The sequence below is a fragment of the Petromyzon marinus genome, chromosome 51 (genome assembly GCF_048934315.1).
Source record: "Petromyzon marinus isolate PM22_M1 ecotype Great Lakes invasive population chromosome 51, UKy_Petmar_22M1.pri1.0, whole genome shotgun sequence".
NCBI classification, from domain to species: domain Eukaryota; kingdom Metazoa; phylum Chordata; class Hyperoartia; order Petromyzontiformes; family Petromyzontidae; genus Petromyzon; species Petromyzon marinus.
This window is the reverse complement of record NC_133717.1, coordinates 7259127-7320074: the sequence shown is the minus strand read 5'-3', so window position 1 is coordinate 7320074 and position 60948 is coordinate 7259127. Positions and strand designations below refer to the sequence as shown.

Here is a 60948-nt window from a genome sequence, read left to right as displayed (position 1 = left end):
TATCGTCACGTGGGCATCTAAAGCAGTGACGTTGATTTTAAATGCGGAGGGAAAAACCCGGAGGACCGGGAGGAAAAATCCACGCGACCACGGGGAGAGAGAGAGACACCGCAAACTCCAAATATACAGCAGCAGGCGTCAGGGTCGGGATCGAACCTACGACCTCCTGCATACCAGGCGAGGTAGTTAACATCTCATAGCCACCGTGATGATGATGAGAGAGAGACACGCAAACTCGAAATATACAGCAGCAGGCGTCAGGGTCGGGATCGAACCTACAATCTCCTGTAGACCAGGCGAGGTTGTTAACATCTCCTAGTCATCGTGTGATGATGATGATGATGAGAGAGAAACACCGCTAACTCTAAATATACAGCAGCAGCAGGCGTCAGGGTCGGGATCGAACCTACGGCCTCCTGTAGACCAGGCGAGCTTGTTAACATCTCCTAGTCATCGTGTGATGATGATGAGAGAGAGAGACACAGCTAACTCCAAATATACAGCAGCAGCTGGCGTCAGGGTCGGGATCGAACCTACGACCTCCTGCATACCAGGCGAGGTTGTTAACATCTCCTAGTCATCGTGTGATGATGAGAGAGAGACACCGCAAACTCCAAATATACAGCAGCTGGCGTCAGGGTCGGGATCGAACCTACGACCTCCTGCATACCAGGCGAGGTTGTTAACATCTCCTAGTCATCGTGTGATGATGATGAGAGAGAGACAGGCGTCAGGGTCGGGATCGAACCCACAACCTCCTGTAGACCAGGCGAGACCAGGCGAGGTTGTTAACATCTCCTAGTCATCGTGTGATGATGATGAGAGAGAGACACCACAAACTCCATATACAGCAGCTGGCGTCAGGGTCGGGATCGAACCTACGACCTCCTGCATACCAGGCGAGGTAGTTAACATCTCGCCACTGTGGTGCCCGACCTATCCGCCAGACCCGCGACAATGTAAAAGGTCAAGGCGCAGCCCTGCAATTGCTTGCGCACGGCACCGCTACAAGAAGGGTCTCCGTCAGGGGGCTATGTGGCCTACTCTTGCACGCAATTGAGAGAGAGAGAGAGAGAAATCCGTAGCGTGTTGGCGTTGCATTGGTCTGTTGTTTTGAATGCACACATCCACTTTTGTCAATCCACTGATGGCTACGGGCGATGTTTGTTTGACCATACTTCACCACGCTGGTCAAATGCCGGTTGACATCCAGGACTAGTTCAGGTATTGCTCGCCACTGATGTTAACCGCGGCAGGCAATCGAACTCAGACCTTAAGGTTAATAGTACAGGGTGCTTCAAAAACATGTAAACGCTTACATGGGACTATGTTATTGGAAAAGAACGGATACTACACTGTAACATGATAACAAATGTAATGTTCATAGCTTCAAAAAGCCAAAGAGTCTCCACGTGTTCGCCATCGTTGTCAACGCGTGCCTGGAATCTTCTCCAGGTTATCTCCAGTGCCCGGAGGCAACAGCACATTTATTGTGGTATTTTAGCAAATTCTCAGAAATGTTAACATTTGTTTTTGAAGCACCCTGTACAGTTCGCTAACCATTGCGCCACCACTCTCCCTCCCCCAATGTGAATTACAAGACTAACATGAGAAACACTTTGTAAAAAAAAAAAACAACAGCCACTTCGCTGGGCGATCATTTGCGATGGCCAGGCCGCTTCTGAAAGATAATAAAATACCCCCCCCCCCCCAAAAAAAAAACGCAACGTAGCTCAAGTGTGGCCTTAACCTAGATCATACCGTTTCAGTTTAAGTCAACTGTGACCCCTTGACCTTGAGACAAGCATTACGAGGTCTCGGTGGTGGCCGGTTCGCGCTGTGGTCTCTCCCCACGTGGTCACGCAAAAAAAAAGTGTTTCAGTGTCTCCGCGAGTGTTCCTGTTACATTTTAATTGCTCGCGTGGTCCCCATTAACACCCAACACCGCGTGGCAATACCAGGTGTTATAGGCTGCCGAGGGGGGAGGAGGAGGGGGGGGCGGCTAAGTTCTGTGTAAGCAGCGGAGAGCAGTACTTGCGGCCGAATGCCACGGTTGTTGTACTGCACTTCTATGCTCTGCACGTCGTATGTGCTCCACCTCGGCATGCATCTACCCCCACTAATCAGCAGCGTGGTGAAGTATGGTCAACCCCGGCCCCCCCTCCACTCCTAGGGGAGGGGTTAGGAGTGGGGTGGCCACACACCAGTCACGTGATTTACAGGAGGCTCGAGATGATTTAAATAAAAAATAAATTTTATCTGCACTGACTCCGCGCGATGTATGGAAAACCCGCCTCGCACCCAGCACCGTTCATCGCCCAGAAAAATAAAAAATATATTAGTCCGGACTTGTTTTGTCCGGTACTAGTTTCCCCCCCCTCCCCCGCCACGATCCACAACTTCACAGATACAGGCTGCAGTATCACAATCATGCCCTGCTTTTTTTGTTTGTTTGCTAACAACACCACCACAACAACAACAACAAACATGCGAATTCGTGTCTGCGGATTTTCACTCGAGACGCGGGACTGAGAGAGACAGCAGCGACCACTCAACACCAAAGCCACGCCCTTCCCCCACCCATCCAGCGCACATGGAGCGCACGGACCACGTGGAGCACGTGGTGCACGTGGGACGCACGGAGCACGTGGTAGTACGTGGAGCACGTGGAGCGCGCGGTGCACGTGGTAGTACGTGGAGCACGTGGAGCGCGCGGTGCACGTGGTAGTACGTGGAGCACGTGGTGCACGTGGTGCACGTGGAGCACGTGGTGCACGTGGAGCGCACGGAGCACGTGGAGTGCACGGAACACGTGGAGCACGTGGTGCACGTGGAGCACGTGGTGCACGTGGAGCACGTGGTGCACGTGGAGCGCACACAACACGTGGAGCGCACGGAGCACGTGGAGCACGTGGTGCACGTGGAGCACGTGGTGCACGTGGAGCGCACGCAACACGTGGAGCGCACGGAGCACGTGGAGCACGTGGTGCACGTGGTGCACATGGGACGCACAGAGCACGTGGTAGTACGTGGAGCACGTGGAGCACGTGGAGCACGTGGTGCACGTGGAGCGCACGCAACACGTGGAGCGCACGGAACACGTGGAGCACGTGGTGCACGTGGGACGCACGGAGCACGTGGTAGTACGTGGAGCACGTGGAGCGCACAGAGCACGTGGGTGAATCCGCGTGTTCACCGCCACCTCAAGAGAGTGAGTCCGCGCTCTACCCAATTGGCTAAGCAAATAAATATATAAATAAATATACAATGACATCATTTAAATAATCCACGTCGAGAGGTGGGCGCAGCTGCACTCTGAGATTGTTTCGCTCGCACTGCTCTTGAAATCCGCTCGTACGTTTTGTCTTATTTCTTAACATGTTTGTGTCCATCCGATGGTCGCGCTCGTTTTATGTTTTTTTTTTTTGGAGCGGGACGACTCTTTAAAAAACAAAAACATCGATGACGATGACGACGCCACGGTCAAGGTTGCACCTCCGAGGCCCCCCCCCCACCTCCACCGCCCCCCTTAGCGTCGTGAAGGACCAGCCTGGGTATCTGTTGCGCCATCATCCGCTGGGTGAGTCATTGGCGGCGTGACGCCACCGATGAGTTTGAGAGAGTGACCGAGGCGTCGTGTGTGTGTGTGTGCGCGCGCGTCTCCCTCTCGCTCCGCCCATCACTCCACCTCTCCCGTGTGTTCTTCCGTCCATCCGTGGGGCACACGTGTCACACAGCGCTCCCGTGGGGGGGGAGAAGACTTGACTGACCAGCTTGCAGCTCTCACGCTGAGAATGTGAGTCACCAGCAGCAGTACCAGCAGTGCCACCACCACCACCACGGGTCCTCACGTTGACAGCCACGCAGTCGCTCTCACGTTGAGAAAGAAACCGCCCACCACCCACAACTACACCACCACCACCAGTAGTAGCAGCAGCAGCAGCCATCTCACGTTGAGAGGCAGACAGACTGACAACCACTACTACCTCCAGCACTCCTCACTTTGACAACCAAAGTGGCCACCACCACTACTACACAACGCAACCACCACCTCCTCACAACGGGGCGAGTGGTGGGGCGCGCGGGGTCAGGGCAGGGCAGGGCAGCGGTCAAACGTCGCTTGGTGTCCGCGCGCGGAAAGGCACGTTGGTGGAGAGGCATCCACAGCACAGGATCCACAGCGCCTTCTGGATGTCCTGGTTGCGGAACGCGTAGATGATGGGGTTGATGACCGAGTTGTAGGTGGCGGGCAGCAGCGTGGCGTACGTGTAGACGCTGGGGAAGCTGAGGTCGCCGATGAGGCTGTAGATGGAGAATGGCATCCAGCACGCGGCGAAGGTGCCCAGGATGATGGCAAGCGTCGAGACGCCCTTCTTGGTGGTCACGTAGTGCGACGTGGCGAGGAAGTGGTGCTGCACGGCGATCTGCTGCGCGTGCCTGCACACGATCTTGCAGATCTGCGCGTACAGCTGCAGCATGATGGCGAACACGAAGAGGAAGGTGACGGAGAGGAAGACCACGTGGTTCTTGGTGAGCGGTCGGATGATGCTGCACGAGGCGAAGTCGCGCAGGCAGTTCCAGCCGAGCGAGGGCAGCGCGCCGAGTACGAGCGACGCGCCCCACGTGGTGGCGAGCATGATGTAGGTGCACGACATTGTCCTCTCCGAGTGGTAGGTGAGCGCGTAGTAGAGCGACAGGTACCTGTCGATGGTGATGGACAGCAGGCTGGACACGGACGCGGAGAAGGAGGCGACCAGGAGGCCGACGCTCACCAGGCTCGACGCGTCCGACTGGTACACGTACTGGAACACGAAGTAGAAGATGAGGCCCAGGCCCGCGAGGAGATCGGCCGTGGCGAGGCTGCCGATGAGCAGGAACATCGGCTCGCGCAGCGCGGGCGAGTGGACGATCACGGCGACAACCACGGCGTTCTCGCACGCGATGAGCGAGCCCGTGACGCACAGCGCCACGTCCCAGGGGTTCACCGAGGAGAAGCTGGGCACCACGGAGGCGGCGGCCAGGGACGAGGAGGAGTTGCTTCCGTCGACGGAGCCCTCCATGATCATCGCGGCCGAGGGGGTGAGGCGCGCCGATAAGTTGGAGACGTCCTCGTTCATGCTCCGAGAGGTGCCTAGACTCGATCCGGCGGCGGCATCGGCTCGTCCTTCGCTCTTCCTCGTCGTCGTCGTCGTCGACTCTGCCAACACCACCAACACCACGACCACCACCACCACCACCCTTGTCGGTCCGGCCGTCCCCGGTCACAGCAGCGAGGAGATTGGAAGCGACCTGCAGCAGCGTGCGGACGCGTCAAAGGTTAGCGAGCCGCCGATAAAGCACGGTCGGCTACGTACGGTGCGAAAGAAGTTCGACAAACATGCGTACAAAGGCGGAGTAGTGAGTGTGCACGCTCACGATGTTCGTCGAATATTTTTTTTTATGATTTACAAACGTTAAAATTACAACATCAGCAGCATCGTGAGAGATGGCGATATCGTCTTGTGTAAGTCCTTCATCCAGCAGTGGATTGATCGTGGCTGCTGCTGGTGATGAGTTTTTGTCAAGCTCTTCTATTAAGGGGGTCGCTCATTTTTCTCTGCTGCCCCCACAGTCTGGAAAACCCCGTCCCCCAATTCAAATCCAGGCTCCAGACGTTTCTCATATCCTTTGCCTATGACTGGACCCATGGACTCACACAGAGACCCATAGACTGACATACACACCCATAGATTTGACACGGAGACCCATGGACTCACACAGAGACCCATAGGCTGACATAGACACCCATAGATTTCACACGGAGACCCATGGACTCACATAGAGACCCATAGACTGACATAAACACCCATAGATTTCACACGGAGACCCATGGACTCACACAGAGACCCATAGACTGACATACACACCCATATATTTCACACGGAGACCTATGGACTCACACAGAGACCCATAGACTGACACAGACACCCATAGATTTTACACGGAGACCCATAGACTCACACAGAGACCCATAGACTGACATAGACACCCATAGATTTCACACGGAGACCCATGGACTCACACAGAGACCCATAGACTGACATAGACACCCATAGATTTCACACGGAGACCCATGGACTCACACAGAGACCCATAGACTGACATAGACACCGATAGATTTCACACGGAAACCCATGGACTCACACAGAGACCCATAGACTGACATAGACACCGATAGATTTCACACGGAAACCCATGGACTCACACAGAGACCCATAGACTGACATAGACACCGATATATTTCACACAGAGACCCATGAACTCACACAGAGACCCATAGACTTACATAAACACCCATAGATTTCACACGGAGACCCATGGACTCACACAGAGACCCATAGACTGACATAGACACCCATAGATTTCACACGGTGACCCATGGACTCACACAGAGACCCATAAACTGACATAGGCACCCATAGATTTCACACGGAGACCCATGGACTCACACAGAGACCCATAGACTGACATAGACACCCATATATTTTACACGGAGATCCATGGACTCATACAGAGACCCATAGACTGACATAGACGCCCATAGATTTTACACGGAGACCCATGGACTCACACAGAGACCCATAGACTGACATAGACGCCCATAGATTTTACACGGAGACCCATGGACTCACACAGAGACCCATAGACTGACATAGACACCCATAGATGTCACACGGAGACCCATGGACTCACATAGAGACCCATAGATTGACACAGACACCCATAGATTTTACACGGTGACCCATGGACTCACACAGAGACCCATAGACTGACATAGACGCCCATAGATTTTACACGGTGACCCATGGACTCACACAGAGACCCATAGACTGACATAGACACCCATAGATGTCACACGGCGACCCATTGACTCACATAGATACCCATAGACTTGCATAGATAACCCACAGTCTTACATCGGGACCCATATGCTCACACAGGGACCTATAGACTTGCATAGAGACCCATAGACTTACATAGAAAACCACAGACGACAATGTTCTGATCTTTGAGCCTACCCCCCGCTCTTGGTTTTATTGAATGATATATTGATCGTAAACAATGATGATAATGACGACGACGACGATGATGACTTTCTTCCGTTCGACTGAACTGAATTCACTTCCTCGTAAGGAACGTGGCTGCATCATTCCTCTGTGATCTTCTCTTACTCTGGCACCGGATGCTGAGGCAGCAGCGTGCTCGGAACACGAACCCAGACGCCACAAAGACAAAGATCCCCCGTATAGCCTTAACAAGCTGTCGGGGCAAGTGCTGCTAGCGAGTAGCACACCTAATGAAGGCCGGCACGGCACACGATGGGGTGGGTGGCCAGCACTACGCCCGACCGCCTTTGTCTCCCCAGTGGCGATGTTTTCACACCGCATCAGGTACTCATTTGAGGCTCAGTTAACCTAGCGGAAGCCGAGGACCGATTCAGATAATCGCCACTGGTGTTGGCCCCGAGCGGGAATGGAACCCGGGTCGCCAGGTTCGTAACGCAGCGCGCTAACCGCTGCGCCACCGCTCCCACGCACACACACACTTACACACACACTCGCACACACACAGCCACCTACACACTCGCACACACACACACACTCGCACACACACACGTACACACACACTCGCACACACACACACCCGCACACACACACGTACACACACACGCTCGCAACACACACACACACACTCGCACACCCGCACACACACACGTACACACACACGCTCGCAACACACACACACACGGAAGCACACACACACTCGCACACACACGCGCGCGTTCAGCGATATTCGAGTGATCTCTGGGTGGGAACGCCCGTTCCCTCTTCTCGGGTATCCGGCAGCGTGAGTCACTTGCCCGTGCCGGACAGAACAACAGAAACCAGGGAGAAGAATAATTGGTATTATTGTGGTCGTAGTATTGTTATTGATGACAGCACTGTTGCTCAGGAGCTCGATGCCAATGTCGAGGTCCTGCTGCTACTGCTGCTGACCAGCATGAGACAGCTTTAGCAGGGACAGAGAGTTCGTGTCGTGTCGCTGTTCCTCCTTCGTTGAAGAGGCCCAGATCACAGTGGGCTCACCGTGCGGTCCGTAGTCCGTATCTCTATGGGTCTCTATGCATCTCTATGTGTCTCTGTGTGTATCTATGTATCTCTGTGTCTCTATGTGTCTCTATGCGTCTCTATGGGTCTCTATGTGTCTCTATGCATCTCTGTATCTCTGTTTATCTCTATGTGTCTCTATGTGTCTTTATGTATCTCTGTGTGTCTCTATGTATCTCTATGTGTCTCTGTATCTCTGTGTGTCTCTATGTCTCTCTGTATCTCTGTGTGTCTCTATGTGTCTCTATGCATATCTGTATCTCTGTGTATCTCTATGTGTCTCTATGTGTCTCTGTATCTCTGTGTGTCTCTATGTATCTCGATGGGTCTCGATGTATCTCTGTGTGTCTCTGTGTGTCTCTATGTGTCTCTATGGGTCTCTATGCATCTCTGTATCTCTGTGTGTCTCTATGTATCTCTGTGTCTCTATGTATCTCTATGTATCGCTATGTGTCTCTGTATCTCTGTGTGTCTCTATGTATCTCTATGGGTCTCTATGTATCTCTGTGTGTCTCTGTGTGTCTCTGTGTCTCTATGGGTCTCTATGCATCTCTGTATCTCTGTGTGTCTCTATGTATCTCTATGTGTCTCTATGTATCTCTGTGTGTCTCTATGTGTCTCTATGCATCTCTATGTATCTCTGTGTGTCTCTATGTGTGTCTATGTATCTCTGTGTGTCTCTATGTATCTCTGTGTATCTCTATGTGTCTCTATGAGTCTCTATGTATATCTATGTATATCTATGTGTCCCTATGTGTCTCTGTGTGTATCTATGTATGTATAAATGTGCCTCAATGAGTCTCTATGTGTCTCTATGAGACTCCATGGGTTTACTTTATGGTCCACCCTCTGGGTTGCATGGCCTCAATTAGCACGACTGATGCTTGTCCTTAATGGACATCTATGTATCTCTATGGGTGTGTGTGCATCTCTATGGCTCTCTGTGCGCCTCTGTTTCTCTCTGTATGCCTACGTGTCCCTATGGGTTGAATATATGGCCCGTTGTGTTGATTAGATGGCCATAGTCGCACGGTTGGCCTGCGTACGGTGCGAAGGAACGCCCAGCATGCACGGCTGTCTGTGTGTGTGTGTGCGATATACCGAACTGCATTTTTATTTTCCACAATTTAACCACGATTCTGCTGTCGTAGTCACGCAACGCGACGAGGAATCCATTCGGGAATCTCGCGAAGTACGTAGAGCGTCAAGAGAACGGCCCGCAGAAGTGGGTATCACAGAGCTGCCGCTGAGATCCCTGCTTCAAGTAACGTCTGGTGCGTATAGTGGTGGGGGGGGGAGGGGGAAACAAAGGTGGCCGGGCATGGTGCTGGCCAAACCACCCCCTCGTGTGAGTACCCGCTGCAGCGAGTAAACATCCGGACTGGGAAGACAAAGGCGGCCGGGTGTAGTTGCTGGCCACCAACCCCCTCCGTGTGTGCCGTGCCGGCCTTCAATGGTGCTCGCTAACTGCACTTGCCCCAACAATCTGTTAAAGGCTACACAAGGAGGGGGATCTTTGTCTTTGTGTGTGCGCGTTCCTCTCAGGACAGGGTAAGGATGGGGGGGGGGGAGCAGTGGGCGCTGGAGGAGGGCCGCGTGCTCGGTAGCAGATGACGGTAGAGAGCTCTGTGCGTGCAGATTGTGAGCTACCCGTGGGAGGCCGTGGGACTGCGAGAAGGGCTGAGTGCAGATGCAGCACTTGTCGTAGTTTAATAAAAATCAAAATATTACATAGAAAACAGGGGAAACATAGACATAGAGTAGGGAGAGAGGGGGTACAGAGAGAGGGGGGGGCAGAGAGAGGGGGTAGAGAGAGAGAGGGAGGGAAGGGGTATAAGAAGGATGAGAGCAGAGCGTGAAATCTTTTGTGAAATCTTTCATTTAAAAAGGGGGGTGGGGGCACAAAAAGCAAAGCGTTGAAAAAAAACCGAAATGATGAGCGAAGCAAAGTGCCGACTACACCGAGCATCTTCCTGTTTCCTCTGATCGTAAAAGAAGAGGGAGGAGAGAAAGCGACGGGGGAGCGAGCAATTAAGGGGAGAGGGGGTCAATGAGGAGTGCATCAAGCGAGAGAGACATCGGAGAGGGTCGGGAGAGAGATGGGAGACGAATCGCAGAGGCAGAGAGAAAATGGGAATAGAAGAGATAGGGCTCAGAGGAATAGGAGGGAGAGTGAGCTGTAAGGGAGATGACCAGGAGGGAGATTGTGGAGATGACAGAGAGATGACCAGGAGGGAGATTGTGGAGATGTCATAGAGATGACCAGGAGGGAGATGGGGAGATGTCATAGAGATGACCAGGAGGGAGATTGGGGAGATGTCAGAGAGATGACCAGGAGGGAGATTGTGGAGATGTCAGAGAGATGACCAGGAGGGAGATGGGAAGATGTCAGAGAAATGATCAGGAGGGAGATTGTGGAGATGTCAGAGAGATGACCAGGAGGGAGATTGTGGAGATGTCAGAGAGATGACCAGGAGGGAGATGGGAAGATGTCAGAGAGATGACCAGGAGGGAGATGGGGAAGATGTCAGAGAGATGATCAGGAGGGAGATGGGGAGATGTCAGAGAGATGATCAGGAGGGAGATTGTGGAGATGACAGAGAGATGACCAGGAGGGAGATTGTGGAGATGACAGAGAGATGATCAGGAGGGAGATGGGGAGATGTCGGAGAGATGACCAGGAGGGAGATTGTGGAGATGTCAGAGAGATGACCAGGAGGGAGATGGGGAAGATGTCAGAGAGATGATCAGGAGGGAGATTGTGGAGATGTTGGTTGGGGGGGGGGAAACGACATTCATAATCAAAAATCGCCACAGCCCATTCGAACATCGACCTCGAATCGATTCAGCACAAAGCGGAGCGATCGATAACGATGTATCTAAAAATATCCCCGCCGGTCAAGAGAGGCAAAGGTCCGAGGCAGGCCGAGTCTCAACCCACGCGTGGATGAGTTCACCTCAAATTCACCCCCTTGCTCGCCTCTCCCCCAGCACCGTCTCCGCGGGCGATTCCGCTCGTGATTCTCTGCTCGCGATTCCCTGTTCGCGATTCCGCTTGCGATCGAGATCGACACGCGACACTTTCCGTGTCAATAACGCGGTGGCCTTGAAAGGGTACGGTGGCATATATGATAGGCAACGTTTCGGGAAATGGCCCTTCTTCATGACACATAAATGCCACGTGCGATGATACACAGTGCATATATAAACAATGCAGCCTCTGATATTGACAGATCCGACTGCGTCAAAACTGGCGTGGTTTTAATGTGTTTCATTTTGAACTTCTTTTGCACCGTACGTAGCCAGCCGGCAAGGGGACGTGTCACTATCTCGCCACTGTGACGATGACAACGCCGACGATGAGGTCATCGTCATCAACACGAGCTGTGTTCAATCCACTGCTGGATGATGTGGCCAACCGTTGCTAATCGCACCTCCGATGGGCACGGTTGGCTAAGGTACGGTGCGAAAAAAAATTCGCGTCCATGATGTACCTACAACGACTTTGCAGGCCCGAGTAGCTCTACCGGATAGGGGCCAACCTCCTACCGATCCGCACTGACCAGAGTGGTGAAGTATGGTCAAGCAACACCCCCCACCGAGGGCTCAACTAACTTCGAATAATAAAGGCGCAGCCCTGAAAGTTATTTCTTACGCCACTGCCGTGCCAGAGAAGTCTATTCAAGAGAGGGTATCTTGACCCTCTCGCTCTCTGTCTCTCTATTCCATTGAAGCCAGAATTATTGTAAGAGGTGGGAGACACCCACACTTTACCCCACGGCACCCGGCCTGTCACGTGATAGAGGGTCATGGGTCACGTGATAGAGGGTTATGGGTCAGGTGATAGAGGGTTAAGGGTCAGGTGATAGAGGGTTAAGGGTCACGTGATAGAGGGTTAAGGGTCACGTGATAGAGGGTTATGGGTCAGGTGATAGAGGGTTATGGGTCACGTGATAGAGGGTTATGGGTCAGGTGATAGAGGGTTAAGGGTCAGGTGATAGAGGGTTAAGGGTCAGGTGATAGAGGGTTAAGGGTCAGGTGATAGAGCGTTCGGGTTCCTAAACGAGCGGCTGCTGAAACATTAATGACTGGCGGCAACGAGTCGACTACTAACCCCGTGCCCCTTATTGGACATCCGTGATACGAGAGCTTCACAGCTCATCGGGTCCCTCGAGAATAAATACATATTAAAACGATTCTGATTTAAGAACAAAAATGTGCCCTACGATTTCACCTGCCGCCCCGGGTCATCGACTCGAACCTCTGACCCCTGGACTGCAAGCCCCGAGTGTTTTCTGACCGTTACACCGCTTTGCGGCAACCCTGAATAATTCATTATACCATACCATCGCGAATAATATTACAACTCATGAAAATCCTGGAATAATGAAGTGAGTAGTGGAATGGCAGCGACAGGAAATGCGAGAGAGACACGGCACTTGAATTAACCGCGCCTGAGGCTGGGGTCATATCGGGCGAGGGAGACATCACGTGGGAGACATCGCATGCCATGCAGCTAAGCTAAAAAAAAACCTCGTCGCTACGGGGATTAATATATGCGTGTACACCGTTTTATATATATATTCACGCAAAGACAAAGATCCCCCGTATAGCCTTAACATGCTGTTGGGGCAAGTGATGTCAGCGAGTAGCACCTATGAAGGCCGACACTACGCCCGGATCGCCTTTCTCTCCCCAGGTGGCGATGTTGTAAACACAGCACCAGGCACTCATTTGAGGCTGAGTCAACCTAGAGGAGGAGGCCCAGGACCGGTTCAGATAATCATCACTGGTATTGGAATCGCTAACCGCTACACTACCGCTCCCCACACATTTAATTTACACGCATACATATATATCCACGTGTACAGAGTGATGGCTTTGCACGTGGTTGCCTCTGATCCACCACTGTGTGTGGATGCAGCTGCGAGGGTTGGTGGATCACCGCGCAGATGGGTTGTGAGAGGAGGAGCCGTACCTCTCTCGCACGCCGGGTCCAAGGTGGAACAGCAAAGTGCGGATTAATCTCCATCTGTTCCACTGACGTGACGTGGCAAAACGCCTCCTCGCACGTGTGAGTGCTGTCAGGGTACCCCGGTTTCTTCCCGCGCGTAGATAAACGCTCAACATTCATTGGCCGATAACACCTTCATATGCAGAGGGACGCAGAGCGTGGGCAATTGTTGAGAACACTCCTCAACGCCGCCTGGCTGCTACTGCTGCTGCCTTCTCGCTCGTCCGTGGTTCCTCCTCCTCGCGCCTCTGAGTCGTCCCCTCCTCTCTGTCTCTTTGAGTCGTCCTCTCTTCCTCTCTCTCTGAATCATCCCATCTTCCTCTCTCTCTCTGAATCATCCCATCTCCCTCTCTCTCTCTGAATCATCCCATCTTCTTCTCTCCCCCTCTTTCTCTCTAAACCATCCCATCTTCCTCTCTCTCTCTGAAGCATCCCATCTTCTTCTCTCTCCTTCTTTCTCTCTAAACCATCCCATCTTCCTCTCTCTCTGAATCATCCCATCTCCCTCTCTCTCTCTGAATCATCCCATCTCTCTCTCTCTGAATAATCCCATCTCCCTCTCTCTCTCTCTCTGAATCATCCCATCTTCCTCTCTCTCTGAATCATCCCATCTTCCACTCTCTCTCTCTGAATCATCCCATCTCCCTCTCTGAATCATCCCATCTTCCTCTCTCTCTGAATCATCCCATCTTCCTCTCTCTCTCTCTCTGAATCATCCCATCTTCCTCTCTCTCTCTGAATCATCCCATCTCTCTCTCTCTGAATCATCCCATCTTCCTCTCTCTCTGAATCATCCCATCTTCCTCTCTCTCTCTCTGAATCATCCCATCTTCCTCTCTCTCTGAATCATCCCATCTTCCTCTCTCTCTCTGAATCATCCCATCTTCCTCTCTCTCTCTGAATCATCCCATCTTCCTCTCTCTCTCTCTGAATCATCCCATCTCTCTCTCTCTCTGAATCATCCCATCTTCCTCTCTCTCTCTCTCTGAAACATCCCATCTCCCTCTCTCTCTCTGAATAATCCCATCTCCCTCTCTCTCTCTCTCTGAATCATCCCATCTTCCTCTCTCTCTGAATCATCCCATCTTCCACTCTCTCTCTCTGAATCATCCCATCTCCCTCTCTGAATCATCCCATCTTCCTCTCTCTCTGAATCATCCCATCTTCCTCTCTCTCTCTGAATCATCCCATCTTCCTCTCTCTCTCTGAATCATCCCATCTTCCTCTCTCTCTCTCTGAATCATCCCATCTCTCTCTCTCTCTCTGAATCATCCCATCTTCCTCTCTCTCTCTCTCTGAATCATCCCATCTCCCTCTCTCTCTCTGAATAATCCCATCTCCCTCTCTCTCTCTCTCTCTGAATCATCCCATCTTCCTCTCTCTCTGAATCATTCCATCTTCCACTCTCTCTCTCTGAATCATCCCATCTCCCTCTCTGAATCATCCCATCTTCCTCTCTCTCTGAATCATCCCATCTTCCTCTCTCTCTCTCTCTGAATCATCCCATCTTCCTCTCTCTCTGAATCATCCCATCTCTCTCTCTCTGAATCATCCCATCTTCCTCTCTCTCTGAATCATCCCATCTTCCTCTCTCTCTCTGAATCATCCCATCTTCCTCTCTCTCTGAATCATCCCATCTTCCTCTCTCTCTCTCTCTGAATCATCCCATCTTCCTCTCTCTCTCTGAATCATCCCATCTTCCTCTCTCTCTCTCTGAATCATCCCATCTCTCTCTCTGAATCATCCCATCTTCCTCTCTCTCTCTCTCTGAATCATCCCATCTTCCCCTCTCTCTCCGAGTCGTCCCATCTCCCTCTCTCTCTCTCCCCACGAGTGCCAGCGAACGCCGTGCGCGTCACGAGCCGACGTCACGACCTCATCGGCCACGATCTATCCACCGCTGGACGAGGGACACACTCCGGGGGTCTCCGAGCCGAGCTGATGGCTGGGCCGCTCCGTTTCCTCGGGTGACCCGCGCCTGCCTCTCCTGCGAGTTGATTCCCTCCGTTGCCCGCCGCTCCGTCCCTTAGACTCGACCACCGCTGGTGGACATCGTCCCCTCGACGCGCCCTCCCCCAGCCCTCCGATGTGCTTCTTGACGTTCAAATATACAATTCTTCATCGAGAAAGTTCCCCGCCGCTCGCGCGTAATCTCTGCGACCACCGTTGGCTGCCGCCAATGAAAATTCGAATCGTGCAAGGCGCAATTGGCGGTGGAATTGTATCAGCATTGGACGTCAGAATGGTCGATGCCAGTTACATTGTGTGGAGGGGGCTGTGGGAATGTTAGGGAGGTTGGGGGGGGGGCTATGGAATGAAATCGGAGGACCCTAAGGAAACCCGTGCAGAACTGGAGGAGAACATACGGTCTCCACAGAGAGTGTGCCCGTGGCGGGTATCACGATCAGGCACGTGTTGCTTGGATGTGGCTCGTCTCACCGCACCACTGGGGCTTGCATTGCCTCGTCTATTTAATTATTTGTATTTTCCTGCAGCCACCAATACGCACACTGCCGTTGGACGGATCTCCGAAGCAGCGCAAGGGGGCGATGAGCCTGGTTCATTCCTCGGGCGGGGGGGGGGGAGACGACGCATCGGGATCTTCAAAAGCATCGGCGCGGCCGGGCGAGGAGACGCGTTCAAGAATGATAAATAATATTTTTTTTAATAATAATAACGGAAGGGGACAATCGTACGCGTGCTTCGTCTACTGCCCCAACCGCTGTTCCACTCATCCATCATTAATCGCGGCCGCATTCAATATTCATCGCGAGAATTCGACACTCGGGCCCAGGGCTCACTCTCCGTCTCACGGCGCCGTGGGCGGTGTCGCGCAAACAGGATCCCCGCACGTCGTTTCGGCAGAGGAAGAAGAAGAAGAAGACAAAGAAGAAGAAGAGGAAGAAGAAGACGAAGAAGACGAAGAAGAAGAAGGGACCGTCGCCCGAAACGTCGCCTGGGTGGTAGTGCTGGGGGTTGTGGCGGCCCCCTGTGATTGCGTCACGGTGGAGGCAGGGTTGGTGGATCACAACCGCACCAACGGCAAAAATAAAAAGGTTGCGGGGCTCCCTTCTTCCACCCGTGGGCTGTACCCCCCTCGGCTCGCCGGCAGAATGCAGTGCAGCAGCGAGGCGTGGGATAGAGCGTTGCCCCCCCCCCCCTCGCACGCGCAGGTTTGCTGCGGGTGTTCCTCCGGGTTCCTCCCGCAGGCATTCACCCACTCATTGGCTGAAAACATCTCGATGGATATAGGATTGCAGAACAGCTGTTCGCCGCACCAGCTCACTGGCTGGCAGCCTTCCAGCTCGGTATGCGGGGTTCCCACTCAGGAAATCGGAGATGCAATTTGCGTAATAGTTAGATTTTTTTTAGTTTAGCTTCTGACCCACGTTAATCTTGAGTTCTCATAAACCAAAATAAATATGGGTCTCTAGGTGAGTCTCTATGGATCTCTATGTGAGTCTCTATGGATCTCTATGTAAGTCTCTATGGATCTCTATGTGAGTCTCTATGGATCTCTATGTGAGTCTCTATGGATCTCTATGTGAGTCTCTATGAATTTCTATGTGAGTCTCTATGGATCTCTATGTGAGTCTCTATGGATCTCTATGTAAGTCTCTATGTATCTCTATGTGAGTCTCTATGGATCTCTATGTGAGTCTCTATGGATCTCTATGTGAGTCTCTATGTATCTCTATGTAAGTCTCTATGGATCTCTATGTGAGTCTCTATGGATCTCTATATGAGTCTCTATGGACCTCTATGTGAGTCTCTATGTATCTCTATGTAAATCTCTATGGATCTCTATGTGAGACTCTATGAATCTCTATGTGAGTCTCTATGAATCTCTATGTGAGTCTCTATGGATCTCTATGTGAGTCTCTATGGATCTCTATGTAAGTCTCTATGGATCTCTATGTGAGTCTCTATGGATCTCTATATGAGTCTCTATGGATCTTTATGCTAGTCTCTATGTATCTCTATGTAAGTCTCTATGGATCTCTATATAAGTCTCTATGTATCTCTATGTAAGTCTCTATGGATCTCTGTGTAACTATATGGGTCTCTATGTGAGTCTCTATGTGAGTCTCTATGTAAATCTCTATGGATCTCTATGTAAGTCTCTATGGATCTCTATGTAAGTCTTTATGGATCTCTGTGTAACTATATGGGTCTCAACCTTCACCAACCCGAACTTGACCAGAATGGCCAACACCCCTTTATCGGTCAACGTTGCGAGGGGACCTTCATCCAGCAGTGGATTGAACGTTACAATCATCACTCCCACCCACCCCGAACGCACCCGATCTGGGAAGCTAAGCAGGTTAGTGCTTGGATGGGCATCCCACGTGACGTCGTGGGATGTGCCGCTCCTATTGCGGTCACCGGTGTGGCATCAGCATGAATTGTTGTACTGTACTATGCTCCTACATCTATGCTCCCGCACTGACCGCCAGCGATTGCGAAGTATGGTTTAAACACCCCTCCCCCCCCTCCCGTCTCCCCCATCCAGCAGTAGAGAAATGGAACGGATTTTGTTGCTGGTGGCTCTCAGCACTGATCGAGCGAGAACACTGATCCCGTGGGCGTGGGGGGCGGGGAGATGGCGAGGGTGCGGTGGGCACGTATCCATCCAGCAGTGGATAAACCGTGGCTGCCAATGATGACGATGATGACAATGGTGATGTCCGACTATCGACCTGGGTATCTTTGAGAGGCGATGGGAATGGCGAGAGAGAGAGAGGCGAGGGGGAGAGGGCGGTGGTGGTCGTGGTGGTGGTGGTCAACTCGCATTTTCGCAGTGCGCATTCGCGCGTGGGTGTTTGGTGAAAGCGAGGACGGTGATGCTGACGTCACTACAGCTAGGCTTGAGGCCCTCATTTACCCCCCCACCCCTCCTCCCACCCCCACCCCCCACCATCCCCCTCCCCCCACCATCCCCCTCCCCCCACCATCCCACTCCAAACCCCGCCCCCTCGCTCCCATCGAGTATTTTTAAACACATTATTATTAGCCGGCGCGCGTGCAATTTTAATTCAATTACGTGACTGCGGATATTGTGTGTGTGTGTATATATGCATATTAATAATGAATTATAATAAATAACATTTCCGTTGTGATTCACGCAACAGTGGATTGAATCCGGTTCATCATACTCGCTATGAATCACCATGGTTACCATCATCATCCTTATCATCACCATCAATCATTTTCAGAAGTTGCAATCGGAGTCGTTATCATCACACTCATTAGTTACCATCACCATCGCTATCACCATCATCAATTACCATCAGTTACCATCACCGTGATCATCATCCTCACCAGTCACCATCATCATCGGATCATACCACACAATCCTGCCGTCATTATTAGTATGCCAATCATCGCCAGCATCAATGTACCGGTAATAATGTACAGCTCGCTTGGGGCCCTTCCATTTAGTAGCTACTCAAAAATCTGTCAAAACTTGACCCCGGCCGCTCCCCTCCCGGTACGCACGTGGACTTTTTACACCCCCCACCCCCCCCCCCCCCCTGAATCCTATAGAACGGCCGATATGTAATCCACGTAGAAACGATCAAGGATTAATAATATTAACGTGTTTAAGCAAACAGATAGTCCACCGCCGGACTATCTAACTCATTTGAAGGCCAGTGTAGACAAATTATTATCGAGGCTTCACCCCTCCCCCCCCCCCCGTTTCCTACGCGTACATTGTCAGTAGACCCCCCCCCCAAACGCACGCGTACGCATTTGGGTTACACCCCCCCACTCCCCTCTCCATGCGTACGTTCCAAATGGATGGCCCCTTAATTCCCTGTTAATCGACTGCTGGATGAACGCCCCCCTCCCCATCCCATGCCCGTGTCGTTCACAGGAATTAAGCTCTGCTTCAGATATCACTCGCCACTGACGTTAGCCGTGGCCGGGAATCGAACTCGTGGTTAGCTGGGCACACCTAGTGCCGTGTTCTGACTAACACCCAAACTAAACCACGTGCACAAACACAATAGCCAGACAGTCCGCAGCAATCGTAGGCCGTGATCCATCCGCTGCTGCTGGATGAGGGCCTCCTCCCCGCGCCGTATCGGGTTGTGGGTGGCTATTTGACCATACTTCACCACACTGGTCATCGCGGGTTGCACGTTGGAGCATAGAAGTGCAGTACAACAATGGATTTTGCTGCAACGCCCTCTACTGACCACCCACAGTCATGTTTGCAAGGTGGGGTGGGGGAGCGGTGGCGCAGTGGTTAGCGCACTCCGCTACTAAACTCGGGTAGCAGAGTTGGATTATCCGAACCACGTGCTGGGCCTCACCTCGGTCGACTCGGCCTTAAATGAGTACCCGCTGCAGGGAGTAAACATCCGGACTGGGAAGACAAAGGCGGCCGGGTGTGGTTGCTGGCCACCAACCCCCTCCGTGTGTGTCGTTCCGCCCTTCACAGGTGCTCGCTAACTGCACTTGCCCCTACAGTCTGTCGAAGGCCATACGGGGGATCTTTGTCTCTTTGCGTCCGATGTTGCCCATGGCAACCCTCTCTACAGGCTCCACACCCCGCTTAGCTTTCGAGCGAGGCCCGGTGCGTCCCGGCTGACGTTTCGGTCGCAGAGGCTCCAGCGGCCACAGTAACGTCAATCGCCGGCACGCGATGCGTTGTGACACGGGCAGCCGTGACACACGGGACAGCGGCACAGTTAGGAACAAGCGCATTCCACGTGCGCGTGTCTGTGTGTGTGTCTTTGTGTGTGTGTGTGTTTGTTCGTGTGTGTGTCTTTGTGTGTGTGTGTGTCTTTGTGCGTGAGTCTCGTTGTGTGTGTGTGTCTTTGTGTATGTGTGTCTTTGTGTGTCTTTGTATATGTGTGTGTCTTTGTGTGTGTATCTTTGTGTGTGTGTGTATCTTTGTGTGTGTGTTTCTTCGTGTGTGTGCGTCTTTGTGCGTGAGTGTCGTTGTGTCTGTGTGTCTATGTGTATGTGTGTCTTTTTGTGTGTGTGTGTATTTTTGTGTGTGTGTCTTCGTGTGTGTATCTTTGTGTGTGTGTGTGTGTCTTTGTCTGTGTGTGTCTTTGTGTGCGTGTATCTTTGTATGTGAATGTCTTTGTGTGTGTGTCTTTGTGTGTGTATCTTTGTGTGTGTGTCTTTGTGTGTGTCTTTCTGTGTGTGTTATTTGTGTGTGTGTCTTTGTGTGTATGTCTTTGTGTGTGTATCTTTGTGTGTGTGTCTTTGTGTGTGTGTGTCTTTCTGTGTGTGTGTTATTTGTGTGTGTGTCTTTGTGTGTATGTCTTTGTGTGTGAGTGTGTGTGTGTTGGGGAGCGGTGGTGTAGCGGTTAGCGACGCTGCGCTATGAACCCGGCGACCCGAGTTCGATTCCCGCTCACGGCCAACACCCAGTAACGATGATCTGAACCGGTCCTGGGCCTCCCCTAGGTCTGCTCAGCCTCAAATGAGTACCTCGTAGGGTGTGTAGTTAAAATCGCAACTAGGGAGTCAAAGGCGGCCTGGCGTGGTGCTGGCCACCCACCCCCTTGTGTGCCGTTCCGGACTTCATAGGTGCTCTCTAACAGCACTTGCCCCTACAGTCTGTTCAGGCTATACGGGGGATCTTTGTCTTTGTTTTGTTTATATGTCGTGGGGAGAGGTAGTGTAGTGGTGAGCGCGCTGTACTACAAGCCCTACAAGCCCTGCAACCCGAGTTTGATTCCCGCCTCTCGACCAATATTCAGTGGCGAAGATTTGATCCGGTCCTGGGTCGTCCTCCAGGTCGGCTCGGCCTTAAATGACTACCCGATGCGATGTGTCGTGAACGTGAGCACCGCTGCCCACACCACCCCCTCGTGTGCCGGCTACAACGGGGGCATCTTCGCCTTTGTAGACGTGTGTTGGCGCAGTGGCGAGCACGGAGAGGTGCATCTGCCTGTCATCTCAGCCAGCCAACCCTGAACACCTGTGCCTGCCCTGTGACCTCTTGCCAGCGGCCAGCCTTGCACACTTCACTCGGTGCCCTCGAGGTGCACGGAGCCTGGCACACGCGCTGCGGTCGCGTTCACCGCCAGCCAGGTAGTGTGGCGGTGAACCCGCTGTTCGCTGCGCGCTGAACTACGAACCCGGAGAACCGAGTTCGATTCCCGCTCTGAACCAGTCCTGGGCCTCCCCTAGGTCGACTCAGCCTCAAATGAGCACAGACTCTTTGGTTCTTTCGGTGAGGTCACGTAGGTAGAAAAATGAAACAAATATAAATATCGCGACGTTTCGATCGCAACGCAAGCGGTCGTCCTCAGGCGTAAACAGCAATCCAGCAGTAGAACTCCTGAACCAGGAAGAAACAGATCAAATGGGTACCTCGTACGATGTGTAAACATCGCCACTCGGGAGACAAAGCTGGCCGGGCGTGGCCCTGCCCACCATTAGGTGCTTGCTCACAGCACTTGCCCCATAATACAAAGGGGTTTTTTTTTTGGGTGAGAGCGCGTAAAAATATCAATGTGTCGTTAACCCCGCCACCACCCGACACAGCCAATTAGTAATGGTTGCCATGTAAACAGAACGTGGCCAATTCGTCAATAGTACAGCACACCGGTGTGTTGTAGAGCAAAGCCACAACATTTACAATCTGAGTACGACGTTTCGCCAGTTATTACACCTCGCTTCATCATAGTTCTAGCTTCATCATCGTTGTAATCACTGGCGAAACGTCGTACTCAGATTGTAAATGTTGTGGCTTGGCTCTCCAACACACAACCTGTTTACGTTCTGTTTACGTGACAAACCCTTACTAATTGGCTGTGTCTGGTGGTGGCGGGTTTAACGACACATTTATATATTTACGAGATCTAACCCAAAAAACAACCTGCATTATGGATGATGCTGGTCGCGAAAGCCTCCTACCACGTGTCAAGCAGCACTTGTCCCAACGATGGGTTCAGGCTATACGGGGGATCTTTGTCTTTGTTACATATGATATGCAAAATATGAGCGTGTGAGTGTTGTCAGAGTATAGGTGTTCTGTGTGTACTGCGTCTGGGTGTGCACGTGTACACGTGCACGTGACTGTGTGCACGTGCCCGTGTGTCCACCTTATCAGTTCATGTGTGCAAGCGTTCGTCGTGTATTTGTGTGTACAATGTACAGCATCTGCGCGCTTGTGTGTCAGTGTACATGTGTGGGCGCATGTGTAGTCGTGTATGTTCATGAGTGCACGTGGGTGCAATTGTGTACGTGTGTGTGTGTGTGTTTGTGCGTGATCTCTCTGTGTATCTGTTCGTGCGAATGTCTCTACATGAACACCACTGGACCCAACATCCGGTGCAGGCTATACGGGGCACGTAAACGTGTGTGTCTTTGTATATCTGTGCGACTGTTTACATATGTACGAATCTTTTTTAGGTTGTTGATGGCTACATTATATATTTTAGATACAATTATCCGTGTATGTGTGCGTGCGCATGCGTTATGCATACTGCATCGCGTATAGCGATCGGTGGCGCAATAGTGGCGACATCGTCAGCTCGAGGGCTTCCGACAATGGGTCAGATGCGGTCCCGATGTTGGATTCGTCTCAAACGGTGGTTATCAAGAGGGGGGGGGCGGGGTAGGTACCCTGTGCCCCCCACATTCGTTACGCCGCTACGGAAACGAATGCACGCGCGGTCGTGTGCGTGCGTGCGTGACGTGATCGAGTGTGACCACGTCTGGGTGTGTGTCTTCGCACACGTGTGTGTGTGTGTGACTCTGTCTGGGGAGACAAAGGCGGCCGGGCGTGGTGCTGGCCACCCATCCCCTTCGTGTGCCGTGCTGGCATTCACAGGTGCTCGCTAACAGCACTTGCCACAACAGTATGTTAAGACTATACGGGGGGGTTTTGTCTTTATCTCTGTATGTGCGTCAATGACCATGTCTCTGTTTACACGTTTTTGTACATGCGTGTGTGTGTCTCTGTATGTGCGTCAATGACCATGTCTCTGTGTATATGTCTTTGTACATGCGTGTGTGTGTCTCTGTATGTGCGTCAATGACCATGTCTCTGTGTATATTTCTTTGTACATACGTGTGTGTCTCTGTATGTGCGTCAATGACCATGTCTCTGTGTATATTTCTTTGTACATGCGTGTGTGTGTCTCTGTATGTGCATCAATGACCATGTCTCTGTGTATATTTCTTTGTACATGCGTGTGTGTGTCTCTGCATGTGCGTCAATGACCATGTCTCTGTGTATATTTCTTTGTACATGCGTGTGTGTGTCTCTGTATGTGCGTCAATGACCATGTCTCTGTGTATGTCTTTGTATATGTGTGTGTCCCTGTATGTGCGTCAATGACCATGTCTCTATGCATATGTCTTTCTACATGCGTGTGTCTGTCTCTGTATGTACGTCAATGACCATGTCTCTGTGTATATGTCTTTGTACATGTATGTGTGACTGTGTCTATCTCTGTATGTCTCTGTGTATATGTCTTTGTACATATGTGTGTGTATGGGACAGAGTGTATTTGTGTGTATCTATGGACATGTCTCTGTTTATGTGTGTGAGAGAGATTGAGTGTACATGTGTGTATCCATGGACTGTCAAAATACGAACATGCGCTGAGCATACGCAATACACGTGTGTTTGTGTGTTCACGTGATTGTATGCTAACAGCACTTGCCCCAACATTATGTTGATGCTACATGGGGGACGGCTCTTTGTCTGTATTCGCGTGTGCAAACAGTGCAAAGATGAAGATCCCCCGTATAGCCTCGACGTACTTTTGGGAGCAAGTGCTGCTCGCCCAAGACTGATTCAGACATTCGTCACCGACGTTGTTGGCTGTGAGCGGGAATTGAACTCGGATCGCTGGGGCACCGTAGCCCAACGTGGCGACCACTCCCCCACGAAACAGAGACAAAGATCCCCCGTATAGCCTCAACGGACTGTTAGGGCAAGGGCTGTTAGCGAGCACCTCTACAGGCCCGCACGGCACACGAGGCGGTGGCTGGCCAGTATCACGCCCGATATCCTTTGTCTCCCTAGTGGCGATGTAATAATCACACCTTGTAGACAAACAGTACAACACACACACACGCGCGCGCGTCAATGAAAAACCCCCAAGCATGACCGTGGCATATTCTCTCTCACCTTGTGGGTCTTGTCCACCGCTTGTGAAATAAATAAAGAAAGCGAAATCACATATATAAGACGTCCGCCTCGGATGTTCACCTACACGGATGTAATGATATTCTCATTAAGTTGCAATTATGAATCGTTAGACCGATACGCTCACCGCCTCTAACGCTGACTCGCTCACTCAGCCCCCTTAGCTGTGGAGTGGAGAGTGTGTCGGTGTGTGTGTGTGTGTGTGGACCTTTTGTCCTATAAGCGCGCGAGTCAAGACCGTGCCCGGATCGACTCGCCAAACATCGCTCGCCCCGTGTTCTTCAATGCCCCACTGCCGTCTCCTCGTTTAGCTCATCCCGCTGCCTCTGTTGCTGCCGCTGCTGCTGCCGCTACTACTGCCGCTGCTGCTGCGACGGCTGCTGGCGACGATGCCGCTGCTGCGCCTCGCTGCTGTTCCACGCCGCATCATCATCGCCGTCGCCGCACGATTCCGACAAAGGCCGAGAGGAGACGAGGCAAGGGTGACCGGCGTCCCCAACATCTAGGGGCTCCGTGACGATCGCCTGTTGGGGCTGCATCGCATTCGCCTACGCGCCAAAACCCCCCAACCGCCCCCCCCCCTCCTCCACACACCGCATTTGGAGTACTGAGCGGGCGTGCTCACCTTTCCCTGTCTCTCCAACAACCCCACCCATCCACCACCAGCCTTGCCTGCTCAGTCACCCACCACCCACCCTCGTGCGCTCTTACCGTCAGCCGCAGCCTCTCCCGTGCTCTCTCTCTCTCCCCAACTCTCCCCCTCCCCTCTCTCCCCAACTCTCCCCCTCCCCTCTCTCTCCCCCTCCCCTCTCTCCCCCGACCACCACCACCAACCCGTCCGCGTTCACGGACTCATCGCACGCGCGTTGACGTCAGAAGGGGACCGACCACGGTGCCGAGGTAATCAGAGAGCGAGGCGAGAGCGGAATACTAAACGCGGCTTTCATTCACAAAATCCACGCGCGCGTGCCCGCGTCTCCGTGCGTGCGCGTGCGTCTGTGCGCGCGCGTGCGCGTGCGTGCGCGTGCGTCGCTGTTTGGGGAGCGGTGGTGTAGCGGTTAGCGCGCTACGCTGCGCTACGAACCCGGCGGTCCGAGTTCGAGTCCCGCTCACGGGCGACTCCGGTGACGATTTATCTGAACCGATCATGGGTCCTCCCCTAGGTCGACTCAGCCTCAAATGAGTACCTGGTGCGGTGTGTAGTAAACATCGTGTGCCGTGCCGGCCTTTATAGGTGCTCGCTAACTGCACTTGCCCCAACAGCCCGTGTAGGCTACAACGGAAGACCTTTGTCTTTGTTTGCGCACGCACAAGAGATAAAGGTCCCCCGTATAGCCTTCAACAGACTGTCGGGGCCAAGTGCCGTTAGCGAGCGCCTATTAAAGCCGGCACCTACGCTGCTGTTGTTGTTTTTTTACATCGAACGAGGCATTTGAGGCTGAGTCTACGTAGAGGGGATGGCGAGGATCGGTTCAGATCGTCGCTGTCAATGATGTTGGGCGGTGAGCGGGAATCGATTTCGGGTCGCCGGGTTCGTAGCGCAGTGCGCTAACCGCTGCGCCACCGCTCCACACAGACACACAGGCAAAGATCCCCCGTATAGCATTAACAGAGTGTGGGGCCAAGTGCTGTTAGCGAGCACCTATGAAGGCCGACACGGCACACGAGGGGGTGGGTGGCCAGCACCACGCCCGGCCGCCTTTGTTTCTCTAGTGACGATGTTTACACACCGCACCAGGTACTCATTTGAGGCTGAGTCGACCCAGGGGTGGTGTTCAGGACCGGTTCAGTATAATCGTCAGCGGTGTTCGCCGGGTTCGCAGCGCAACGCGCTAACCGCTGCGCCACCGCTCCCCACAGCATCACACAGACACGCGCACACACCCTGTGGCGAATGCAGTGGCAGTGTGTATCCTTTGTTTAACCAAGATATTAAATATAGGCGAGCTGAGACACGAGATACAATGCCTCGTTTACAAATGCGACCTGGGCTCGAATATCAATAGCACTGCCCTGCAAGGAAATATATATAATAGACAACGTTTCGGGCAAGGAGCCTTCATAGCACAACGATGGTCATGGTATGTTTGCTACAAAGATGGCTGTAATCGATGCTATGGTAACCAAAGGTCATTGCCCGAAACGTCGCCTATGATATTCAGTATGTTGTTGTTTTTCCCGTTTAGGGCAACGTTGTTGTTATTGTTGACGAATGTGCTCGGGTTTCTTTTGTTGCGAGTGTTTGTGCACCACCGCCGATGCAGCAGTAGCAGCAGCTACTGCCTTCAAAAGGTGCTCGCTAACAGCACTTGCCCCAACAATCTGGTAAGGCTAAACGGGGGATATTTGTCTTTGTTGTTCCTAATGTCGCATCATCGTCGTCATCATCATCATCAACATCTTCAATCGAATTGCGAGGAGTCTCAGAATTGAAGGAGGAAGCGTTCCGTCTTCAAAGGATGGAGCGGTGGCGCAGTGGTTAGGTCAGCGCACTGCGCTCCGTATGTAAGCCAGTGGCCGCAGAATTTTGAAGTTCGATGCCCGGCAAGGGCTACCATCAGTGGAGAGTGATACCTAAATCTGGACAGGTCATGGACCCCCCCCCCTCTCCCCAGCCCCCCCCCCCCCCCACTCATGGACCTACCCCCCCTCATCTCAGCCCCCCCCCCTCATGGACCTACCGCCCCCTCTTCCCAGCCCCCCCGTGACCTCCCCCCCACCTCACTCCCCCACCGTTACCGATGATCACGTTGACGTTGCTGATGAGTATCACGTATAACTAGTTTCCCCTTCGCTATAAAGCATGGCCAGATGAAAACAAAGTATTCACAAAGCAATCATTTGTCAATCTACTGCTGGTTCAAGATGTCTCCCACACTCTAACTAAACTCTGCGACTATTTTTTATTTCACCAGGTAAGGCACACTGAGCTACACAGCTCTTATTCAGAAGCGACCTTGCTATCACAAATGATAGCTCAGCGAAGCGGGCTTATCACGTGGAAATTCATAGAAGCCAAATACTCTAAAGGCACGTTGTTGATTCTAAATGTGGAAGGGAAAACCCAGAGGACCCGGAGGAAAATGTTCGCGGCCACGGGGAGAGAGAGAAACACGCAAACTCCAAATATACAGCAGCAGGCGTCAGGGTCGGGATCGAACCCACGAACTCCTGTATACCAGGCGAGGTAGTTAACATCTCATAGCCACCGTGATGATGATGAGAGACACGCAAACTCCAAATATACAGCAGCAGGCGTCAGGATCGGGATCGAACCCACGAACTTCTGTATACCAGGCGAGGTAGTTAACATCTCATAGCCACCGTGATGATGATGAGAGACACGCAAACTCCAAATATACAGCAGCAGGCGTCAGGATCGGGATCGAACCCACCACCTCCTGTATACCAGGCGAGGTCCTTCACATCTCCCCGCCACCGCATAGCCGTGGTCGGAGCTTGTTTTGGCCCCTACCATACTTCACCACACTGGTCACTGCCGATTGGTGAGCCGGGAGGGAGCCATTGGTACGGGACACGTGTCACTCGCAGCCACTCACGTTCCAACAGCAACCGGGTTTGGTGCGTCTGCTGCACTAGCAGTGGTGCGAGAAGCGGAGCCAACAACTTGAACCCAAGGACACTACCTCGCTTTACCACTCTGCTCTCTCTCTCTGTGTGTGCTCTGAATGAGGACCATCGCCAGAAACGTCGCCTATTATATCCTCTGTTTAAGGCCACACAGTTTCACGACGTTTCGATCGCAACACAAGCGATCGTCTTCAGGTGGCTTTACCGAACGACCCATAGAATGATGTGTTCAGGTTTAAACTAGATCTATGAGCATGTTATACTGGCAGGAAACGTAGTGGACTGGAAGCCCAGTATCACAGGAGGCAGGGGATTAATTGTGTATGTCTGTGGATGTCTGTCCACGTGTATCCGGACACCCGGATAAAATGGGAGGGGTGGGGCTGGGTGGAGAGGGGAGGGTGGGGAGGGGCTGGGGAGGGGAGGGTGGGGAGGGCTGGGTGGGGAGGGTGGGGAGGGGCTGGGTGGGGAGGGTGGGGCTCGGTGGGGGGTGGGGAGGGTGGGGCTGGGTGGGGAGGGGAGGGAAGGGTGGGGAGGGGCTGGGGAGGGTGGGGAGGGGAGGGTGGGGAGGGGCTGGGTGGGGGGTGGGGAGGGTGGGGCTGGGTGGGGAGGATGGGGAAGGGGGGTGGGAGGGGTGGGGCTGGGTGGGGAGGAGCTGGTCACCCCGTGGTGCCCTTATAAAACTCAACGTTTAACCTACTCACGCCGGCTTGTGCCCACCATCACAGTCGGGCACATTGTGCTGAATACACCACGTGGTGGTGCCGCCGTTGTTGACCCTGGCCTTTGACCGAGCAACCCAACGTTCCTACCAGCTCCCTCCGCAGGAATGTATTTTTTTAATTTTACCAGGTATGGCCCACTCAGCTACAAAGCTGTTTTTTTTTTTCCAGAAGCGACCTGGCCACAAATGATAGCTCAACGAAGTGGCTAATCATTATGTGGAAATGTATCGCAGCCAAAGACTTTAAACGTGTGACGTTGATTCTAAATGTGGAGGGAAAAACCGGAGGACCCGGACAAAACCCCACCTGTTTAAAAACAAAATAGTAAAGAGTCGCCGCGTAGTTATCCCCACTGGGGAGACAAAGGCGGCCTGGCGTGATGTTTTACCACATCAGTCCATCGTACATGTACGATTGACTGATGTGGAAAACAGCACTTGCCCCAACAATCTATTTAAGGCTATACGGGGCATCTTTGTCTTTCTATGTGCGTGTGTGGGGGAGGAGGGGGGGGGAGCAGTGGCGCAATGGTTAGCGCACCGAGACTCGAAACCCAATTCAACCGGGGGGGGGGGGGGGGGGTGGGTAAGAGCCGCGACGAGTGGCGAGTGAGATCCGAAATTTTTCTTTCCTTCGAAAAGTTTCGTCTCGTCCAGCGCGCGCGCGACTCTGCGAGCCTCCGTTTGGAGAGGCACTAACGAGAGCGTGGATCAATCCGTCCTTGAATGATTTGGGATTTTGTTTTCCTCCTCTCTCCCCCTCGCGCCGCCCCCCAGCCGGTTTAGATAAAGGACCATTAAACATTGAACAACTCCGCTCGAAGTGGCGCCCGTGTCCTCCTCCTCCTCTCTCCCTCTCTGTCTCTGTCCAGGTGCCCACCGATGTCTGCACGGCACGCTGAGCGCTCTTTCGCGAACGTACGTAGCCAACCGCGCCAATCGGAGGTTGGCGCGTGGGTAAGGACAACAAACTAAACACACAGCGAAGAGCAAGCTCTCAAGAAATGCGCTTTCAATGTAGATGCGTAGCCCCCGGTGGCTTCCTCGTATCGGAAGAGCGTTCCAGACGGCCGCAGGAGCGATAGCGGTGACCGCACTGCCTCCTGTTTGATTGTCGAGCCAGAAGCCGCTGCCGCTGCTTCGAGAATGAGCGGAGTTCACGCGATGGTGGTTCCTGCTCTTGGGCGAGATCATCAGCGAGGTATCGTGGTTCATTTGTGGCAAGCGCTTTAGGTGTGGAATGAGTGCGACCTTAGCATAATGTATTCGTTCAGCAAGCGAACCCTAACGCTCCACACAACGCCTAACACTGGCACCTAACCCTAGCCATAATATAACTCGAACTCTCCACATATCGCCTGCTACGGGTACATAACCCTAGGCGCAATCAAACCCTAACTGCTGTCTCAAAGCCCCTATGGCCACGGGACGCAGAATTCTCTCAACATCTCAGCCGAGATTCCCTCTTCACAAACAAAGCACAGCAGTCAGACCCCCGCTCGCATGCCAATTGGTAAAGCTCCCTCTCTCCCTCCCTCTCTCTCTCTGTCTCTCTCCGTCTCACTCTACCTGCCTAGCCCTACTATATCTCTCTTCCTATCTATGTACACACACAAACACGTGTTTTAATGCACACGTTTTTTTTTTTAACAAATGATCCCAATGTTCAATTCGGCGTAAAATAAAATTCTAAGAACATGAACCCTCTCTCTTTATGTTTTTTACGATCAGAGGAGACAAGAAGATGCTCGGTGTAGTCGGCACTTTGCTTCGTTCATCATTTCGGATTTTTAACGCTTTGCTTTATGTAACCCCCCCCCCCTTTTAAATGAAAGATTCAACAAAATATTTATCGCTCTGCTCTCCTTACCCCTTCCCTCTCTCTCTACCCCCCATTGTACCCCCCCCCCTCTCTCTCTACCCCTCCCTTCCTACTCCATGTCGCTCTCGCTCACTCTCTCGCTCTCTTCCACCTCACTCTCCCTTCCTCTCTCTCCCTCTTCCCTGTTCCTAGTTTCCCTCTCTCTCTCTCTCTCTACATATATTCGTTTGTTTTATTATTTGCTCTGTCTCCACCACGATGAGTATACTCTTATAGTGGTGGTGATGGTGATGCGTTTCTTTCTCCAATCGCTCCCCGCCCTCTCTCTTTTTACTCTCTCTCTCTCTTTTCCTTTGGCTCTCTCCCTCTCTGTCTCTCCACTCGCCTCTCGGCTGCCGTCTCTTACGGTTGCCACCTGTCCCGGGTTTTTCTCGGGGATCGTCGTCTTGTTGTGAATTATTATTTCTGCTGTTACTAGCAAACATAATTATAATAATAACTTCTGTGAGACGATGTTCATGATGAGATATTAATTGTGAGATGTTAATTGTGAGATGTTAATTGTGAGATATTCATGGTGAGATATTCAATGTCAGATATTCACTGTAAGATGTGCACTGTGATATCTTCATGGTGAGATATTCACTGTCAGATATTCACTGTAAGATTTCCACTGTAAGATATTAATAGTGAGATATTCATGGTGAGATATTCACTGTGACATATTCACTGTTAGATAGTCACTGTTAAATATTAATGGTGAGATATTCATGGTGAGCTATTAATGGTGAGATATTCACTGTTAGATAGTCACTGTTAGATATTAATGGTGAGATATTAATGGTGAGATATTCATGGTGAGATATTCACTGTTAGATAGTCACTGTTAGATATTCATGGTGAGATATTAATGGTGAGATATTCATGATGAGATATTCATGGTGAGATATTCATGGTGAGATATTCACTGTAAGATGTTCACTGTGAGATATTCATGGTGAGATATTCATGGTGAGATATTAATGGTGAGATATTAATGGCGAGATATTCATGATGAGATATTCATGGTGAGATATTAATGGTGAGATATTCATGGTGAGATATTCACTGTTAGATAGTCACTGTTAGATATTCATGGTGAGATATTAATGGTGAGATATTCATGATGAGATATTCATGGTGAGATATTCATGGTGAGATATTCACTGTAAGATGTTCACTGTGAGATATTCATGGTGAGATATTCATGGTGAGATATTAATGGTGAGATATTCGTGATGAGATAGTAATGGCGAGATATTCATGGTGAGATATTCATGGTGAAATATTCACTGTAAGATGTTCACTGTGAGATATTAATGGCGAGATATTCATGGTGGTATATTCATGGTGAGGTATTCACTGTGACATATTCACTGTTAGATAGTCACTATTAGATTTTCATGGTGAGATTTGAATGGTGAGATATTCATGGTGAGATATTCATGGTGAGATATTCACTGTGACATTCACTGTAAGGTGTTCTCTGTGAGATACTAATCGTGAGATACTCTTCATTTACTTCGCACGACACGTCCCGGACTTTACGTACCTCATTGGTGGCAACCTTCCCCTCACCCTCTCCCCTCCCTCAATCCCTCACCCTCTCCTCCCATCTCTCTTCGCTCTCCCCCCTCTCTCTCTTCTCTCGCTCTCGATCACCCCCCCACCCCGCCCCGCTCTCTCACTACCCTCATCGCAAAGGCGGGGTGCGTGCACTCATTTCCATTGACGTCAGAGCAGCCGACGTCACGACGGGGAGGTTGAGTGGGGGGGTGGCGTGGGTGGTGGAGGTGGAGGGGCGGCTTGGGGGTGGGGGGGAGGATTGAGGGGAGGGGCGGCCCACAACGTGTGTCTAGACATGGGGACGAGTTTCCGATCCGAAATAAGCCAATAAGGCTGATTCTCCGGGTACCCAGGCTACGCACTGCATCATAACAACAACAAGGATAAATCACATGTGTATATCGGATGCGGCTCAGTTCTGTAGGATTCAGATTCAATTGCCGCGCCGGGAAATCGAACCGTGGGGACGCTTCATTGATCACAAGTTCTCTTCCGCTAATCCCTTCCTCCGTTGCAGCATCCATCCTTATATTAATATAATACTAACAATTATAATAATCATCTTAATTATTATAATGAATACACGCCGTTTGTCGATTCACTGCTGGATGAAGGCGTCACTCCACGCCGTGTTGGCCGTGGGGTTCCAGTTTGGCCATACTTCTCCACGGTGGTCATGGGATTACAGGTTGGCCATACTTCTCCACGGTGGTCATGGGATTACAGGTTGGCCATACTTCTCCACGGTGGTCATGGGATTACAGTTTGGCCATACTTCTCCACGGTGGTCATGGGATTACAGGTTGGCCATACTTCTACACGGTGGTCATGGGATTTTATTTTAGCCATGCTTCTCCACAGTGGTCATGGGATTACAGGTTGGCCATACTTCTGCACGGTGGTCATGGGATTACAGGTTGGCCATACTTCTCCACGGTGGTCATGGGATTACAGGTTGGCCATACTTCTGCACGGTGGTCATGGGATTACAGGTTGGCCATACTTCTCCACGGTGGTCATGGGATTACAGGTTGGCCATACTTCACCACGGTGGTCATGGGATTACAGGTTGGCCATACTTCTCCACGGTGGCCATGGGATTACAGGTTGGCCATACTTCTCCACGGTGGTCATGGGATTACAGGTTGGCCATACTTCTCCACGGTGGTCATGGGATTACAGGTTGGCCATACTTCTCCACAGTGGTCATGGGATTACAGGTTGGCCATACTTCTCCACGGTGGTCATGGGATTACAGGTTGGCCATACTTCTCCACGGTGGTCATGGGATTACAGGTTGGCCATACTTCTACACGGTGGTCATGGGATTACAGGTTGGCCATACTTCTCCACGGTGGTCATGGGATTACAGGTTGGTCATACTTCTCCACGGTGGTCATGGGATTACAGGTTGGCCATACTTCTACACGGTGGTCATGGGATTACAGGTTGGCCATACTTCTACACGGTGGTCATGGGATAACAGGTTGGTCATACTTCTCCACGGTGGTCATGGGATTACAGGTTGGCCATACTTCTCCACGGTGGTCATGGGATTACAGGTTGGCCATACTTCTCCACGGTGGTCATGGGATTACAGGTTGGCCATACTTCTCCACGGAGGCCATGGGATTACAGGTTGGCCATACTTCTCCACGGTGGTCATGGGATTACAGGTTGGCCATACTTCTCCACGGTGGTCATGGGATTACAGGTTGGCCATACTTCTCCACGGTGGCCATGGGATTACAGGTTGGCCATACTTCTCCACGGTGGTCATGGGATTACAGGTTGGCCATACTTCTCCACGGTGGTCATGGGATTACAGGTTGGCCATACTTCTCCACGGTGGTCATGGGATTACAGGTTGGCCATACTTCTCCACGGTGGTCATGGGGTTCCAGTTTGGCCATACTTCTCCACGGTGGCCATGGGATTACAGGTTGGCCATACTTCTCCACGGTGGTCATGGGATTACAGGTTGGCCATACTTCTCCACGGTGGCCATGGGATTACAGGTTGGCCATACTTCTGCACGGTGGTCATGGGATTACAGGTTGGCCATACTTCTCCACGGTGGTCATGGGATTACAGGTTGGCCATACTTCTCCACGGAGGCCATGGGATTACAGGTTGGCCATACTTCTCCACGGTGGTCATGGGATTACAGGTTGGCCATACTTCTCCACGGTGGTCATGGGATTACAGGTTGGCCATACTTCTCCACGGTGGCCATGGGATTACAGGTTGGCCATACTTCTCCACGGTGGCCATGGGATTACAGGTTGGCCATACTTCTCCACGGTGGTCATGGGATTACAGGTTGGCCATACTTCTCCACGGTGGTCATGGGATTACAGGTTGGCCATACTTCTCCACGGTGGTCATGGGGTTCCAGTTTGGCCATACTTTTCCAGGGTGGCCATGGGATTACAGGTTGGCCATACTTCTCCAGGGTGGCCATGGGATTACAGGTTGGCCATACTTCTCCACGGTGGTCATGGGATTACAGGTTGGCCATACTTCTCCACGGAGGCCATGGGATTACAGGTTTGCCATACTTCTCCACGGAGGCCATGGGATTACAGGTTTGCCATACTTCTCCACGGTGGTCATGGGATTACAGGTTGGCCATACTTCTCCACGGTGGCCATGGGGTTCCAGTTTGGCCATACTTCTCCACGGTGGTCATGGGATTCCAGATTGGCCATACTTCTCCACGGTGGTCATGGGATTACAGGTTGGCCATACTTCTCCACGGTGGTCATGGGATTACAGGTTGGCCATACGGTGGTCACTGCGGCCTGGTTAAGCGGGGGGTTGGGGTGATGGAGCGAAACCAGAATCGGTTCAGATATCACTCGCTACTGATGTTAGTCGTCGCCTGGAATCGGACTCAGGTGGCAAGACACACGCAACAGGTCACTCATTCTCGCCGGAAGGTGCCAGAGGACTATGGCACTGACGTTGAGCCGTGTATTGCTCGAGCAACGGCATTACCCGTGTCTGCATCACGGGCAGGGGAGTTGCGTCAAGGAAATATGTACGTATGTTGAACTTCTTTCGCACCGTACGTAGCCAATCAAAGTGTGCGGGGGAACAACCACACTAAACACAAAAAGCAGTTCCGAAGAAAATGAGTTTTCAATCGAGGCGATTCGAACGCGCAAATCTCCAGTGGCGTGCTGATGCCCGCAGGAAAAGCGTTGCGGAAGCGCATCCGAAAGCGCCGCGCGATGCGGTAGATTGCTCCGTCTCTATTCCATTGCCAGCCAAAAGCCGCCGCCGCCGCCTGCCCCCTGCCGCCTGCCCCCTGCCCCCTGCCGCCACCGCCGCTGCGATTGTGACCGCAGTCCGCGTCACGGGAAGTAGAAAGCCAACACACCGTGAGGAGTGGCAGGGAGATTTAAAAAAAAAAGCATCGCAAGATCGCCCACTCTCAAGGAGGCCTCAGATCGCTCACGCGATGGGCCTTCGTTCCGGGTTGCAGTCTGTGGACTCCTGGACGGTGAAAGAAGATTCACGTCGTTCCGTCGGACGTTGCTGGAAGCGGCTCGTGGGATGTCAAAGGGAAAGGGGGCAACTTCGCCATCGCTTCCTTGCCTCCTCCTTCGACATCCCGATACAATCGTTCTTACCGCATTCGTCGGATTTTAGGACGCACCTTTTGTCCCTCCTGTATTTGAAATCAAATGTTTGGAGCGGTGCGTCTTATAATCCGGTAGGTATGTGTGTTTTTCCGCGTGCGGCGAACGGTGGTGTAGCGCTGAACCCGGCTCGATTATCGCTCGCGGCCGCCAAGACCAGTGACGATTATCTGAACCGGTCCTGGGCCTCCCCTAGGTCGACTCAGCCTCAAATGAGTACCTGGTGCGGTGTAGTAAACATCGCCACTGGGGAGACAAAGGCGGCCGGGCGTGGTGCTGGCCACCCACCCCCTCGTGTGCCGTGCCGGCCTTCACAGGTGCTGCCCGCTAACAGCGCTTGCCCCAACGGTCTGCTCAGGGATCTTTGTCCTTGTGACGGTAACGACACGTGCCTAACGTTACACACCTCAGCTGTGATAGCAAGGTCAGCCATCTGTGTCGAGCCAACGTTGGCACGAGGTTGGAACCGTTGGCTCAACACGTTTGGTTGAAACGTTGAGCCAACGTTGAGCCAACAACCTCCCATCTTTACTGGATGTGCGCTTTATTATGGGAGGGAGGGGAGGCGCTTTTTTGTCCGCACGGCAAGCACTTGTTGACACCACGTGATGTATGGAGCATTTAAAATCCAGACGTGAAGGTGATGTCGCTTGTGTACCCATGAAAGCCCCGAGCCTCATTTTCACGAGGGTGCCACCACATTTGGATGTTTTGGCCTTGAATTCCGATGTTGACGAACGAGAGCTTGGCTTCGTTCGGGTAGAAACGGGGGACGCCCCGGAGAAAACCCAGCACCTCGCCTGCTGTGGACGAGGGTGTAAGGGTGGGGGGGGGGGGGGAGTCACACTCAGCCCCGCCACCTCCTGGCCACCACCTCACTGCAGCCCCGCGCCTACAACCCCTGGCAAGCCCCGTGTGTTGCAGGTGGTCACCCGAAGCGCGTGCTAACCAGGCTCATCTCCTGCTTAGCTACCGAGATCGGAGGAGGCTGGCAGCGTTAAGGTGAATGATTTGGCTATAGCCGCGCGCATCATAGGCACATCAACGATCCCCCGTGCAGCCTTTGCAGACTGTTGGGACAAGCGCTGTTAGCGAGCACTTATGGAGGCCGGAACGACGCACGAAGGGGGTGGGTGGCCAGCACCACGCCCGGTCGTCTTTGTCTCCCCAATTGGCGACGTTTACACACCGCACCGGGTCCTCATTTGAGGTACAGTGTATGTGTCAACCAAGTGGAGGCCCCGGACCGGGTCAGATCATCGTCACTGGGTGTTGACCGAGTTCCGGAATCGAACTCGGTCGATAGCCGGGTTCGTAGCGCAGCGCAGCGCTCACCGCTACACTCCCTACACCAGCACGACGATGACACACAGAGGGAGAGGTCTTGTGCGGGTGCTCTGTGAATTTGCAGGATCGTAAATGATAGTGGCGACTTGGGGAGGCCTCCATCCAGCAGTGGATTGATGCGAATGATGATGACGACGATGATGATGACGATGGTGCAAACACGTCCCACCCACCACGTAAATGTACTTCAAAGGCAACGACCCCACGTGTAGCCTTGAACTGACTGCTGCGGACAGTGCTGTTAGCGAGCACCCTTTGAAGGTCAGCGCACCACACGAGGGAGTGGTGCGGCTAACACCTCGCCCGGCCGCCTTTATTCCCCCAGTGGGAATCGACCTCGGGGTCGCCGGGTTCATAACGCAGTGCGATAACCGATCCACCGTCGCGCACAAAGACAAAGGTCCCCCAGTGTAGCCTTAACAGACTGTTGGGGCAAGTGCTGTTAGCGAGCACACATGAAAGCCGGCACGGCACGCGATGGGGTGGGTGACCAACACCACGCCCGGCCGCCTTTGTCTCCCCAGTGGTGATACTTTCACACCGCACCAGGTACTCATTTGAGGCTGAGTCGACCTAGGGGAGGCCCAGGACCGGTGCAAATAGTCGTCACCGGTGTTGGCCGTGAGCGGGAATCGAACCCGGGTCGCCAGGTTCGTAGCGCAGCGCGCTAACCGCTACCGATCCACCATCGCACACGCGCACACGCGCACACGCACGTACGCACACACACGCAACATCATTGTCCGGACGAAGATTCCACGCCACTTTGGTGTGGGTGTGAGGTGAGGTGGGGGACCCGGGTAGCCCAACCCTTACTCGGCATTATAGATCAGCCCCCCCCCCAATCACCCACTCACCACCTCCGCTCACCCCATGCTATATTATTAATACAATTTAGCTGGCTGGCTGGCTGCAATGTCCAGAGGACGTGCGAGCCGCGAGATGTTTGCAAAATACAAAACCTCAACACATTCGTCAATAGCACTGCGTGTGGAGTTAAAGGGAAATAAGAAAATGTCATCTATAGGCGACGTTTCGGGCAATGGCACTAACTCACGGCACATTATTTTGTGCTTACTCCACCACCTGTGCCAACGAAACATCACCGAATCATGCGTTCCTCTTGCCCGTTAGCTCCGCGTGTTTGTGACATATATAACGGTGATTAAAATATATATACGTGGTGATGGAGCGATGCAAATCCGCTGCACCGTGAGATTATCGATGTTAATCGATTCGCCAATTCGTCGTTACAGCCCCAATAATATTGATTGTTTCTCTTTTATAAAATATTCTGCAGCCCGTGCTGTAGACTCCCTTACCCCCTGTTCACGTCCGGGACCAAAGCACCTCCGGTTAGCACGGTTGGCTAGGTACGGCGAGAAAGAAGTTCAACGTACATACGTGCAAAGGATATCCTCTCATTCATCTGCCTCCGACTGCAGTCTCCCTCTCTCTCTAAAACAAACGTGATCACTGCGTCTCTGCAGTGGCTTGATATGCGGTCGCATTTAGATCCGTTGTAAGTGCACATAGCGTTGTATGCACCCACGCATACGGAGCAATCTACTCGTGCGTAGAGATCCATAAGCCCACGTAGAAAAATGTAGACTCACATAGAGACCCATAGACTCACATAGATACCCACGGATTCACATGGAGACAGACAGAATCACAAAGAGACCCATAGACTCACGTCGAAACACAGCCTCAAAATTTAGACTCATAAACTCATACATAGCGACCCATCGACTCACACAGAGGACCACATAATCACATAGATACCCATAGACTCACATGGAGACAAATGCTCACATAGAGACCCACATACTCACTTAGATGCCCATTGACTCACACAAAGAGAACCACAGACTCACCTAGTGTACAGACCTATGTAGGCCCCTACACAAATGACTATTCCCACTGTAGAGACAAAGACTCACATAGAGACCCACAGACGCACGTAGATATTCATAGACTCACACATAGAGATCCATAGACTCACATAGAGACCCACACATAAAGACCCATAGACTCACACAGAGACAAATACTCACATAGAGGCCCACAGACTCACATAGAGATCCATAGACTCATACATAGACACCCATAGACTCACATAGAGACCCATAGACTCACACATAGGGACCCATAGACTCACACATAGAGACCGATAGACTCACATAGATACCCACACATAGAGACCCATAGACCCACATAGAAACAAATACTCACATTTAGACCCGCAGCATCACATAGAGACCCACACATAGAGACGCATAGATTCGCATAGAGACCCACAGGGCATCACATAGAGACATATGAAGGCCCTTACGCAAATGACTATTCGCACTGTTTCTAAATGGCAGTGCGATTCAACGGCCATTCTAATTGTGCTCATTCCGGGAGCAGGGGAATAACAACAACAACAACAATAATATAACATAACACTCAACAAAGTGAACGGCCATCGTAGATTTCTCATCTCATCTCGTCGTAACTCGAGGCTCTGATTAATACTATTAATATACTATTACTATATTATTACTATACTATTAATACTATTGATATACTATTAATATGCACGGTGGTACGCTATGAGCTCGGCTGTGCATTGCTTCTCAGCCGAGGCCGTGAACAGCATAACAAGCATTTGTCTCTGCTCCCCCCCTCCCCTCCCCACTACTGCCCCCCCTCCCCACTACTGCTCCCCCCCTCCCCACTACTGCCCCCCCTCTACCCACTGCCCCCCCCTCTACTCCCACAATGATAGACGCTGACGTCAGTGTGTGGGCGGGCCTGACTCACGCGAGCCGCCGCGCAGCATCCTAACTGCGCCCGAGTCAAGCGGTTCACGCGCGGCGGGGAGACAAAGGCGGTCGGGAGGAGGGAGGGCGGTGGTGGCGAGCGGGGGGGGGACGCAAGCAGCACACAGGACGACACACACACATGAAGGCAAAGATCCCCCGTGTAGCCTGTAACAGACTGTAGGGGCAAGTGCTGTTTGCGAGCACCTATGAAGGCCGGAACGGTACACGAGGGGGTGGGTGGCCAGCACCACGCCCGACCACCTTTGTCTCCCTAGTGGCGATATTTACACACCGCACCAGGTACTCATTTGAGGCTGAGTCGACCTAGGGGAGGCCCAGGACCGGTTCAGATAATCGTCACTGGTGTTGGCCGTGAGCGGGAATCGAACCCGGGTCGCCAGGTTCATAGCGCAGCGCGCTAACCGCTACACTACCGCTCCCCACACACACATGTACACACAGGCAAATAGTGATCCAAACCATCGCTCAATGTCACATTGGTTCGAAATGTCTTCGGGTGAACTTAAATGTGAATGCGCGTACGTTTTATAATGCAGGGGAAACGAACGGTGGCACGTGGATGTGCGGCGCGTTTGAGAATCCTCCGCTGGATGAGGACCCCCCCCCCCTCCCGCCTCCGACGCCACGAGAACGATCAAAATCGTGCGGAATGCACCGGAATATTTCAGAGGCTGAGCGAGGATTTTGAGGCTGTATAGCGCCTGGATTTGGAATGCACACGAGGATGTTCATATCGGCTGCTTCGGGGGCCAAGCGTGACGCGCCGATGTTAAATGAATGTGTTAAGCAAAGAGTCCCTCTTATACAGACTACACAGTACTCATCGTGCATGGGGCTACGTTGTGGGTAGCAGAGGGCGGTGAAGTAATATATATACACAGTGTCTCATAAGCATGAAATCATAGGGAAAATAATGCAAAAAATGCAGTAATAACGCTTTTATTCACAGCACGTGCTGAATGTGTCCACCATTGTTCCTGAAACGCAACTCCAGACGAGATACCCAGTCAGCAAGCACACGGCTCAATTGCATCAGGGGCGACGGTGTTACGTGCGTCATTAATGCGTTGCCGCAAATGTTCAACGCTCTGAAATTTTTCTCCGCGTTTACCAGCGCCGCCTTCAAGTGACCCCGGAGATTAAAAAAAAAAACTCCCAGTGGTGTGAGATCGCGGCTTCCTCGCTGGCCATTCCGCAGGCACTCGACGTCCTATCCAATGGCCAGGTGAAATAGTAATTGTGTGTTTTTTTCTTCCATCCGATTCCAGACGCACGGGACACCCTTTAAATTGTTGTACAGTATTTTGCTGATATGTTACCGCGTCCAAGTACGCACCCCGCCTGTACCACTCTACACTGCCCGACTCGCGCGGTGAAGTATGGTTGTTATATCCGCACGGCGCGGGGGAGACTCACATCCGGCAGTTGCCCGTCAAAGGGCCGTGCGTGAATTACGACGATGATGATGATGATGATTATTAATCCCATGTTAATTTTAAACATATTCAAGTGTGACGTTATGATGGCATCATATATGGGTGGTAGCTGCCGTGCAGTTGGAAGGTTGTGAATTCAATAATGTTGCGTCGTGAACCCTCCTCCACCCGACACAGCCGATGAATAAAGGTGTCACGGTAATCAAATGTGCCAAATGTATTAACCACGGTTCGCTACATACGGTGCGAAAGAAGTTGTACATACATACATACATGCGTACATTACTGCTTCAGCTGGGCCACGGGTGTTGGTCTTGGGTATATAGACTTGCTACAATCACCATCAGCAACAGCCATGATCGATCTACTGCAATTGAATCATGAATTTGCCAAAGGGTTTTGGGCGAGCGATAAGTATCGTACGATAATGGTTTGAGCCGAAAGAACTGACTCTTAAAATACGTTTAACGAACATTGTAAACTTACGGTGATTCCACTGTTGGCTGAAAGCTTCCCCCAGCGCCGTGCGGTCACGGTATTTTCGTCCGAGCATGCTTCACCACGCTGGTCCGTCAGAGTATTCACGTAGCTAATTTGGTGTGGTGCAGCAGCGTACCGCCCACGCCGCGTGGGGTTTCGCGAGGGTGCTGTACGTCATTGACCTCGCAAAAAACAAGTCGGTAAAGTCGCTCAAGAGTCGGAGGCTTCAGGCAAAAAAAAGTGAAGTGGCTTGGCTCCTAAACAGATTGCCGGTGGCGGGAAAGAGGAGAGGGAAACACGCTTCATAAGGAGGCGAGCGCTATCCTTGGTGCTGAACTGAATTGCATTTTTCAGTTTCATTTATTAGGTATAGCCCTGTGAGCCATGCGGCTCTTGACTCGGGTGCAACCGCAACAAAACAAAAACACGAACAAGAAACATATTAAAGTGACTACACGCACCAGAAAAATCCTGGAAAAAAACGGCAAAGTCTTCCAGAAAAAAAAAAACACCGCATTCAAACGATGTGTGCAAAAATCCCAGTGGGATGCAAGTCAAACAATAACAACCATAAGACAATGTAGATTAAAGTTATCAGGCTAACTCTGTACTACAACAAACAAACATGGCTAAACCAAAAGTTTTCAAAATCACCAAAATAAAGCTATAAAAACAATGTAACAGTGCTCATAGGAACTGAGATTCAAATTTAACATACCATGTACGACCAAACTTTTCAGCCATAGTTGGCTACATGAGTCACTCCATAATAGCAGAAATATCAGTAGCAGAATTGAGGCGAGCGCTGTCCTCGGTGCTGAACTGAATTGCATGGGATGGCGGGCGCTTATAATGTATAATGCATCCGAATGAGGCGGTTAGTCTGAAGAGGCCCTCACCTGGTAGATAATCTGACTGCAGCTGGAGGCATGCACAACTCACGCCTCTCTATTTGTGGCTCAATGTTGCTGTCGTGATGGGGGTTTCACATTACTTACAAATTTTAATTATTGCTTTCCTTAAGCAAGTGATCATTGCGTCCCCATAGCGTAACACTGCAGGTCCTCTCCATATAGGAGGCTCCCAGAGGTATGTGACAGCAGCGAACATTGATGATTGCACCTCCGAATACGACGGCTAGCTACGTACGGTGCGAAAGAAGTTCAAAATACATGAGCCTTAATGACGACGAAGCCTGGCAGTAGGTGTGTCTTTGTATCTCTGCTGCCCGTTGTTGGGTGGTCCATTCTCGAAACGACAATACGGTATGGACCCACGTTCAGTTATTTTAAGCTGGTAGTCTGGACAAGGCTGAGAGTTATTGTAAATGCGACGCTGCGCATCCTTGTGTGTGTGTGTGTTGCTAAGCCTGTTTGTATCCAGCCAGCATTGACGTCTCCGTTGAATAACTGAGGGCGCTGTCCTCGGTGCTGAAATCGCCCTGCCGCTGTCCTCGGTGCTGAAAGCAACGCATCCGCCAGGTGGCGGCCGAGACACGCGGACGAACGTTGACGACTACACGCCAGAGTGCACACGAGAGGTGCCCGGAATAAACGGCACATCCGAGACCCGAACGTCATCGCACCCACTCCTGCTGGCTTTGACATTCCTCCCCGAAGACACCGCTTTTGACCATCCACTCACTCAGCCGCTCACCGACTCCCTCACCACTGGCAGAACCACCAATGGCAATGCGGGCACCAACAGGCCGATACGCTCGTCTCGTTCGTGAATGGGAAATTAAAGAGACGAGCCACGGCAGTACGATTCTAGCCGTGCAACACAAGCTATGGACCCATATAGTAAACACATGGAGACATATTGAGATGCATAGAGACCTTTCGAGGTGTATAGAGGCCCATCTAAATACATAGAGACTCATGGAGAAACATAGAGACACAGAGATGCATAGAAACCAAATGAAATACACAGATACTCATAGAGCTACACAGACACCCATTTGTACAAATTAAAGTTGAGAGGCGCCTCTACTATTACCGGAAACATCGCATGTTATGTTCATTTATTTTGCTCCTCTTAAGGCCACAGTGTAATTGACGAATTAATCGATGCTTTTTTTGTAAACATTGTTGTGAATTGCAGCGCCTCTAGTCGTCGCAGGGGGTGGGCGTGCGCTCGTGCACGCGTGGACCGAAACAAACCGATTCACACGCGCGCAATTCCATGCGTGCATTGCGATCTGAAGAATCAGTAACGATAATCGATTCGTCCACGCATCTTGCCACACTTACTGCACACGCCACATGCGCGTGCATGCGGAGGCTTTGTCTGCTACATGCGAAGAGAGATTGGATCTGTATCTGTATCCGCTCGCCTAGGTCGACCCAGCCTTATATGACCACCCAGTGCGGTGTTTGTTAGCATTAGCACTTCATTTTCATTTAGTTTTCATTTATTTGGTATAGCCCTGTGAGCCATTCGGCTCTTGAATCGGGTGCAACCGCAACAAACGAAAAACATGAACAAGAAAGCATCTTAAAGTGATTTTGTGACTGTGCAAACAGAAAATACAGGAAAAAAATATCAAAATATTCCTGAAATAGCACCGTACACCAACGCTGTGTGCAAAAATCCCAGTGGGATGCAAGTCAAATAACAACAACAACAACCACAAGACAACTAAGATTAAAGCCATCAGTCTAACTCCGTACTACAATAAACAATAACATGGCCAAAACAAAAAAAACTTTTCGAAATCACCGAAATAAAAGCCATAAATCCAATGTAACAGTGATCATAGGGACTGTCACCGAATTTTTAACAATAAACTACATAAATAAATTATAACACCAAAATCTAGAGCCATATTTTAGGCCACTGAATAGCAGTGGCAGCTAGGGTTGTACAACTCCTCTAGAGCAGTTTTGAGTGAAGATCTCATAGGTAGTGATTCAAGTTGCAGTGTATTGGCAATAGCATTCCAGACCCTGGGGGCATCAATAGCAAAGGCCCTTACTCCAGTTTTTGTACGGCAGTAGGGAATGTGAAGCTGGTAAATGAGCGAAGACCTGAGGTAAAATTTGTTATTTGAAACAGAGAGGAGATCCAGTAGGTAGTCTGCGGAATTTTTTGTAAGTACATCGTGAATAAATAAGATCTGGTGCACAAGCCGTCGAACATTAAGAGATGTTAAGTTTGACTCAATGTAGAGATCACAGTGGTGAGTCCTATATGGACAGTTCAATGCAAATCTTAAGGCCGAGTGATAGATGGAATCAAGCTTCTTCAGTACAGTACTTGGGGCTGATTTATACACGATGTCACAGTAGTCAAGTAGAGGCAGTATGGTAGCTTTTATCAATTCCAAACGGAACATTGGGGGGAAGCAGTGCTTGTGTCGATACAGAACACCAATTTTTATTTTTGTCTTTTTACCAATATAATCAATGTGATCTTCAAGTTTTGAATCCAGGATGACCCCAAGATACTTATAGATCTTGACTTGCTCTATTTGATAATTATTCAAGGAATGTAATGCTTTAGTCCCGGAGAGAAGCATAGCACCTTGGTTTTGGAGGTATTCAGGACTAGTTTAAGAGAAACTAGCTGATGTTGTAGTTTGTTGAAATCACCCTGGAGCTTAGCAATCACGTCATCCGGAGAGCGGCCAGCAGTAATCAGTATCGTGTCATCTGCAAAAAGATTTACCCTGGAATGATCCAGTTCTGTGCCCAAGTCATTGACATAAAGAGAGAACAAGAGGGGGCCGAGGATGGAACCCTGTGGAACCCATTTTGTTATCTTAACACTGTTTGACCTCCAACCATCTGTGAATACAGTTTGGGTGCGAGAAAAGAGGTAATTTTTTAACCATTGTACTGTGTTCTCGGAAAAACCGAGGCAACTTAGTTTACTAAGCAGGGTGTTGTGGTCAACTGTATCAAAAGCTTTGGACAGGTCAAGAAAAGGACAGGCACAGTACTGCTTATTATCAAGGCTATTGTAAATTTGATTCAAAGAGTCTAATGCAGCAGATGTGGTGCTGTATTTTTTCCGGAACCCAGATTGTTTTAGATGTAGTAGATTGTTGGTGGACAGGAAACTGCTAATTTGGTAGTTCAATAATTTTTCAAAAATTTTAATCAATGGGGACAAAATTGAGATAGGTCGGTAGTTATTGGGATCATCTTTAGGGCCCCCTTTGTGAAGTGGACGGACATAGGAATGTTTCCATTCTAGAGGAACTGATGCTTCTTTGATGGACAGGTTGAAAATATGGGCTATAGGTTTGTATATTAGGTGACCAACAGTTAGTAGAGCAAAGACGGGAAAACTATCTGCTCCGGTAGAGGAGGACCCTTTGAGGTAAGACAGTTGTTTCAGAACATTACTTTCGTGGATTGGTTGGAAACTAAATTCATTTAATGTTTGGACAGGGGTGTAGGAATTTGCAGGAGCAGGGGTGACTCCCAATACATTATCAGATTACCAGCATTATCAGATTACCAGCTTCAGAAAAATGAAGGTTAAAATTGTCAACTATTTTTTTGGGATCTGAAAAATATTCCCCATTTCGGTGAAGCTCAACGGGCAGATTTTCTGTTTTGGATGCCTTTTCGATAGATTTGATTGTTTTCCAAAAAATCCTGGCATTTCCATGTGATTCCAGGAGAGTGGAGGAAAAATAGGCATTTTTTGCATGCCGTATTTTTTTTACGCATCTATTCCTTAAAATCCTGTATTCTAGCCAGTCATTTACCAAATTACTTTTCTGAGCACATGCCCAAGCCTTGTCCCTAGTTTTCATGAGCTTTTTAATCAAAGGATCATACCATGGTGGGCGGTTGCCTTTAGATTTAAATCTAACCAACGGAGCATGTTTGTTAAGAATTTGGAGAAACGTGTACCTGAAAGTCTCCCAAGCCGTAGTCAGGTTGGGGATATCACAGACCTTATCAATATCCGAGTGAAGCACATCATTTGTAAATGCCTGAGTGCTGAAGTGCCTCAAAGAGTGCTTCTCAACAATTTTAGGGGGGGCTTTGGGTCTGGCTGATGATCTCACACCAAAAATGAAGGAGTGATCACTAAGGTTATTACCCAGAACACCAGTCAGTGCGAAATTGTGAGGGGCATTTGCCAATAGGACGTCAAGCAGAGTTGACAGTCCCGGATTTTTTAGGTTGGGTCTTGTGGGGACATTTATTAATTGAAACAAGTTAAATTCATCTGTAAAATTTGTGGCCACGGCCGGCGGGTTTAGCCAATTCCAATTTAGATCACCCACTAAAATTATTTCACCTTTAGGGAGGCCCCCAAAAAGCTCTCTCAGTGCCGATGCAGCTTCAACATCCTTCCCACAAGGCGGTCTATAGCAGCACACTACCAATAACTGTTGATTATTTGGGAGAGTTATTCTGAGAGCCAGACCTTCAAAGCAACATTTTTTAAACAAGGAGTGAGCTGGTGAACATGCAATAGTGTTACGAACATAGATGGCAATTCCACCTCCTTTAGATCCTCGGTCAAGCCGAAAAAGGTTGTAGTTGTAAATCGCAGTCTGCACGTCATTGACGGCAGGAGTGAGAAATGTTTCTGTTAGGCAAAAAATGTCCGGATCAAGATTTGCCACTTCTAGTTTTATTTGACTTAATTTAATCACAAGCCCTCTGATGTTGACATGTAGAACACCAATACCTTTCCTGCCAGAAAAATCTACGGAATTATACGAGCTCTTTTCATTTGGGCCAGGATGAAGCTCAATACCACCCAGGAATAAGAAAAGTAGAATTAACAGTTTGCATAAGTATTTTCTGTGAAAGGATGAAGAGCGGCGAACCTTGAACGAATAGCAGCAGCTCGCAGATGGTGTTATTTTTAAGAGCAGAATTAAGTTTGGAAGGAGTGCTGGTGAAGTAATGGGACAAAGATAGGGTTTAAAAGGATACAATGATGGAGTGTAGAGACAAAGGCGGCCGAGTGCGGTGTTGGCCCATCCATCGCTTCGTGCACCGGCCTTCATAGATGCCCGCTGCTAGCATCCTCGACAGCATCAGCATCTTCACCGACATCATTAACATCGTCAACAGCATCATCAAAATCATCAACATTATCTTCATCATCACCAACATTATCATCATCATCATATTCTTCATCATCAACACAAACATCAACATCATCATCTCCAATGCGGGAGTCGTAATTCGTGTTTCTCGTAACAAGACTTGCGGCGTCTGTGACGAGAACAAACCTCAATGTGTGCGCTAACTACCGTGCCACCGCTCCCACAACGACAAAGATCCCCCGTGTAGCCTACACAGTCCGTTGGGACAAGTGCTCTTTAGTCTCCGGCAGCCCCTGTGAGCCATCCCCGCACCGAGCTCTGTCCAAGCCTCCTGCGAGATCTGACCGTCTCCGTCCAGCGCTCGGCGATCTGCATTGGCTTTCGGTTGCCGAACGAAGACATTGTGATAAGGTCGCACTCGTGACACACACACACACAGCGCTTGCCACGAATGAACCACAATACCCTGCTGATGATCTCGTCAAAGAGAGTAAAACATCGTCTCGCGAACTCCGCTCATCCCCGCAGCAGCAGCAGCGGCTTTTGGCTCGGCCATCGAACGCAGATGGTGGCCGCAACATCGCGGCGCTTTCAGACGCGCTTCTGCGGCCGTCTGGAACGCTCTTCCTTCCCATATTAGGAAGCCACCGGAGCCATGCACTTTAAAATCTAGATTTTAACAAAAATGATGTTTTTAGAACTGCCTTTTGTGTTTAGTTTACTTCCCTTGCTCCGCACGTCCGATTAGCGCGGTTGGCTACGTCTGGTGTTTAAGAAGTTAAACATACACACACACATATAAGCGATAGCCTCATCAGTGCAAGTTGCAAATCCTAACAAAATCAACCTCTGTCGCTTTCGCAGATTAACTTTCCTTTGTTGTGTTCAGACAGGGTGCATAATTACGGCGACAGGTCGCCGTGCCGCCACTTCTCCCGTGTTAAAGACAATTGCTGTAAAATCAAAGCAATTCTGTAATTACGTATTCTTGTCGTATAATACCAAGCAGGCATTACGCCTCCTCCAGGTTAAAAAATAAGGGTTTTTTTCCACATCCCATCAGGCTATGATCTCTGTGAGTCTACGGGTCTCTTCGTGAGTCTATGGTTCTCTGTTTTAGTCTATGTGTATCTATGTGAGTCTGCGGGTCTCTTTGTGAGTCTACGGTTCTCTCTGTGAGTCTGCGAGTCTCTTTCCGAGTTTGTCTCTGTGTGAGTCTATGGGTCTCTGTGTGAGTCTACGGGTCTCTGTGTGAATCTACGAGTCTCTTTCCGAGATTGTCTCTGTGAGTCTATGGGTCTCTGTGCGAGTTGGTCACTGGTGACCGGCATTAAGATGATCACCTCGCCGCAGTGCGGTTCGACGGATAAACTAAACACCTGGGGATTGGAACCCAGGCTCTCTTCCTCTGCGGCAGCCCTGACCGCTGAGCCACCAGAGGCGAGGGTCGTGCGAATCGTTCGATTTGTGTTCGCCTCGCCGCTCGCTAATGAAGCGGCCGCGTGCCGCAGACGACGCTGCTCCAGGGGTCGTGGCCACCATCGCGGGGTCGGAGGGAATAATTAGCGAGGAGGGATCGAATGTAATCACTGGGACAAGCAAATGAAGACGTTCACGGGCGATCTAAACAGCGCATCAGGTCGACGTGCAACTCCCACCACCCCCTAGACCACGCCGCCTCTCGCGCCTTCCCAAACCACCCTCGACCTTCGCGCTGCGAGATCGACAAAGTCGCTCGCTGCACATCAACGGCGCTGTACATCAACGGCGCTGATGCACGGTACATTGTCCGCTTGAGCGATCGGCGCTCGCTTGGCCAACTCGCTCGCACGCGCCCATGGCTTACACGCGCACGCGCCCATGGCTTACACACGCCCATGACTTACACACACCATGGCTTACACACGCACACACCCATGACTTACACACACCATGGCTTACACATGCACACACCCATGACTTACACATAACCATGGCTTACACACGCACAAGCCCATGGCTTACACGCGCCCATGGCTTACACACACCATGGCTTACACACGCACACACCCATGACTTACACACACACACCCATGACTTACACACACACCATGGCTTACACACGCACACACCCATGACTTACACACATCATGACTTACACAAAAAAACACACCCATGACTTACACACACCATGGCTTACACACGCACACACCCATGGAGTCACACAGAGACCCCTGGAATCACGGGGGGGGGGGGGGGGGTGTATGGGGGGGGGGTGGACGGGAGGGTGGAGGAAAGAGGAGAATGGAAGAGGGGGAGATGGAGGGGAGGGGGAGATGGAGGGGGAGATGGAGGGGAGGGGGAGATGGAGGGGAGATGGAGGGGGAGATGGAGGGGGAGATGGAGGGGAGGGGGAGATGGAGGGGAGATGGAGGGGGAGGGGGAGATGAAGAGGAGGGGGAGCTGGAGGGGGAGATGGAGGGGGAGATGGAGGGGGAGATGGAGGGGGAGATGGAGGCAATAGGAGAGGGGCGGGGTTATTGGGGGAATGGAGAGGGCGGGGTGGTGCAGGGGGTTTGCGGAAAGGTGGCGAGGTTTGTGTGGTGGGGGGCACCACAGAGGGGCGGGGGGCGGTTTGAGAGTTCTGGGTAAATGGAGGGGGGTGTGGGGGGCGCTGTTTGTGTATTAGAGAGGGGCGTGGTGTGGGTGGGGGGGGGGGCGAGAGAAGGAATTGGGGGGCTGCGCGGTGTTGTGGGGGGCGAGTGTCGCGGGCAAGAGGGGTGAGACAGAGAGGGCCGAAGTGGGGGGCTAGAGGATTGCTGCTTCAGTCAACCACTAAGGGTGAAAACACAAAGAGTGACAACACACAAAGAGTGACAACACAAAGAGTGACAACACAAAGAGTGACAACACACAAAGAGTGACAACACAAAGAGTAACAACACAAAGAGTGAGAACACAAAGAGTGACAACACAAAGGGTGAAATCACACAAAGAGTGACAACACAAAGAGTGACAACACACAAAGAATGACAACACAAAGAGTGACAACACAAAGAGTGAGAACACAAAGAGTGACAACACAAAGGGTGAAATCACACAAAGAGTGACAACACAAAGAGTGACAACACAAAGAGTAACAAAACACAAAGAGTGACAACACAAAGAGTGACAACACACAAAGAGTGACAACACACAAAGAGTGACAACACAAAGAGTGACAACACACAAAGAGTGACAACACACAAAGAGTGACAACACAAAGAGTGACAACACAAAGAGTGACAACACAAAGAGTGACAACACACAAAGAGTGACAACACAAAGAGTGACAACACAAAGAGTGACAACACACAAAGAGTGACAACACACAAAGAGTGACAACACAAAGAGTGACAAGACAGAGAGTGACAACACAAAGAGTGACAACACACAAAGGTGACAACACAAAGAGTGACAACACACAAAGAGTGACATCACACAAAGAGTGACAACACAAAGAGTGACAACACACAAATAGTGACAACACAAAGAGTGACAACACAAAGAGTGACAACAGACAAAGAGTGACAACACAAAGAGTGACAGCACAAAGAGTGACAACACACAAAGAGTGACAACACACAAAGAGTGACAACACACAAAGAGTGACAACACAAAGAGTGACATCACAAAAAGAGTGACAACACAAAGAGTGACAACACAAAGAGTGACAACACACAAAGAGTGACATCACTCAAAGGGTGAAAACACAAAGGGTGACAACACAAAGAGTGACATCACACAAAGAGTGACAACACAAAGAGTGACAACACAAAGAGTGACAACACAAAGAGTGACAACACACAAAGAGTGACATCACTCAAAGGGTGAAAACACAAAGGGTGACAACACAAAGAGTGACATCACACAAAGAGTGATAACACAGAGTGACAACACACAAAGAGTGACAACACAAAGAGTGACAACACACAAAGAGTGACAACACAAAGCGTGACAACACAAAGAGTGACAACACACAAAAAGTGACAACACAAAGAGTGACAACACAAAGAGTGACAACACAAAGGGTGACAACACACAAAGAGTGACAACACACAAAGAGTGACAACACACAAAGAGTGACAACACAAAGAGGGCAACACTCAAAGAGTGACAACACTCAAAGAGTGACAACACAAAGAGGGCAACACACAAAGAGTGACAACACAAAGAGTGACAACACACAAAGAGTGACAACACACAAAGAGTGACAACACAAAGAGTGACAACACAAAGAGTGACAACACACAAAGAGTGACATCACACAAAGAGTGACAACACAAAGAGTGACAACACAAAGAGTGACAACACAAAGAGTGACAACACAAAGGGTGACAACACAAAGAGTGACAACACACAAAGTGACAACACAAAGAGGGCAACACTCAAAGAGTGACAACACACAAAGAGTGACAACACAAAGAGGGCAACACACAAAGAGTGACAACACAAAGAGTGACAACACAAAGAGTGACAACACAAAGAGTGACAACACAAAGAGTGACAACACACAAAGAGTGACAACACACAAAGAGTGACAACACAAAGAGTGACAACACAAAGAGTGACAACACACAAAGAGTGACAACAAAAAGAGTGACAACACACAAAGAGTGACAACACAAAGAGTGACAACACACAAAGAGTGACATCACTCAAAGGGTGACAACACAAAGGGTGACAACACAAAGAGTAACATCACACAAAGAGTGACAACACAAAGAGTGACAACACACGAAGAGTGACAACACACAAACAGTGACAACACACAAAGAGTGACAACACACAAAGAGTGACAACACACAAAGAGTGACAACACACAAAGAGTGACAACACAAAGAGTGACAACACAAAGAGTGACAACACACATAGAGTGACATCACACAAAGAGTGACAACACAAAGAGTGACAACACACAAAGAGTGACAACACAAAGAGTGACAACACAAAGAGTGACAACACACAAAGAGTGACAACACACAAAGAGTGACAACACAAAGAGGGCAACACTCAAAGAGTGACAACACACAAAGAGTGACAACACAAAGAGGGCAACACACAAAGAGTGACAACACAAAGAGTGACAACACAAAGAGTGACAACACACAAAGAGTGACAACACACAAAGAGTGACAACACAAAGAGTGACAACACAAAGAGTTACAACACAAAGAGTGATAACAGACAAAGTGACAACACAAAGAGTGACAACACAAAGAGTGACAACACAAAGGGTGACAACACAAAGAGTGACAACACACAAAGAGTGACAACACACAAAGAGTAACAACACAAAGAGTGACAACACACAAAGAGTGACAACACACAAAGGGTGACAACACACAAAGAGTGACAACACACAAAGAGTGACAACACAAAGAGTAACAACACAAAGAGTGACAACACAAAGAGTGACAACACAAAGAGTGACAACACAAAGAGTGACAACACACAAAGAGTGACAACACACAAAGAGTAACAACACAAAGAGTGACAACACACAAAGAGTGACAACACACAAAGAGTGACAACACAAAGAGTGACAACACACAAAGAGTGACAACACACAAAGAGTGACAACACAAAGGGTGACAACACACAAAGAGTGACAACACAAAGGGTGACAACACAATGGGTGACAACACAATGGGTGACAACACAAAGAGTGAGAACACAAAGAGTGACAACACAAAGAGTGACAACACAAAGAGTGACAACACACAAAGAGTGACAACACACAAAGAGTGACAACCCTCAAAGAGTGACAACACACAAAGGGTGACAACACAAAGAGTGACAACACAAAGAGTGACAACACACAAAGAGTGACAACACTCAAAGAGTGACAACACACAAAGAGTGACAACACAAAGAGTGACAACACAAAGAGTGACATCACACAAAGAGTGACAACACACAAAGAGTGACAACACAAAGGGTGACAACACAAAGAGTGACAGCACACAAAGAGTGACAACACACAAAGAGTAACAACACAAAGAGTGACAACACACAAAGGGTGACAACACACAAAGAGTGACAACACACAAAGAGTGACAACACAAAGAGTGACAACACAAAGAGTGACAACACACAAAGAGTGACAACACACAAAGAGTAACAACACAAAGAGTGACAACACACAAAGAGTGACAACACACAAAGAGTGACAACACAAAGAGTGACAACACACAAAGAGTGACAACACACAAAGAGTGACAACACAAAGGGTGACAACACACAAAGAGTGACAACACAAAGGGTGACAACACAATGGGTGACAACACAAAGAGTGACAACACAAAGAGTGACAACACAAAGAGTGACAACACACAAAGAGTGACAACACTCAAAGAGTGACAACACACAAAGGGTGACAACACAAAGAGTGACAACACAAAGAGTGACAACACACAAAGAGTGACAACACTCAAAGAGTGACAACACACAAAGAGTGACAACACAAAGAGTGACAACACACAAAGAGTGACAACACAAAGGGTGACAACACAAAGAGTGACAACACACAAAGAGTGACAACACACAAAGGGTGACAACACACAAAGAGTGACAACACACAAAGAGTGACAACACAAAGAGTGACAACACACAAAGAGTGACAACACAAAGGGTGACAACACAAGAGTGACAACACAAGAGTGACAAAACAAAGAGTGACAACACAAAGGGTGACAACACAAAGAGTGACAACACAAAGAGTGACAACACAAAGGGTGACAACACACGAGTGACAACACAAGAGTGACAAAACAAAGAGTGACAACACAAAGGGTGACAACACAATCGGTGACAACACAATGGGTGACAACACAATGGGTGACAACACACAAAGAGTGACAACACAATGGGTGACAACACAATGGGTGACAACACAATGGGTGACAACACAAAGAGTGACAACACTCACTGAGTTGTGGTGGTGGTGTTGGTGGGGGTGGGGGTGGAGGTGGAGGTGGGGGTGGGGATGGTGGTGGGGGTGTTGGTGGGGCTGGAGGTGGAGGTGGGGGTGTAGGTCGGGGTGAGGGTGGGGGTGGAGGAACTGGTGGTGTTGGTGGGGGTGGTGTTGGTGGGGGTGGTGGGTGTGGTGGGGGTGGGGGTGGTGGTGGTGGGGGTGGGGGTGTTGGTGGGGCTGGAGGTGAGGGTGAGGGTGGGGGTGTAGGTCAGGGTGAGGGTGGGGGTGGGGGTGGAGGAACTGGTGGTGTTGGTGGTGTTGGTGGTGTTGGTGGGGGTGGTGGGGGTGGGGGTGGTGGTGGTGGGGGCTTTCAAGCCACGCAACGGACCGCGAGACGACGCGGCGAGTCCTCCTGCAGGAGCGGGAATAACAATAATAATAACAACAATAATAATAACAACAATAATAATAACAATAATAACAAGAATGATAACCATAATAACAAGAATAATAATAACCATAATAACAAGAATAATAGCAATAATAACAACAACAATCATAATAACAATAATAACAACAAAAATAAAAATAACAACAATAAAAATAACGATAATTACATATATTCTTGGTTCTTTCGGTAAAGTCACGTTGAAGAGAAACAATAAAATAATAACATATATAACAATAAAATTCTCACGACGTGTCGACTGTAACGCAAACAGTCATCATCAGGTGTGAAAACCAACGGCAAGAAACATTTGAAAGAAGCGGCGGTTTGTAGTTATTTATTTTTACAACGTCAGCACCACGGATAGCGATTTGACAGTTTGTTTAGAAGGACGAGTCCATCTATGTTCGGAAAAGAGGACGGGGGAGACGAAAATAATGGATGCGGTCTGAAAGCCACCGTAAGCGTGAACAATCAATTAAGACCCGAAATGGTTTATCAGATCCTTCCAATGATTGCTAAGCCAGAATCCATCTTCTCGGTTGAAATTGTCTCTGTGCTTGTATATGTGGATAGCCTCATGAACGAATCTCTCATGGTAGCCAGATGGCTTGCAAAGAACCTCTGTCTTGGAAAAGTCAATGTCATGTGAGCCTACTGAATTATAACAATGATCTGCCACGGCCGAGGTGTTGGTCCTACCGTGTTTAAGGTCTGCTTTGTGTTCATGAATGCGGTCCGAGACATGTAGTTTGGTTTCTCCAATGTAACTACTACCACAGAGGCAACTTAGTTTGTAGATACCAGGGTACTGTATGTCCGGAATCACATCTTTTACAGACGGAACCAGATCACGGATTTTATGTAATGTGTTGAAACGGACCTGGATCTTGTGTTTATTGAAGATTTTGGAGATCTTTTTTGTGATCCCCGCAATGTAGTGTAAAGTGATGGTTTTGAAAGGCTCCTCACGATGGTCCTTCTTCATGGTTTGGGTGATAGCTTTGCGGATTGTATAGTCGGAGTAACCATTAGCCTTAAGAGCTTGGTGTACGTGCTTGAGTTCACTGGCTATGTGTTCCTGGTCGGATATGCATCAATATATACACACGTTTAAAAATGAATAAATAAATACAAACCGCCACTTCTTTCAAATGTTCTTGCCGTTGGTTTTCACACCTAATGATGACTGCTTGTGTTGCAGTCGAAACGTCATGAGAAATTGATTGTTTTATATATTTTATTATTTTATTATTTCGCTTCAACGTGACTTTACCGAAAGAACCAAGACTATGAATCACTGCAGTCACGAAAGCTTTAAACCAAAACAATATTAATAACAATAATAACAACAATAATAATAGCCAAAATAACAACAATAATAACATTAATAATAACAATAACAAAAATAACAATAATAACAATAATTACAATAATAACAATAGTAATAAGAACAATAACAATAATAACAATTATAACAAAAAGAACAATAACAATATTAACAGTAATAATAACATTAATAACAACATTAATATTACCAATAATAATAACAACAACAAAAATAACAATAATAACAATAACAAAAATAACAATAATAACAACTATAATAATAAAAATAACAATACCAATAATAACAATAATTACAACAATAAAAATAACAAAAATTAAAATAATAACAATAATAACAACAATTATAATAACAATAATAATAAAAATTTAATAACAATAATAATAACAATAATAATAACAATGATAACAACAAGAATAACAATAACAAAAATAACAATAATAACAATAACAAAAATAATAATAACAACAATAATAATAACAAAAATAACAACAATTATAAAAAAACAATAACAATAAATAACAATAATAACAACAATTATAATAACAATAAATATCAATAATCATAACAATAATAACAATAATAACAATAATAATAACAATAATAACAACTTTGTTGTGAGCGTCGCTCCTTCGCCCTCCGTTGTTGCTGGAGGGCGACTACCTCCAACTGCCCAGTAGCGTCCTTCACGAGCCTCCTCCACAGAGGCCGATCTTGACACCGCTGGTACCAGTCATCGGCAAGTCCACTCAGCTCCACGTCCTCCTGTTCCACATCACTCCATCTCTTCTCTAACCCGTGACGCGCCCGTTTAGCCACCTCGATCCGGCCGAACAAAAGCTGTTTCGGCATGCGGTGGCTGGGCATGCGGGCTACATGGCCCAGCCAACGCAGTCTTGCCTGCCGGAGGAGCTCACCGATGGGACTTTGTCTAGATCTCTCGAGGATTTGTGAGCTCCTCACACAATCCGCCTGGTTAAACCCAGGATTGATCGTAGGCAGGCCAGCCTAAATGCTTCTAACCGGCGAAGATGCTCCATTAGGGGGGTCCACGTTTCGCAAGCATAGAGAAGGGAGGGAATGACTATTGCCGAGAAGACCCCAAGCTTCGTGCGGAGTGAGGCCTCTGCTGTTAAACCGGAGCCGGTCATGAGCACACTGCCCAGGTATGGGAAACTCTCCACTCTCTCCACAACTGCCCCATCACCGATTGGGAGTTGTGGGGGTGGAGTGTCCGATGGTACAAAATATCCAGACAGGTGCTTAGTTTTGGTAAGGCTTAGGTTTAGTTTAGTGCCGGTAAAAAATATATTGGACAATAATGCTCATGGGGCCCCGTTGCAGAGCCCTGAGTTACAGCAACACCTCCACCACCACTAAGTGGACACGAACTTGCAGTGATCGATTCACAACCACGTGGCACGCGCGCTGAACGTGGAGGAGCAGAGCCAGCGGCACTCTGGAGTCTCCTTCGGGGGGGGGGGAGCGGGGTGGGGGTGCCATTAGCGCCAGCAGTGACCCTGATCGAGCCATTGCAGGGCTGCCGCTTTACCTGAACCCCCCCCCCCCCCACCTTACTAGATATGTCACGCGTACCCCCAGAAAGGTAGTGGTGGTGGGTGGAGGATGGATTAAGTGAGGGGGGGGGGGTTGAGTGGGGGGTTGAGTGGGGGGGTTGAGCGGGGAGGTTGAGTGGGGGGGGGGTTGAGCGGGGGGGGTTGAGTGGGGGGTTGAGTGGGGGGTTGAGCGGGGGGTTGAGCGGGGGGGTTGAGTGGGGGGGGGGGGTTGAGCGGGGGGGTTGAGTGGGGGGAGTTGAGTGGGGGGGTTGATTGGGGGGTTGAGTGGGGGGGTTGAGTGGGGGTTGAGCAGGAGGGTTGAGCAGGGGGGTTGAGCGGGGGGGTTGAGTGGGGGGGGGGGTTGAGTGGGGGGGTTAAGTGGGGTGGTTGAATGGGGCAGTTGAGTGGGGGGTTGGGTGGAGGGGTTGAGTGAGGGTTGAGCGGGGGGGTTGAGTGGGGGGTTGAGTGGGGGGTTGAGTGGGGGAGTTGAGTTGGGAGGGTTGAGTGGGAGGCACCCCCTTATCAAGAACATACCCCTGAACGAATGCCTCAGTGATGGACGAGGCCGATTGGTCCACCAGAGGCCACGCCATAGGCCAACGCGTGAGGTACTCCACCCCCACCAAGAGGTACCTGTGGCCCCGTTGGGATGCAGGAAATGGCCCCAAAATGTCGAGTGCCACAAGCTCATTCACACGAGAAACCCGGATGGACTGCAGCGGGGCCCGACCTTGACCCACTGGGGCCTTCCTCCACACGCAGTCGTGACAACCTTTCAAAATGAGGGCCACATCATCCTCCACACCCGGCCATTAGTAGTCCCGTTTAAGGGTTAACAAGGTCTTATGGTAGCCGAGGTGCATAAGTTTCTCGTGAATGGCCCTGGTCAACTTACCTCGCAAGCCAATGGGCACAACCATGCAATAGCATTCCAACTGTTTATCCCAACGCATGAGGAGGCCGTCATGGACGGCGATCACCTGGGCAGCCAACGGAGCGGAGCTCCGGGCCTTCGAGTCCACACGGCGTCGCAGCCTCAGCAGAGAGGAATCCTCCATCTGCAACTTAGACCATACCTCCCGGGGGAGCCCCAGACCACAGGCAATGCCACACCCGGGAGGGGGCGCTGCGTTGGCCGCTGTGACCAACTGGACCGTGGTGTCCACCGGGGCCTTACAGCGGCTGGAACCCAGGGTACAAGCGCACCTGCCGTCCAGGGGCAGCCTGGAAAGGCCATATGCATTCCCATGCCGAGTCCCCTTCCTATGGATGACATCGAAGGGGTACTTCTGGAGCACCTCGAGCCAGTGGGACATCTGGCCCGAGGGTTGGTCAATCCGCAGGGAATACTGGAGGGCCGCATGGTCGGTCCGGACGGTGAACCGGCGACCATACAAATTCGGCCGGTAGGGCTGGACAAAAAAAAACAAGAGCCAGCAGCTCCCTCCTGGTCACGCAATACCACTGCTCAGTGGGAGACAGTACCCGGCTGCCGTAGGCCACCACCCTTTCAACCCCATCGATCACCTGGGCGAGAACAGCCTCAATGCCCGTGTCGCTGTCATCGGTGTCGAGGAGGAACAGCCTAGAGAAATCTGGGTACCCCAAAGGCGGTGCACCCGCCAAGGCCCTCCGAAGCGCCCAGAAAGCATCCTCCTCCGTCCCCCAGCGAAATTTCTGACTCTTTGGCAGAGAGAGCGTGCAGTGGTTTCGCAATAGTCGCAAAGTCGCGGACGAACCGGCGATAATACGATGCGAAGCCAACAAAACTACGCACCTCAGCGACACATGTGGGAGTCGGCCACGTCCGAACACAAGCAGTCTTTTCCGGATACGTAGCCACACCTGACGTAAACACATTGTGTCCCAAATACTTCACCGATGGCTGCAACAAATGACACTTCTGGGGTTTGAACTTCAAGCCCGCGGCGCGCACCTTGGCGAACCCTGCCTCCAGACGAAGCAAGTGCTCGTCAAATGTGCGGCCAAAAACAATCACGTCGTCCAAGTAGATTAGACAAGATTCCCACTGCAGCCCCGCCAAGACCATCTCCATGAGACGCTGGAAGGTGGTCGGGCCCGAATGGAGACCCATAGGAAGCCGATTGAATTGGAACAACCCCTGGGGTGTGCGGAACGCGGTCTTAGGTCTGGAGGCCTCGTCAAGCGGCAACTGCCAAAAGCCTGAGAGCAAATCTAGGGTCGAAAAGAACCGCACACCCGAGAGAGCGTCGAGGGAATCATCCATGTGAGGCAATGGATATGCATCCGCCACCGACATCTTGTTTAATTTACGGAAGTCAACACAGAAACGGAGACTCCCATCCCGTTTCTTGACCAGCACAATGGGGGCACCCCATGGGCTGGTAGATGGAGAGATGATGTCCGCTGCCAAACATCTCATCAACCGCGGAGCGGACATGATCCTTTTCCGCCGGGCTAAAGCGGTGTGAATTTAGACTAATAGGGGCCGAATCGCCCATAGCAATGTGATGTTCCAGGAGAGTGGTACGTCCTAGATAGAATTTACTCTGGCTAAACACATCGGTAAACCTGATGATGAGATCGCAGAGCCGCTGGCGCTCCATGGAGGACAACGAGACATTCTCGTTGCACAACGCATCGATCCATGATGCATCGGTCCCCCCTATGGGCAGCACGCCCACTACAACCCCTCCCGGAGGCCTAGCGCCGTCGGTTGGAGGATGGCGTGCGCCAACACCGCACCCACCGGGACAACGACCGGCAAGGGCCCCAAATTTAGGACCTGCAAAAAGGGATCCCGGCCCGCCGACATGGCCGTCAAGGCGCCCACCAACCTGTCGGACCTCGAGGAATAATTGGAGGGAGACAGGAGGATAC

The 60948-nt window shown here is 50.5% G+C and overlaps 1 protein-coding gene and 1 long non-coding RNA gene across 3 annotated transcripts; one reads left to right on the top strand and one right to left on the bottom strand.

The window, feature by feature from the left end:
• Nucleotides 1-1030: 1030 nt before the first annotated feature.
• Nucleotides 1031-25035, bottom strand: LOC116953362 (G-protein coupled receptor 12-like). Of its 2 annotated transcripts, none has more exons than XM_032973503.2 (2): nucleotides 25004-25035; nucleotides 1031-5289 (listed from the first exon to the last, which is right to left on the bottom strand). In XM_032973503.2, the coding sequence occupies exon 2, from the start codon at nucleotides 5115-5117 to the stop codon at nucleotides 4110-4112; it is 1008 nt and encodes a 335-aa protein (XP_032829394.1). In that variant the 5' UTR covers nucleotides 5118-5289; nucleotides 25004-25035; the 3' UTR covers nucleotides 1031-4109. The 2 variants fall into 2 exon arrangements, with proteins under 2 accessions (XP_032829394.1, XP_032829393.1); XM_032973502.2 differs by lacking the exon at nucleotides 25004-25035 and adding an exon at nucleotides 24275-24959.
• A 50-nt stretch (nucleotides 25036-25085) lies between these two features.
• Nucleotides 25086-41502, top strand: LOC116953383 (uncharacterized). Its single transcript, XR_004404581.2, has 3 exons — nucleotides 25086-25192; nucleotides 29480-29808; nucleotides 39802-41502. It is a non-coding gene; the product is annotated as an uncharacterized LOC116953383 (long non-coding RNA).
• Nucleotides 41503-60948: the final 19446 nt, after the last annotated feature.

Coding starts and splice junctions, on each gene's coding strand:
- LOC116953362 (XM_032973503.2), bottom strand. CDS start 5,117: ATGAACGAGGACGTCTCCAACTTATCGGCGCGCCTCACCCCCTCGGCC.